Here is a 50,641-nt window from a genome sequence, read left to right on the forward strand (position 1 = left end):
GAACACTGGCTGGAGAAACATAGGATACCTGCACAAGTTTCTGAAGAATGCCTGCAAGGTAAACACAGATTAATATGGTCTCACCAAGCTGGGTGCCTGTAATCCCAGTGGCTCAGGGGGCTAAAGCAGGAGGATCATAAGTTCAAATCCAGTCTTAGCAACTTAGTGAGGCCCTAAGCAACTCAGTGAGACCCTGTCTCTAATAAAATTTTAAAAAGGGCTGGGATGTGGCTTGGTGGTTAAGGGTTCCTGGGTTCAATCTCCAGTATCCAAAAAAAAAAAAAAAACTATATGTGTGTGTGTGTGTGTGTATATATACACACACACACACACACACACACAGTCTCACCAGTAGCTCTTGTGTTATTGGAATGCAAAGAAAGGATCATAAAGGTACCCTAAAAGGACAGACTGAATCTGTTTGAAGGAGGAAACATATATTCTCAGTGAGAGAGGGATTCTATATTATAGTTGGACGATCTTAGTGAACATCAGGCCTTAATGTAGCAGTGAAGAAATTCAGGTTCTTAGAGCTATAGCAGGATACTCAGGGACACCCAGCAATTTAAGAGCAGTGACTGATGCTGGGCGCGGTGGTACACACCTGTAATCCTAGCAGCTTGGGAGGTTGAGACAGGAAGATTGTGAGTTCAAAGCCAGCCTCAGCAATGGTGAAGCACTAAGCAATTCAGTGAGACCCTGTCTACCAATAAAATACAAAATAGAGCTGGGGATGTGGCTCAGTGGTTGAATGCTCCTGAGTTCAATCCCTGGTACCAAAAAAAAAAAAAAAAGAAGAAGAAAAAGAAAGAAAGAAAAAAAAAAGAGAGAGAGAGAGCAGTGACTAAACTTGAACTAGAATCCCTATGGCCCAAGATACAAATCCAGGGCTCCTACTCTCCCTTTCTGACTCAATTCCCTAATACATACACAGCTTGCCAATGCCATTAGAAAAAACCAAAATATTTTATTGAATCCTGAAGGTTCAGAGATTGTACATGGCCCAGTCTCTAATTTGCTTGGTTAAAGGTGATGAAACAGTATCTTAAGAGGTTAGTTAGGGGACCAGCTGGATGTGAAGGAAAGCTGGAACAAAGTGGTGGCCCAAGAATGGGGAAGACCAGTAGGCTTCCTGTTAATTTCTAACACATACAGGGACAAGCATGCACACAATGTTTTCTTGAATTCTAGTAGCACATGTGAGTGTCAAACACAAGCTGAGCTGTCCATGATCTTGATGTTAGCTGGGGATCAAACCTTGTGCATACTAGGCAAGCATTCTGTCACTGAGCCACACCCCCAGCCCTTTGAGAGTATTTCAGTTTGTCAATTACCTTGTGATTTGGCTTATGGTATTTTTTTTCATGTAGCTATAATTTGCCTGAAGTTCATCAACCTTTTCTCAGATGGCACTTGCATCCAATCACTGAGCCACACTCCAGGGCAAGAGCTTTTTGCCCTTTCTTTCTTTCTCTGCATCTATGTAGCTAGAGAGAGCTAGATAAATAACAAGAGTAACCCCCCCTCAAAAAAAAAAAAAAAAAAAAAAAAGCTCCAGTAACATCATGGACAAAAGACTCAAGGTTTATTATTGTAACAGATTTTAAAACATAATTATAAGTCTAGCACCCATCTGTAATACCAGAGACTCAGGAGGCTGAGGCAGGAGGATCACAAGGTCAAAGGCAGGCTCAGCAAATCAGTGAGGCCCTTAGCAACTCAGTTGAGACCCTGTCTCTAAATAAAAAGGGCTGGGATGTGGCTCAGAGGTGCCCCTGGGTTCAATCGCTCATACCAAAAAAAAAAAAAAAGAAAGAAAACCTATAAAATAAGCTGGGCTTGGGGGCACACACCTATTAATTCCAGGTACTCAGAAGGCTGAGGAAGAAGGATCTCAAGTTAAAGGCCAGCCTAGGAAATAAAGGACTGGGGACTTAAATAGAAGAGCAATTGCCTAGCATTCCTAAGGTCCTGGGTTAGATTTTTGTAACTGGATGCCTAGAAAAGCTGTGGGATTTAAGATACTCTAAGGGCAAGGAAGGCAATTACAGAATGTCCAACACTGAGATAGAACCTGATATAAATTGTGGACTTGGGGTGATAATGATGTGTCTATGTAGATTCATCAATTCTAAGAAATGTACCACTCCAGTGTGAGATGTTAGTGGGGAAGGATGTGCCAGTGGCCAAGACTAGGGGATATATGCAAACTCTGTACTTTCTGCTCAATATTATTGCAAAACAAAGTGTTCTTTAAAAGTAAATAAACTTTTAAAAATGTTGTAGCTAAGTGGTAGAGCACTTACCTCTCATTCATGAGAAACTGGGTTCGATCCTCAGCACCACATAAAAACAATATTTACAACTAAAAAAATATTTACAAAAAAAGTGACAGTTCAGTGTTCAAGCATTTTATTAAATCAGATAAATCTCCACATTGTTGCACATACCAATTTGTATATAATATAAGGGCATGTCATTTGTTTACAAAGCTGAGCAGTAGGCTGACACGTCTAAAATTTCAAGAACATTCAAAGAGCAAACACAGAAAAGGTCATGCAAGTTCTAGAATAGTGAGTGGATCATGACAGAGCTCACTCAATTTACCCTTTACCTTTCTAATGCACATATATTTAAGCAGGAAAAAAAAACAAAAAACCCTAAGACCATCAGGCTGCTATTGTCACTAGTCAGACACACATTTCAATCAGGGATGTTGAACCTCTTACCATTTGCTGGCCTGTTTAGAAAGAACTTAACCCTAATCATAGAAAAGGGTTAGTTTATTTGAAGAGACTTACTGTGGTAAAATGTATGCCCTTTATCCATATTATGCCTTGAAGTCACTGAGCTTTCATTAAAGTATTAATGCACAATACCCAAACTAGGCATCCCAGCTATGACCTTTCATTTAGCTACACTAAATGTCCCAGATAAAACACTGTGAAGATTAAAGATACCGTGAGTAGCGAAACAGTTCAACTGTAAAATAATCTAGGTCTACCATAATTTGGTAAGTGACACTAAGTTTAAGAACCTTAAAAGACCCTATGGACTTTTTCTCAGGTGACAGTTTTGAACTATCTTATGACACATTTGATTTTCAGGTTTATAATGATGGCTAACTAGAAAATAGACTTTTTACTCATGCAATCTCAAACTTACTTGTTCATATCTAGATAATTTATAACCCACCATACTAATGGGTATGTAGACATGATCAAAAAGATTCTTTTTGCAAGCTTTGCCTCACCACATCCTTGACTCCTCCCAACCCCAAATCTATGATCCCCTAGCTTTAAGCCATAAGATCAATTCTGAACTCAAACTTGCTTGAATTAAGTTTATAGGATATAACATGCAAATCAGGGGCTAAAGTTATATTCATTTGTCAACAGCAAACATTATAAATGTATGCTACTACCCCACTAAACAGAAGACCTGGAGAAACCACAAAGATTAAAAAACACCCATATTAAATTAAAAAATGTTCTTGAAGTAATAATTTTATTTCACAGCAGTTCAATTTACCACCAAATGCTTAATGACCACAAAATGTTTCTGCAACTAAACTAAGAGTTATAGGGAATTGGGAATATATGTTAGATACTAACTATCTTCAAGCTTTGAAGATGTCATTGCATGAAGAAAATTATGGGAAACACTGTTCCCGATAATTATGTACACCCTTAGTGTAACATATGGAGATCACTGTCTCCGATATAGACACTGTGGTAGGCAAAAACTACCTTGTTCTTTATACATTATGGAAGACACTGCTCCCGATAATGTGAGTTAGGTTTGTGATAAAGGTACTGGAAATTTTGCAAAATTGGAATTTAAATTACACCCTTCATAAATTGAGCTGTAAAATTTTGTATCTATGAATACTACCACAGCCTTTAAATAACATTTATTTATAAATTGGTCACAATTCACTGCATTTAGCAGAAATATCATTTTTATCTGGTAAGCTAAATAAAAGTCTTGATTAGCAACCCCTAATTAAATTTAATCTTTTTCCAATACTTAGCATCATAATTTTATTTGGCTTGCTGCTATTTTCTAACACCCTCAAGTATTGACCATGAGTGCAAAACTTCCAGTATCTGTTGGGTTTTATTAGCAGATGCTGCTTTTATTAAAAAAAAACGACAGTATAACTGTCATAATTATGGAAGGCACTGCTTCCGATAATTATCTTCTATAAAAAAAAAACACCATTTATAGTGAACTCTGTCACTGATAAATAAACAATAAATATCTCAGTGCCAAAACGATAGAAAGCTTTCCCAAAAGATTAACACTTTGACCAAAAAATTGGCGGTGTGTTCTTTTAAAAGTCTGACAAACTGAGTCTGAAATTAAATGCCTAAAACTGATTCTCTTTCAGAATACTTTGGAAGAAACAAAAATAACAAAGAAGGAAACAAAGGCTATGGGGCAGGGGGCAGAGGTCAGATGAAAAGAAAATGTACTATAAGTCTTTGGCTTCTGGTCTTCTCTTTTCTTAAACAATATTAACACATTAAGGCCTTACTCCTGAAATAAACAGTTGAACCTCATTCTATCCAACTAAAGGATCCCTATTTCAGATTTCATTAGTGGGAAAACAAGTCTTCTGAAAGTCAACTGTTTTGTTCAGGGATGCAGAAACCAACTAAATCCTTATGGAAGGGCATATCTCATTTGGAGAATATGATCCTATAATCTGGTATCTCTTAGCATCAAATGAAAGTGAAGGATCACACCAAGATACCATTTCCAGCCTTCACTAGAAATTACCTTCTTTCTTCCACTTCAAAAGATACCAGCTCAGCTGGGTACAGTGGTGCATGCCTATACTCCCAGCAACTTGGGAAGCTGAGGCAGGAGGATGGCAAATTTGAGGCCAGCCATGGCAACTTTGAGATCCTGTTGCAAAATAAAAAAAAGGTTCCTCAGTGGACCACAGCTGGGTTCAACCCCCAGTACAGAGGGGTGGGGTGGTGGGGGGGGAATAAAGAAAAGACACCAGCTCAGGTCAGCTCCTGTCCTTGGGATTTAGAACAACAGTTCATGCAACTGGTTCTGACATTTTCCTAATTAGAATGCAAAGAGGCAGTTATCTTTACAAAGCACTTAACATTCTAAAGATAATCAGAGAAAATACTCTGTCATGAACTTTTTTGGTGGTTACTCACTTTAACTTGAAATGCAGGTTCCTACCCTGTATTAAAAGCTGCCACCTAAAGACATCTAGTAGCATCGAGATGACTGGGTAGAATTTTAACATTAGGTTTTGTAGTCTTACTTGAAAATTTAGCATAACCAGCACAAGTCTAGAAACCAAACTACCCTGATGTTCTTACGTAAGTTAAGGGTATCATGTTTAAAACTCATTGTCAATATTCCAAACATCACCAGATAGAGCATTTGCTACTCCTTGAATAGTCCAAGTAGTTAGAGCCAACTGGTTTCTAAACAGAGTTTCATTAAAAGCACCATTATTTTTCTGACGTAATTTCAAGTTCTCTAGTAAAGCTGATACCGTATGAGAGCCAGAGCCCCAGAAGATGTGCCGGAAAGGAGAATCTCTTGGAGATACATAGGGTGAAAGAAAGTGATACTCCACCTATGAAAATAAAACAGGGCAACTTATACAGTGCTATGACTGCAGAGAGAGAACACTATTGTTGAGAACTATTGTTCTCCCACTTCAAATGTTAGACTGTCCTGATTTTGAGAACTTTGAAATCCAAGCCACTAACCTTCTAAAGTTAAAATTCTGAAGCAAACTGTCCATTCCTCTGTTAAAGTGAACTAACTATATTGAGATTTTGGGGTACAAGCAGATATCCTCTGTTCCTTCCAAGCAGACTAGGATAAAACAGTTACGGTCTGACTTAGGCAACAATTGATCTGTTTTTTCGGATCCTAGGGATAAACTCACAGCCTGGTGCATGCTAAGCATTCTAACTCTACAACTGAACTAAACCTGCAGCCCCCAAAGTGTTTATAAAGTACTAAAAAGAGGGGACGGGACATGATGTCTGTGATTCAGCCACTTGGGGAGGCTGAGGCCTAAGCAACTCAGGGAGTTGCTCTAATAAAATATAAAAAAGGGCTGAGGATACGGTCAGTGATGAATGCCTCTGGGTTCAATCCCTGGTACCCATGACCCCTCAAAAAAGAGGTCTTTAAAAAAAAAAAAAAAAACCCTCAAAGCCAAATATTTCTTGTATTGCTGGGTTATATATGTTGATTTTAGATTTGCTAAGAGTTAAAATCTGCCTTCAATTCTAAATAAGCTAAGGACTCTAGGTTCCCAGATTTACTCTACTTTTTACAAATGTAAATTTAACAAGTAAAATTTTACACACTTCATTGGTCATCATGGCATATGCCTGTAATCCCAGTGACATGGGAAGCCTAGGCAGGAGGATCGAAAAGTTTGAGGTCAACCTCAGCAACTGAGTGAGAGTGTCTCAAAACAAAAATTTTAAAAATGGCTGGGGGGGGGGGGGGGCTGGGATTGTGGCTCAGTGGTAGAGCGCTCGCCTAGCACAGGCGGGACCCGGGTTCGATCCTCAGCAACACATAAAAAACTAAAAAATAAAAAAAATAAAAAATAAAAAATAAAAAACTAAAAATTTAAAAAAGGCATCAGCCAATTTTCAATTAAAAAAAAAAATAAAATAAAAATGGCTAGGAATGCAGCTCAGTGGTTGAGCACCCCTGGATTTGATCACTAGTCCCAAAAATAAATTAAAAATTTAAAAATTACACATCTAGTTCCTCCTTTTTTGTTTTGATACTAGGGATTTAACCCAGTGGTAAGCTCTACCACTGAGTTATATCCCCAGCCATTTTTAACTTGGGTTTGTGATCCTCAGCTTCCCCAGTAAGTACCTGGAATTACAGGAGTGTACTATTACTAAGAAGTTTACTTACTTTCATGATACGGTCATTGATTTCCCTCATGACAAATCTGTTTGTTTTCTCAGCATTATGGAAATCTGTTGTCAGTCTGGAAGTAGCACGGAAATAGTCTCCACGAGCAGAATACAGCCATTGTAGACTCAGGCCCATCTCCTGTTAAGGAAAGACATTAAATTCACTATTAGAAGTTGTGTTTCCTCAGTATGATTTTACGTATCATTTTAATAATGTAGATGTGGCAACTGAGGAGTAGTTTTATTTATTTATTTATTTATTGAGACATGGCTTTGTTAAAAGTTGCTTAGGGCCTCACTAAATTACTAAGGCTGGCTTTGAACCTGCAATCCTCCTGCTTAGCCTCCCAAGCTGAGCTAAGATTACAAGTGCATGCCACCATGTCCAGCAGACGAGAAAAGGAATGACTTGACAGGGAAACTTGGGACTCAAAACTAGAAGCATCTTGTACCAGAGGCTCTATGAACACAGTAATACATTCATTTTTTTTAACCCAGCAGCTAGTACAATTATCTATTCTTAATCTCATAAGAAAACCATCCTCATTAAGAAATTCAACATGGGCCGGGGATGTGGCTCAAGCGGTAGTGCGCTCGCCTGGCATGCGTGCGGCCCGGGTTTGATCCTCAGCACCACATACGAACAAAGATGTTGTGTCTGCCAAGAACTAAAAAATAAATATTAAAATTAAAAAAAAAAAAAAAAAAAGGCTGGGAATGTGGCTCAGTGGTCAAGCACCTCTGGGTTCAATCCCCAGTACCCTCGCCAAAAAAAAAAAAAAAAAAAAAAAAAAAGAAATTCAACATAATTTACTAAAGAAAAATTATAATCCTATGTATTACATTGTTTCCAGTTAATTTCCCTATGGGGAAAACCACAAGTTGGTTCAATGAACTTCAACATCTAATTATTTCTATCTGGTGAGTCCCATTTTCTGAACAGTTACAATTAGTTTCAAGAAAGCCATAATTATTAAAATTCAGTTATCAGTGAATTACTTCAATTAAGAACCTGTTAAATCAGGTCCTCATACCAGAAAACCAGTTGGACACCACATTAATAACTACTGGTATGCTCTTTCCATTTGAGCATTGTCCAAAAGGAATACAACCTATATTCACAACTGAGATCTTCATGTTTTATCTATGTACAGGTTGACTGGGATCAGACACAACAGAACACCACACAGCTCTACATTCTGAAGTACGTGTTGTGTTCTTTCCTAAATTTATATCCCAAAGCTTCCTCCTTTTTCAAATGAGTAGAATACTAAAGCAAACTTATACCTCCATTTACTTTAAAACACTCTTCGTGTTCAAGTTCAATTCCCAGTACACACACACACACACACACACACACACACACACACTCTCTCTCTCTCTCTCTGGTTGCCAATCATATAGCTCCCCAGGAATATCATACTTCAAACTGATGGATACTTTAGCAATAAGAACCTAGTCTCGTGGAAATGTGAATTAGTATAGCCATTACTGGAAAATAGAGGTTCCTCAAAAAATTAAAACTAAAGCTACCATATGATTCAGCAAATCCACTCCTGAGTATAAATCCTGAGTCCTAAAGGATATGAAATCAGGGTGTCAAAGAGATACCTGTACTCCCATATTTATTGTAGCACATTCATAATAGCCAAGGAATGGAAACAACCTAAGTGTCCATCAACCAATGAATGAACAAAGAAAATGTGGCTGGTACACATAGACAAAAGAATATCATTCAGTCATTAAAAAAAAAAAGAATGAAATCCCGTCGTTTATGACAACATGGATAGAACTACAGATCATTTTGTCAAGTGAAAAGCTAGACTCAGAGAGGTAAGGTACTACATGATCTCATTCATTCATATGTGGATAATCAAAAAGTGGATCTCACAGAAGTTGAGAGTAGAATGGTGGTTACCACAGTCTGGGGAGAAGGGAATGAGGGAGGGATGGGTAAAAGCTCATCAGTGGGTATTAAAAGTATAAAGTTCTGAAAAGGGATTGAACCCATGGCCTTGTGCATGCGAGGCAAGCACTCCACCAACTGAGCTAGATCCCCAGCCCTAAACAGAAAAAAATGTTTGAGAAGATATGTTTACCCTGATTTTAAAGATTATACAGTATATCAAAACTTCACATGGTACTCCATAAATACACATTTTATGCTTTTAGGTATCAGTTAAAAAATTAACTTAAATTTTAATAAAATTTATTTTTAAATAAATTTTAATTAGTGTTTACCTTTATATCTGCTCGGTACTGGTTCAGATCTCTCACAAATGAAAATAGTTTGTTGTTGTACATCTCATAGTCCAGGTTCAACTCAATGTCATGGGTAAGTTTAATCATGAACTGACCAGCCACTTCTGCAGCTGTTCGCATCATTTTGTCCAACTGAGGGACTTCTTTAATCAGTACATCATAGGTATCCATATTAGTATTCAAATAAGGATAATCCCCATTCTGGAAAACAAAGGAAGGCTACTGTACTCACGGGGGTTATAAGAGTTGGGGCCTCACATTCTAGCTCCACCATCAAGGTAACAGTTACTGCAATTCTTCATTTTTAAAAAAATATTTCTTTTAGTTGTACACAATGCCTTTATTTTTATGTGATGCTGGCAAGCATTCTACCGCTGAACCACAACTCCAGCTCACAATTCTTCATTTTTAATATATTCCCACCCACTTTTATCTCATATCTGCTTCTATAAGAAGATGACATTCTTGCTACTTCCTCTGAATCTATCCTTCTCCTATAATGACTAATTTCTTCCATCCAGGTCCTATAGAATTCATGTTTTATCATATTACATTCTCTGAACAGATTTCACACCAAATTCCTTGAAGCTATATACTTTGTTCTCTTTGGGAAGCTTGGCCCATATTGATGGGGAAAGAGAAAAAGCATACATGAATTGCACTATAAAAAGTGTTATTCTTGGATTAAAATTTACCTTCTTCCTAATCATGCAGCACTTGGTCCATTCATACATGTTACCTTTCTAACAAAATGTTTGATGCTTCTTATACAACTTTAGTAACTATTTCTTATGCCTCCGCTCTACTCCCTGCTATTGTCCTCGGTGAAACTCTTACCGATAATCCCTTTGACTTTAATTCATTACTTTCAGACTGTACATTTCTGACTGTACCTCCTAACCAGAACTTCTAGGCTTTGTCATCTCAAACTACATTTGAAGTTTTAAAAGATCTTCTTAAGATCAATAGGAATCATAAAGTCCTTCAACCATAAGACATGACATCCAGTAGATATTATGACCAGCTAATTCAATCCATTTATGTTGCTGCTCTTGCAAAAGGTCAAAAAAATTTCAACCATATATCTCTAAATTCACATCTTTTATCACTCCCTAACTTTATATTTTCTTCCCTCCTAGTCCTAGCTAAAACACCCAATGATTAAAAAGTTCAATTGTGGACCTGGCTTCTACTGAATTGACAATTTGATGACAAATCAACAACTCCCATCTGACCCCACAATGCTAATGCTACTCTAGCTACTTCAGTACAGACAACTCCATCATTCTATTTATTCTGCCTGGCCTTCAGTGCCTTCTAACTGGCTCTTGTGTCAAGCCAATCTTATTTCTGTACAATATGCTCAGTTCAAAGTTCTGCCTATGGGCTGGGGATGTGGCTCAAGTGGTAGTGCGCTCGCCTGGCATGCGTGTGGCCCAGGTTCGATCCTCAGCACCACATACAAAGATGTTGTGTCTGCCGAAAAACTTAAAAAAATAAATATTAAAATTAAAAAAAAAAAAAAGTTCTGCCTAATGACAATTACACCTGTTTAAATTTTCTGCTTTTACCCATAAATCCCTGCTTATGACATGAGCATTGCTAGACAAAGATCTAGAACTTTGTGCAATATCTGTGCAATCATATATATATATAAAATCAATCAGTATTGTTTGGCAGAACTTTCTGCTTAATGCAAATATCCATACTGCACTATTCAATATTTAGTCCCTGGCTACTCAATCATTAAAGAAACTAAGCCTTGTTAGTAAAACTCATACTTCTTTGAAGAAATTTTAGTAATAAACTCAAATGCTCATTAAGCCGAGACAACAAGTCCATTTTAAAACTGATAATAAGGGAATATGCAGTAATTACAACTTCTGAAAAATCTGAGCATTCTAGGAAAGTTGGTCTCAAAGCTAATACAAGATCTAACATATAATGCTTTAGAACTCTTCAGACTCACCTCACAAAAACAGAAAGAGACTGCTGGAATTCCAGAATATGCAAGGAAAGGGAAAGCAGCATTATCAAAGGAAAGTTGCTCACTGCCAAGGAAAAGAGAACATGTCTTTAGAAAGGTTCCTAAAAAAACAGACTGCTGCCAAGCCACACCTCTAGCCTCGAAATAAATTCTTAAATAGAATATTCCTAAGGATAGCTAAGGTGGCTGCAAGGTTAAGAAGTTTGGAGTTCTACCTAACACAGTAGGTGCTACTGGGTGATTCTGCTTTTCTTTTGGCTTGTTCACTTTTCAACTTACGCTTTGTTAACCCAATTGCTGTCCTGATACAGAGATAGTCCAGTAAGTGGATGTTTCACCTATAAAATAAGAAATTATCATTAGAACTTAACTTTTCTGAACTTATTCAGGCTAGTCACTAAATTATATTCATAATTTATATATTTACATTTACATTGAAAAAAATTTTCTTCAAAGCAGTTAAAACAGCTCAAATTTCTTAAGCTAACCCTATAGATTTATATGTCAATTCCATTACTTATGATGAGAAAAAAAAAAATGTCTTCCTTATTGACATTTTACAGGTGGCCTGACCACAATTTAAAATGTTCTTATCTAGCCTTCTGGATATGCCTATCTTGTTTCTGGTTTCTTCCTTGTACCATTTTTTTTTTTTAAATGTATTTGTTAGTTATAGGTGGACACCATGTCTTTATTTTGCTTTATGTGCTGCTGAGAATAGAACCCAGGTCGCTAGAGCACTCTACCTCTGAGCCACAACCCGAGTCCCTCCTTGTACCACTTTTTATACTGCTAATCTAACCAGCAACTACATCACTGCCTTGAGGCCCTATAGTAATTTCTAGATTCCAACAGGATCAAGGCCAACATCCAGTATCTTACCTTTGTTTTCTCCCAACTCTAGTATATATCCTCTAAATCCATTAAGCAAATATTCTCTTTAACATGTGTTCCTCCCTCATTCAAAATTATAGTCATTTGTCTTTATTCAATGACTATTTCATCTGGACTTATTTAAGTCCATTTAAGCCTTCCTTAGCATTCCAACTTATACACACTGTCCTGTGGGCATCTACAATACAATTCAAGGTCTCTTGGCATTTTGTTACATATTCCAAAGAAGATTATGTATTCTTTGAGATTGGAGCTCTGTGTGTGTGTGTGTGTGTGTGTGTGTTACCTTCCTCACCTCACGCAGTTCAACAGGTTAGGGATTAACAAAACAAGAGCATGACTTAAATAATGCTATTATAAAATTTATGCTAAATTCTTACCATTGGTTACTGATAATGGCCTAAATATTTTTCATCTTATATAAACATGACAAAAAAGTTATACATTTTTGTAATTAGTTATACACTCACGTCTTGCATTGTTTTCTCAATAAGCCTGTATAAGAGAGGGCTGGCAGAAACCTTGAAGTTGCGGGTACCTGCAAAGAAATTATTTTAACATTGCCCCTTTTCCATTAAGTACATTTCACATTGATATTTCTACAACTAAAAAAAAATAAGAACAGGAAGAGAGTAACCTACCTATAGCTGTGGCGCTTAACAAATAGTAACAAAGTATACAAAAAAAAGTAGTTGAGGAGCCAAGATCTTTAGCAACTCTGAGAACTCTTTTTTTTTTAAATTTTTTATTGTTGGTTGTTCAAAACATTACATAGTTCTTGATATATCATATTTCACACTTTGATTCAAGTGGGTTATGAACTCCCATTTTTACCCCGTATACAAATTGCAGAATCACATCCGTTACACATCCATTGATTTACATATTGCCATACTAGTGTCTGTTGTATTCTGCTGCCTTTCCTATCCTCTACTATCCCCCCTCCCCTCCCCTCTTCTCTCTCTACCCCCTCTACTGTCATTCATTTCTCTGAGAACTCTTAATTGACTCAACTCAGGCTCTTAGTCCTTGACTTTACAATACCTTTGTGATTTTGAGACTTTTTTTAAAAGAGTAATTTCAGGTTCATAGCAAAATTAAGAGGAGGTACAATGATTTCCCATAGATATCCCACACATAATCTCTCCTATAATCTGTATTTTTTTTTTTAATATTTTTTATTTATTAGTTTTCGGCAGACACAACATCTTTGTTTGTATGTGGTGCTGAGGATCGAACCCAGGCCGCATGCATGCCAGGCGAGCGTGCTACCGCTTGAGCCACATCCCCAGCCCTATAATCTGTATTTTGATTTTTTTAAAAAATCTTTTTGATTCCCCCAAGTTAGGCCTGGCAGTCACCTGCTAGTTAAAGTAAATGTACTATACTCAATACATTCTGCTACAGAAGTAAAACACAGAAATAATGAGTGATATAAGAAAGATTTTAGTTTAATTATATCACCTTTCTTTTTCTTTCCAAAGTAGACTTTTTACTATTTTTAGTCCATTCATTAACTACATATAAACTTTAAGTAACATGCAAACTCTTTCATGAATTCGATTATCTAGTATTTCTATCAGTGCTGCCACAATCCAGCAGGATATGAATTAGAAGTTCTGCTCTATATGGTATGGGTTAGTTCCTTCTGGTCTAAAATATGGTCCAGATTAGTGGTTCTAAAACTTAAAACACAGTTTGTTTGACTTATGTTCCAGTTTCTGACTCAAAAGATCTAGGGTGGGGCCTTGAAGTGTGCATTCCTAATAGTCCTGATGTAATTGATCAGGGGACCACACTGAGACCCACTGCTCTAGACAAGTCAATCTGTGTCCATTCAGTAACCTCATGGATTATTTAGAGCTGATTATGTCCAGTATTTTATTTATTTTTATATATATATATCACAACTGCCTCCTTTATCCTTTTTTTTTTTAAAGAGAGGGGTTTTTTTTAAAAAAAAATTTATTTTCTAGTTTTCGGGGACACAACATCTTTGTTTGTATGTGGTGCTGAGGATCGAACCCGGGCCACACGCATGCCAGGCGAATGTGCTACCGCCTGAGCCACATCCCCAGCCCCCTCCTTTATCCTTTATGAACCTTTCTTATGTTGTTTCAGAGTTTACCTGAATTCATAAAATTACTAGTGAAAAGGATACTTACCAAGAACAACTTTATCCAGATTAATATAAGTAAAAGCCTTTAAATGCAAAGAAGAAAGGTATCCCTAAAAAAGAAAATATTAATGAGTATGAATTAATATATATTTGAGTTAATAAGTATTAATCTATCTATTACATTAGCTCTTATTAGGGATTCATTTTTACATCTGGATTCTAAAATGGTATAAATAAACCTAAAAGAGCAATTTCTACAGGACAGCAAAAGTCAATACAAGTTCAGATGGCTGTTCTGAGTACAAATGATATGTAAAGAATACCTCAAGCCATTCAGTGGCACCAACCGCTCCAAAGTCTCCAGCACTCCAACTGGCAAAAATGATGCTTCTGCTGGGTTTAAACCCACCTGAAAGAGAACACAAAAATTAGATTAACGCTGGGAAAGGGGTACAGGCAAGTAACTGACATAATAAAGCTTCTAATTCAAAATAGAAGATTTTAAAATATTGATTTTCCTATTGAGACCCCAGGTAAAGAGTGCTAAAGGAATAGGAATAAAATTTTTAAGTGATCTACAAAGGGTAGAATGAGATCTCTACCAATAAGATTTCAAGTACACAATAGTTACTCCTTTTGTTGAGTCCCTTTGTTTTTTTGTTGTTGTTGCTGGGGGGGGGGGGGGGTTATCAGGAGGGGCACTTGACCACTGAGCCACATCCCCAGGCCTATTTTGTATTTTATTTAGAGACAGGGTCTGGGTTGCTTAGCACCTCACCATTGCTGAGGCTGGCTTTGAATTCCCAATCCTCCTGTCTCAAACTCCAGAGCTGTTGGGATTATAGGCATAAGCCTAACACTCCCAACCCTTTTTATTTTGAGACAGGATCTTGTTGAGTTGCTTAGGGCTTCACTAAATTGCTGAGACTGGCCTTGAACTTGAGCTCTTCCTGCCTCAGTTTCCCAAATCACTGAGATTACAAGGGTGCACCAATGATCTGGCTCTTGGAGTACCTTAACTCCTGAATCAAAAAATATTTGGAAATCATAGTGCAAGTGTGATGTGCATCTTCTATAATCTATATTTTTTTTGGTAGGTGGGGAGTACTAGGGGTTGAATCCAGGGGCACTCTCTACCATTGAGCTGCATACCCAGCCCTCAAAACAAGAACTTTGAATTTGCAACCCTTTGGTGCCAGTCTCCAAATGGTTTAGATTATGGGCATGAGTCACTATGCCCTGTGATATCTATCTTCTTTGAGAACAATCTGCTTAGCAGCAAAGTCATTTAAAGGGTTTTTGTTTGTTCATTCATTCACTACATTGCCCAAGCTGACTTCACACTTGTGGGCTCAAGCAATCCTCTCACCTCAGTCTTCCAAGCAGCTGAGAAGACAGGCATGCACCACCACACCCATGTGAACAATACTTATGAAATAGAACAAAAACTCAGAAATTTAAGTTATGGGAAGTTTCTAGAGAAATCACATTTACGGCAGCTCCTTTTGGAACTACATATGACACTGCTCTCCATCCCAATAATTATGCAAGATAATTACTTTTCTGTATCAATGTATTTTGTATAAAAGTTAACCAATTTACTATATAACTGAAAGGTTCAAGCATAATATGGGTTTGCATTATGTGTGTAGGTGGGTTAGAAGAGTGGCAAGTACCATAGAAAAGCTTGAAAATAAACAGAATATTATTATCATTTTGTTTGGCTTTAGCACCTTCATATATGCCACTATTAAATTTGGCATGTCATTCTGGATATGTCAAATTGGAGAAGGAAAAAAAAAAAAACAAGGCTCAATACTTTTCCAATATCCAAAAAACCTGATGATTTGGGCTAGGATTGTGGCTCAGGAGTAGAGTGCTTGCCTAGCACATCAGAAACCCTGGGTTCGATCCTTAGCATCACATAAAAATAAAGGTATTGTGTCCATCTACAACTAAAAAATAAATATTCAAAAAACCCCGATGATTCAATAAGACCCTTCATTAGAGTCATTTCAAAGTCAAAAGCAACTAAAAGAAAAGATAATCTACCTTATGTTTAAAAATTAGCATAAGAGAATCCTAAGAAGATAGGCAAAAGTGAAGAAAGCATATAATAATATCTAGAACTAAACATAGTACATAAAGGTTCAAAGGTCTCAAACTTTGTACTTTACCTTTTAAAACCATATCTGAAAATGTCCGGGCAAGTTCCAAGAGAAGAGCTGTTCCTACACTGGATTTTGCAGCGCCAGGACCCCAGGAATCTCTCTGGGCCCCTATTACAATATAGCGATCTTGGAGGGGTAGGGAGAAAAAGAAAATAAATTATTTTTACACAATTGAGTTTATTCTTTTTTTAAAAAAATATCGCTCAGAGAGCTGGAGTTGTAGCTCAGTGGTAGAGCATTTTGCTTGCCTAGCATGTGTGAGGCACTGGGTTGAATACTGGGCACAGCTCAGTTGGTAGAGAGCTTGCCTTGCATGCATAAGGTCCTGGGTTCAATCCCCAGCACTACAAAAATAAATAAATAAATGTGTTGTGTCCATCTACAACTAAAAAATTATAAAAAATAGTGCTCAGGAGTGCTTATACCCTACCCTGTTCTAAGTTGTAAGGCTAGTCTTGAATTTACTCAAGTCTTCTGAGAAAATGGGATCACAGGCAAGCAATACTGCACCTGACCTTTTTTGTTGTTGTTGTTTCAAGGATTGAACCTAGGGGCACTTAATCATTGAACCACATATCCAGCCCTTTTTTATTTTAGAGACAGGGTCTTGCTAAGTTGCTGGGGTTTGGCTTTGAAGTTGCGATCCTCCTGCCTCAGCATCCCAACTGATGGGATTACAGGTGTGCACCACAGCATCCAGCTATGATGAGCTTTAAAACTGTTTTCTAATAATTAAGTCTAGAATAAGCATGCCAGTAAAGTGTACAGTATGCATTAAGTATAAAAGAGCCTAGCTACAGATAGACATAGAACATCTGAGATTAAAAATGTGCTTATCCCTAGTCTAGTAATGATGGTCAGTTTTAAACTAGGGTCTTGTTACCTCCCAATAAGGCTGATAACACCACAGTCCAGGTGAGGACAGATAAGATTTAGCACTTCATAAAACCAACCCATGTTAGCCTTCCTGCACTCCCTACTTCTCTGGCCACATGCCTAAGGGGAGAATTAAAAAAAAAAAAAAAAAATCAATGGAAAAAGTACAAAACAAAGGTCTTTCTTTACCTGGTTCTTCAAAGCCTTTAATAACTCCAAAGATATTAAGAATTTTTATCTCCTTCAGCACATTGTTCACAGATAGCTTCACATTCATATTCTCTGGGAATTGCATCTTACATGAAGAGTCTGTTCTCCAACTAGAAGGACAGTCTTTTTCCATTTTTCTAGAAGTAGAAAACAGGCAAAGATCTGGGTTATTGTTATTTCTGTAAGGATTGGAAAATCAGTCCTACAGTCTGTCCAGGTTCTAGGTTCAAAGGACACATAAAGAGAATATAAAAAATTTAATCCCTAGTGGTCAACCATTTTCCTCTTACTCTAATCAGTAGGCAGTTATTTGAAAACCATGAGTTATTTCCTAGTTTAACAATATTTTTAAATGTCTCCTTACTCTCACCTGCCTGAGACAAAGCTAGTTTACATTTGAAATACATGCCAAGATGTACTCAGAACGAAGATCATAAAAGTCCATTAATATAATTCATATTTCCCAGCTTTCTCCACCAAAGGTAACATATATTTTCATCTATTACAAAAGAATATTCCTATGTTGCTGGGAGTTATCTTTCCCTAATGTTTCGTTTAAAAAAAAAAAAAAAAAAAACCTGCATCAAAACATTACGCCCATGGGTGGTACAGGATAGAGTTCAAACCAGCCTCAGCAACAGTGAGGCAGTGCTAAGCAACTTAGTGAAACCCTGTCTCTAAATAAAACACAAAAAAGGGGACTGGGGTTCTTTTTTTGGTAGAGTGCTTGCCTGCACTTGTGAGTCACTGGGTTCAATCCTCAGCACCACAGGAAAAATAAAACACTCTGAAATAAGTAAAGATTTGGTTTTGTAAAATACAAAAAAGGGCTGGGGATGTGGCTCTGTGTTGAGTGTCCCCCAAGTTCAATCCCCAGTAACCGCCCCACAAAAAAACAATTATTACCCCTTACTATAACTCAATTTTTTCAAAGTTTGAATAAAGATCTAAAATTAGATATCTATTGTATGACAATATTAGGCAGAAAAAAATTAATGATATGTGTACTTTCAGACTGGAATATTTCTTGTTTTGAGATGGGGGTCTCACTATGTTGCCCAGGCTGGTCTATGGGCTCAAGCGAACATCCTGCCTCAGCCTCAGCCTCTTGAGTACTGGGACTACAGGCAAGTGCTACCACAGCTGGTTATACTCTGCTTTTAAGAGGTACTTGTGTATTAGGGAGGATTATCCAAAAGAATTATGAACATAAAACATTTGAAAACTATTATGAGAACTGAGGACATTCAACATAGACCAGGAAACCAGAATAATTCTGTGCTACCAAAGAAAATCACCCAAATACTAGTGGATGTTACAGTGTTACTGCAGCTCAACATGAATTCTAACATATTTTCTCCTATAATTTAATAAGTTACCATAGGTAACAACATGCTTTACCATAAAAAGGACTCAAGCAGAAGTTATGCCAGAATACCACACAATGAATTCACTGACCAAATTGAACAAGAATTCCTGAGTTTATAAATCTAATATCTATTATCAATATCATTTTAGAGAATTTTTTCATTTTATTCATACCAAGTTATTAAATAAGTATTCCCCAAATTCCCAAATGTGAAAAATTATACACAATTATTTTCAGGTTTTATTAGATCAATTTAAGCTTATTAGTCAGTCTTCTCTTATAAAACCTCATCTTACAAGACAGCTTTCAAATAATAACTTACGCTAACAGCTTTTCTGCACAGTCTCTGGAAATTGTTTGGACAGGTATATTAGGCAATCCTGATGATTGAGATGGAGGAAACTGAGTATGATTGAAAGATGGGAATCCAGGTGTATAAGGGTCGCCTGTTCCCAGATGAGCCTAGTAAATAGAAATGAAAGAGTTAATTAGTTCTCTCTGCCACTTAAGAAGTTACCTAGAAGATTCAGATTGGTATAAGGCTACACAGCCCAAGCTAGTTCAACAACCTAAAGTCTAAGTGGCTCACTTATTTTTAGATGGCATAGGCCAAATTCTCAATTCAAAGCACTACTGATGAAGTATTTTTGGCAATAAATATTTTTAGCAATTTCAATTCAAGGCACTATATACACCTTATTTTCTTTATGGTACTGGAACTGAACCCAGGGCACTCTATCATTGAGTTATAGCCCCAGATCCACCCCCCCCCTACACACACACACCCTTTGGAGGCAAGGTCTCACCAAGTTACCCAGGCTGGCCTTGAACTTAAAATTCTCCTGCCTCATCCTCTGCTTGAACCCCAGGCATGCACTCACCCTGGCAGCTCAAGACATTACTGATAAAGTACTTATCTCCCTACTTCCTATTAAAATTCTATTAAAGGAGTATTAAAGGAGGCATAGTTCTATTTAGTTGTTTTTTTTTGGAACCAGGGATTAAACCCAAGGGCATCTAACCACTGAGCCATATACCCAACTTCTAAGTTGCAAAGACTGGCTTTAAACTTGTGATTCTCCTGCCTTAGCCTCCCTAGTCACATGTATTACAGGCATGCTCCACCATGTCCAGTGCATAGTTTTAATTCTATTAAGGTAGGTGGAACCAGTAACAATTAGGAGAATTCAAAAACTCACTGAATTAAGAAATAAGAACTCACATGTCCAAAGACTGCAAGGTCTGCCTTAAGAACGGGAAACGTAGCCTGGTCCATGTATATTAAGACACCAATTGCATTTGCGCTTTCAGCATTTGCAACCTACAGAAAAACATAGTCAGAAAATGAAGATCTAATCATATAAGGTAAGAATAATATACATTGGACTTTAAGCTAAAGAACAAATTGTTACAGGACTAAACTGATATTCCCAAAAGTTTCAAGTATCTTACACATTTAGGAAAAAAAAAATCCCTTGAAACTTAACAAATTACAGAGAATCTTGAAAATTTATTCAAGATAACCAGTCTTTTAATATTTTCCAGTCCCTTTCTCAATAGGACCCCTAGCTCAGAAAATAATTCCAAGAGTTAATAAATGAGATGGCATCAAGTTAAAAAGCTTCTACAAGCATAGGAAACACTTGAGAATGTGTAGAGAGAACCTACAGAATAGGAGAAATTTTTCTGAGGATTAATATCCAGAAAACATAAAGAACAAGTTTAACAAACAAAAAAACCAACTAACCCAATTAATAAATGGGCAAATGAACTAAATTGACACTTCTTACAATGGCCAAAAATATATGGAAAAAAAAATGTTCAACATCATTAGCAATTAGGGAAATGAAAAACATAACTACACTGAGATTTTATCTCAGACCAATCAGAATGACAGTCTTCAAGAATACAAACAATAAGGGATGTGGCTGTGGCACTCACTCACCTAGCACATGTGAGGCACTGGGTTTGATCCTCAGCACCACATAAAAACAAATAAATAAAAATGAAGGTATTGTGTCCATCTACAACTAAAAAATATTTTAAAAAGAATACAAACAATAATAAAGGATATGTTGAAAAGGGAACACTCTTATACTGTTGGATGGACTATAATTAGTACAACCATTATGGAAATTAGTATAAAGGTTCCTCAAAAGTCTAGGTATGAAACCTCCATATGATCCAGCTATACCATTCCTCCATATTTATCCTAAAGAATTAAAGTCATCATACTATAGTGATACATGCATACCCATGTTTATAGCAGCACAATTCACAACAGCCAAATTATGGAACCAACCTAGGTGTTGATCAATAGATGGATGAATAAAGAAAATGTGGTACATATACACAATGGAGTTTTATTCAGCCATAAAGAAAAACGAGGCGCTGGAGCTGTAGCTCAGTGGTACAGTGCTTGCCTAGCACGGGTGAGGCACTGGGTTTGATCCTCAGCACCACATAAAAAGTAAACAAAGTTATATAAAAAATAAAATGTAATTTTCAGAAAAATGGATGGAACTTGAGAACATGTCAAGTGAAATAAGCCAAACTCAGAAGGTCAAGGATCAGAAGTTTCTCTCACATGTAGAAGCTAGAGAGGAAAAAAAAAAAGAAAAGGGGAGTGGGTTCCTTGTGAAAATCAAAGGGAGATGATAGAGGAAAGGGACCAGGCAGGACAAGTTGAGGGTAAGTGGAAATACTGGAGAATTATATTGGCCAGATCATATTGTTGTTATATTCATACATGCATACATAATATCAAATCCTACCTTTACATACAACTATAATGCACCAATAAAAAAAATATGGAAAATATTTTACGATCTTGTCCTTTGTGTAGCATGTTTTAATTTCCTCCTTAATAAAACATAACTGAATTCTATACACACATAAAGCCGGGTTATACAGACATAATTTAAATTGCTTTCATTTAAGCTTCTTCTTTTTTTTTTTTTCCTTTTATTACTGGAGACTGAACACAGAGGCTCAACCACTGAACTACTTAGGTCCTCCCTAAGTTGCTGAGGCTGGCCCTGAAATTGTGATACTCTCAGCTTACAGAGTAACTGGGATTACAGGAGTGTGCTCATGCCCTGCTCATTTAAGCATTTTTTTATTATTTCATTTTCACTCATAGACAATGATGGCTGGCTACAAAATACTAGGAAGTGAATATGCCATAGTTTTGAAATATCCTATGATTTTAGATAAATGAAATTTGAGAAAATTGACAAGAAATAGCATTTAACTAACTAGTAAGATACCATTGAATTTGATAACCCATACTCACCTTTTCTGCAAAAGTGATTTTCCCAGCTTTAACAATCACTAAAGATCCATTAACAGGAACATTTAAATCCTCAAAGTCTTTTTTAGTGCCAAAATTAGCACGAACCAATCTGCCCTAGAACAAAGACAGTAGGTTTAAGAGCATTAATGAGCTGTATCAGAACAGCTATAGAATCTGAAAGAGGAAACCAAGAAAGGGAGGGAAAAAAAGTGGGGGGGTCAAAGCCAAAAAGATATTGTAAAGTTCTGAATGTCAAAACTGGTCAGTTATCAGGAGTAAAACCAAGATTCCCAGCTTCCTTTATTTATGCTTTTGCTTATCACATGATGGCTTTAATTTAAACACTATTTTACATTGCTTTGGCTATTTCTGGGGAAAAAAAAGTGATAATAGGATATACTAAACACAGAGGCATATACAGGCTATCATAGAAGCACCAATGACATAAGATTTCCATTCCTGAATCTCAGACAATTAAGGACATGCCTAAGTTTTAACTGAAGAGTATAATAAATCTTTCTAAAAAATTGTTTAAATACTATATTAAAATAATGTGACTTGCATAAACCAACTTTTAGATGTTTGCATAAGTTGTCATCAAGTTTCTAAACTATTAGTATTCACTATTAGTGAACAGCTAGCTATAAACTAACATTAATAACCCAATATCTGAATATAGAAAAATTGCAGATGAACTAAAATCTCAATGTTACATAACAAAACAATCTCCCCATCTCCAAATGATACAGGTGACCAATCAGGAATGCAGAAAACCACCATAAAACTTCATCTGGCGCAGAAGGCACCCATTAAATATAAAGCCAATATACAAATGTATGATTTATAATTGGCAAATAATCTGACAATTTATTATTTACTTTTATGGTGATCAAACCCAGGGCTTTGTATATACATGTAGACAAGCATGCTACCAACACTGAGTCACACCCCCAGCCCAAGGTGGCTATTTAGCTGTTCCAAAGGGGAGTTTGATATGTGCATTCATTAGCAAATACCACTATGTGTCTGGCACTCTCCAAGGCTGTGGGACATGTCATAAATGAAACTAATCTCTAGTTTACATTCAGTGGAAATAAATAGTTGGTGTTAGGTGCTAGAAGTATATTAAAGGGAAAAACAAAACAAACAACAACAACAACAACAAAAAACAGTAAGAGGAAAGTAATTAGAGGGAAGCTACTTTTTTGCATCCCCAATCCTTGCCAAGTTGCTTAGGACTCCCTATGTTGCAGAGGCTGGCATGGAGTTTGTGCTGCTCCTGCTTCAGCCTTCCAAGTTGCTGGGATACAGATGGGGGTGCATCACAGCACCCCATGGAAGGCAAGTTTTATAAAACTTCATAAAAGTCTTATAAAACTTTATAAAAGGTTTGAGATAGGAACATGCTTGAGTTTAAATGGTAAACAACAAGAAGGTCAAAGTGACCAGAGCAAAATGAGTGAAGAGGAGAGCTATTCATCAGAGTAGTGTTTCATGCACTGTTTTGCCTTACTTACAGTAACTGTTGCTGCTTTACTGTATGCCACGTAACCCTCTGGATTCTCCAACAGGTATGCCAGGCTATTATTCAATAGAATCACCGAGTCTTGAACATGGCTAAAAAAAGATTAAATTAAAATGAAGCTAAGACCAACCTTGGGGAAAAATATATTAAATAGCTTGAATACATTTAGTATCAGACTTGAATTATCTGGCTTGAGGGAATTTTGCTCTAAATCTTAAACTTATTTTTTACTTTTAAAGTCATTGCTATGTTAGCATGACTTGAAAGTCATTACTTCTATAAAATAAGTTTATAGATCTTTTGACATACCTGCCTTTGACCTGAATCTTAACATAGTGTTCGTCACGCCAGACTTTGCTGAGTTTAAATTCACGGAATTGATTTTCAATAAAATAGGCAAGATTTTCATCTTTCTGAGACCCAGCCTCACGAGGGGCATATGTATTTTGATTCAATTGCCTAGAGGGAAAAAAGTCTGTTAAAACATTTATAAAACATTTATTCCAATCACCAAGCAAAGTGTTTTAATCCCAGAGCTCAGAATTATCCTCACAATTAAATGAACTATGACCCAAACTTCTTAATTGACCAGATAGAAAAAAAAATCAGAAGAAAAAAGATGTGTAGTTTCAATTTTTACCTCTTTGAGGCATTTTGAATCCCCTGGAAGCAAAACTGTCAGAACTCACATGGTTCTTACTAATGATACTCAGCACACTAATTTTTTGCCCCTGTCTCCCATGGACCACACTTAATTTGTCCATAATGCCTATGAAGTAAAATACCAAAATTGCTAATTGAAAATGTAGGAAGCTAGCAAAAGGTAAAAAGATGATTTGTTTTTTACACAGAGACATGTGTTGAGGAAGATGGGACAGAAACTTTATAAGGATATCTCTTGGGTTATGAATTAATGAGTGAGAACCAGCAGAAATCAAGAAATAGTAGAGTACATATCAAGTCAGGCAGTCAAATAAGTCATGACTGTAGAAGATGAAAGAAACTATGCCCTTGTGGACAGTAGCAGAGCTCAACACGTTGTGACAAAAGGCTAAGATGGAACTGAGAAGTCTTGATAATGAGCAATAAGCTACAAAAAAAAAAAAAGGATGGCAAAAAGATCAAAGCTATGAAATTTTCAATGGAGAATTCCCAGGAAAGTTCTAACTTTTCTCCACTACTGCTGAGTTTCAATTCCTCGCTGACCCCCTTTTTATTTCTGTAGCTATTGGGAAATCTCCCCTACCCTAAAAAGCCTCTCCTCAAGACTCAGCCTTGTTTTCTTTCACTGCCACCTAATAATCAGTAATATGCATTTAGACATTGAAGATGAACTTGTGAAGTAATTCAAACTTACGTGATAGTGCTGGTGAAATCTATGGTATTCAGTTTCTCTGACAACATTGCTTTAAGGTCTGCCCAATACAAGCGAGAAGGTGTTTCATGGAAGTCCTCTTCTGCTTCTGAGTTTTCTGATTCCTCCACCCCTGTTCCTGATTTTCCACAGTCAGTTTTTGGTTCTACTCGTTTACAATAGCCGAGATAACCAATCATAAATCCTGAAGATAAAAAAGTTTGAGCAATAAACTTGTAGAACTTATTAATAATCTACACCCATAGAAATCGTTAATTTTAAGCTAAATCTTGAAAATACTGATTTTAATTAAATTCTAACTAATTTTAAAGTATACAATGCATTTCTGTTTCAGAGATTTTAAACCATTGAATCTATTATACAGTAACTACTTAAACAGTTTATTTGTTCAAACTCTAGGTAGGTATGCTTTCTCATCAGAAGCCTTCCTTGAAACCTCAGGCTGAGTTTCTTTGCTTCAAATAACCTGTGTATGTTTCTAGCATAAGATATGCACAAGATATTAAAATTATTTGTGTATCTCTCTTCTACTACATTAAATTCAATGGCAGGTATAAAGTATTAGTTATCATTGTACTGCTAGTGTCTAGCATAGTGATATTTAAAGGTACAAAATAACGATCTGCTGAGCTAAAATAGACTTCTCAAAATTGGTTAGAAGAAACACTTACCAATCAAGAAAAAGATGATTACAGCAATAGTCCCATAGCAGATACTTCCGTTAAACCTTTTTGATTTGGGGACACTGGCCCTCATATTACTGTCAGCATTTTCTTCTTCATCTACAGCTAGTTTCATCTCGACATGACTATTATCTCCATCTACTTGGCGTGCCAGACTAAACCGGGTATATGACAATGGTTCTCCACCAAACTGAGATTTAACAAAAAAAAGAAAGCATTATGGAGGAAAAAAAAAAAGGAATTAGGAACATTTACAAAAGCTTGCTCAAGTACTAAACTTGGTTTTTCTTTTCTTTTTTGGTGGGGGGTGGTAGTGGTGGTACTGGAATAGATCCCAAGTCCTAGAACTTGCTAGGCACTATACAACTGAGCTACATTTCACAGCCTGTTTTATTTTAAGACAGGGTCTCACTAAGTTGCCTAGACTGGCCCTCAACTTGAAAATCTCCTACTACTTCAGCCTCCTGAGAAGCTGAGAGTATAGGTGTATGCCACCATGAAAATGCACATGCACAAGTACCATACTTGGACCATTACTATCACCTGATAGAGTTTTTGTTGCTATTGTTGTATTGTACCAGGGATTGATTGAACACAGGGGAACTTAATTATTGAGAGAAAATGCCAGTCCCTTTTTTTTAAAATTGAGACAGGGTCTCAGCTAAGTTGCTAAAGCTGTTTTTGAACTTGTGATCTTCCTGCCTCAGCCTCTCAAACTGGGATATCAGGTGTGTACCACCATGCCTGACCTACCTGATATACATTATTAAAGGAAAAGAAGTTTCTCTTTCAAATTAACAATCTTCCCTCTGCCCAGTTCTGTCAATGGCAGATGAGGGCTAGAACACATACTGGTCTTCTTCATTAAGCTTTTTCATTCAGGATTTCTGTTTATATATCTCCTCTATACTTTTTTTTTTTTTTTTTTTGGTACCAGGGCACTCAACCCCTACACCAACTCCCCAGCCCTATTTTATATTTTATTTAGAGACAGGGTCTCACTTTAGTTGCTTAGCACCTCACCGTTACTGAGGCTGACTTTGAATTTGCGATGCTCCCGCCTCAGCCTCCCAAGTTGTGCCCAGCTCCTCTATACATTTTTTAAAATTTTTTTTTCAGTGGAACTTTATTTATTTAGATGCGGTGCTGAGATGGAACCCAGTGCCTCACACATGCTAGGCAAATGCTATACCATTGGACTACAGCTATAGCCCCTCCTCTACACATTTTTAAAAGAGAATTCTTCATACTAAGATATCAGGTCTTGCTGTGCTGCCTAAGCTGGACTCAAAGGTCCTCATGCCTCAGCCTCCCAAGTAGCTGGGACTATACCTATACACCAACATGCCTGGCTTCCTGTGATACCCTCTAGATATTCCTTAGTTCATCCTATCAAATAGAACCAACATAACCAAACATACCCAAACACCCTGAAGCTTCTACAGTATTTTCCATAATTAATCTTAATCAGAACTGAATCTATTCCTGTCTTCACACAAACACTGGAACATATCTTGGTATTGGGAGTGCTCCCAGAGGAAGGGTGGATCATACCAGGGGGCATTTTCTGTTGCTATAATAAAATACCTGAAGCTAGATATTAAAAAACAAACAAACAAACAAAAAAAAAACCAAAACTGAATCTAGGGCTGGGGTTGTAGTTCAGTGGTAGAGAGCCTGCCTAGCATGTGTAAGACACTGTGTTGGATTCTCAGCACCACATATAAATAAAATAAAGGTACACTGACAACTAAAAAATATTAAAAAACAAAAACAATCTAGCTGGGCATGGTGGCGCACACCTGTAATCCCAGTGACTTGGGGAGGCTGAGGTAGGAGAATTGCGAGTTCAAATCCAGTCTCAGCAAAGGCGAGGCGCTAAACAATTCAGTCAGACCCTGTCTCTAAATAAAATACAAAATAGGCCTGGGATGTGGCTCAGTGGTCAAGTGACCCTGAGTTCAATCCCCAGTACCAAACAAACAAAAAAACCCACAAGTGAATCTACAGCCTATATGAATCTACCCTATATGTGTGATGACATATACATGTAATCCCAGCTACTCAGGAAGCTGAGGTACATACAATTTCAAGTTAGAGGCCAGCCTGGCAATTTAGTGAGATACTATCTCAAAATAAAAAATTAAAAAAGGATTAAGGCTCAGTCGTAGAGTATCCCTGGGTTCAATTCTCAGTAACCCCCCCCCCCCCACACACACACACAAAAGCCTGGATATACCCTTCCTTTATGGGATCTGTATATGCCTCAAGACCTAGTTCAAATGTAAAAGATCACATAAGTATAGTTGGGGATATTATATCATGCTTGCTGGGTGAAAGTCAGGCTTTTATACTTCACATACTTGCAGACAAAAATATAATTAAAAATATCTTACCAAGTTAGAGATTGCTGATCTGGCTTGATCCATCATTGTGAGTTGCCACAGGGAAGAACCTAATATTAGAATAAAGAATTAATATAATGAGATAGATAATACTATATCAAATTAGTGAGAGCTTTTCATCATCAGAATAGATTATTATATATCAAATTCCTGAATTAAAGCAGGGTAGCAGTGAGGTTAGCTTGAAAGACAGGACAGAAACAAAAAATTTGAATATGGACTACTTACTAATGCTACTCTATCAATGCCAGATTTTGGGAGTGTGATAATGATGTTATATTTTTGTTCTTAGATTAATGACAAGTAATTAAGGATGAAGTATCTTGTCTGTAACTCACTTTCAGTACGCTGTGTGTGTGTATCACCCTTATGTGGCAAACAGCTAACAGTAAATCTAGTTAAAGGGGATAGAAAGAGTATCACTGTACTATTATTTCAACTTTACCTGCAGGCTTGACATATTTGAAAATTAAAATATGGGGAAAACTAATTAGAATGTCATCCCTGCTAAGCATATTTAAGTAGCCAAATTTAGCAGCAAAAAGAAAAAGGGACAGGGCTGGGGATGTAGCTCAATGGTAGAGCACTTGCCTAGCATTCAAGACCTTGGGTTTAATCTTCAGTACTGGGGGAAAAAAAAAAAAAGGTGGGGGAGACAACAGACTATCATCTGGGGGAGGGGAAGACTGAAGCAGAATTAAGTCAAAATCACAAAGCATCTGCAATAGACATGAGAATCCTAATCCTTCATTTAAAACAGTTGCTCTAATAATTTGTTAGATCTTACACACACACACACACACACACACACACAAAACACATAGATATGCTATTTTACAGACGAAGACATCAATTACCTAAGAAGCTAAGTGATTTATATAAGGCTGCAAACTGATAATTTTTTTTTTTTGGTACCGGGGATTAAAATCAGGGGTGTTTAACCACTGAGCCACATCCCAAGCCCTTCTTAAGGTTTGTTTTGTTTTGTTTGGAGGAGGTACCTTTGTTTTTTGTTGTTGTTGTCTTGTTTTTTAAAGAGAGAGAGAGAGAGAGAATTTTTAATTTTTTTTTTTTTTTTTTTTTTTTAAGTTTTTCGGCGGAAACAACATCTTTGTTTTGTATGTGGTGCTGAGGATCGAACCCGGGCCGCATGCATGCTAGGTGAGCGCGCTACCGCTTGAGCCACATCCCCAGCCACCTTTGTTTAATCTAGTATTTTCCACCTCCTTTTTTATGTTTTATGTTGAGACAGGGTCTTGCTAAATTGCTCAAGTTGGCTTTGATCCTCTTGTCTCAGCCTCCAGGGTGGCCAGAATTATAGGCATGTGCTACTGCACCTGGGTGCAAACTGATACTCTAAATCTAAAGTATTCTTGGCCAAGGCAATGGCACATACCTGTAATCCCAGTGGCTCGATGGTCTGGGGCAATATTACAAAATTGAGGCCAGCCGTGCAATATAGCAAGACCCTCAGCAACTTAGTGAGAATTGTCTCACTAGGAAAAAAAAAAGAACTGGGAATATAGCTCAATGATAAATAGTAAAACATCCCTGGGTTCAATCCCAAGGAAGGAAGGGAGGGCAGGAGGGAGGGAAATTATATTCTTACCCCTGGAATTAATTTTTTTTTAAGCTGTAGTTGGACACAATCTTATTTTATTTATTTTTATTGGTGCTGAGATCAAACCAAGGGCCTCGCATGTGCTAGGCAAGCACTCTACTGCTGAGCTATAACCCCAGCCCTTTTTTAAAAATTATCTATTTTTTAACTGTAGTTGGACACAATACCTTTATTTTATTTATAATCAAAGTAAAATATCTCTGTAACTAAACGTCATGTCAAGTTAAAGCCTTTACTGAAATCATAATTTTCGAATTAATTTGGTCTGAGTGCATCCAGGTACTTGAAAGTGATGTTGAAAATGGACATCTATTACATATAATCCACTTTTAAGTCTTTTCCCAAACACAGAAGTACACTTATAGCACATTATTTAAATACCCACAAGGTAGAAAGCATGCCATCTACAAAATAAAATACTGTGTAAACTGGCTTTAGAGAAAGCCTCCTCTTTTGAGACAGGGTCTCACTGAGTTGCTTAGAGCTTCAATAAGTTGCTGAGGCTGGCTTCAAACTTGCAATCCTCCTGCCTCAGCCTCCTGAGCTGCTGAGATTACAAATACCACCACACCTGGCTAAAAAGTTCCTTTCTAAAAAGTACTTTTAAACATTTTTTTTTTAACCCCAGGCTTTAAAGACCAAAGTCATATGCAATCTATCATATTCTTAGTAGTACAATCTCTTGCCCCTTCTGGTACAAAGTTTTATCACTACCATTGCACCAAAAGTGTATAACCACAATCACTTGGGCCAGAACCAGAAGGCCCCACCCTAAGCCAATTTTGATCATCCTTTTTCTAGGAGAAAACAGTTTATAAGTTTAAAACTTGTCTGAACCAACCATGCCTCAATTTTTATAGTTTTAAATTAATTTTGTTTATATAATTTTATTTATTTATTGCAGTACTAGGGATGGAACCCAGAATGAAACATCCCTGCTAGGCAAACACTCTACCATTGAGCTATACCGTTGGTCATGGAAATAATTTTAAGTCATAACACATTTAAATAAATTAAATAAACGAGATTGAGTAATTTTCAAATCTATAAAACAAGTAGACATTTACACATTTTATTATTTATTAAAACCAGAGTACATGTTACTGATAAAACAAATGTTATTTTTATTTCAATCTACAGACACAAAATTAATAACGTAACATAAAATAAATCACCTGAATATGGAAGCACAAGCCTGTGATACTTGGAAGGTTGAGGGATGAGGATCACAAGTTCAAAGACAACCTCAGCAACTTAAATGAGACCCTGGCTCAAAAGTTGTTTTTTTTTTTTTTTTTTTTTAAAGTGGGATTGTGGTTCAATGATTAAGTGCCCCTGGGTTTAATCTGTGGCAAACAAAACAAAAACCCAAGTGAAATCACTCTAATTTATGTACTCTAAAGGGGCATGGGAGAGAAACTTTTCCTATCAGTTATCAACACCATTCTGTCTATAAACAGTTCTATTAAAAAGCCATATCTAGGGCTGGGGATGTGGCTCAAGCGGTAGCGTGCTTGCCTGGCATGCGTGTGGCCCGGGTTCGATCCTCAGCACCACATACAAACAAAGAAGTTGTGTCCGCCGAAAACTAAAAAATAAATATTAAAATAAAAAAAAAAAAAAGCCATATCTAAAAGTCAAAAACAATTCTCATTTGGTTTATTTCAAGATGTCATCACCAATGCTGATTAATCTATTACAAGATACAATCCTAATATCACCTGGATTTTTACACACATTAGCTAACTGTATTATCTCTGAAGTTCCCAACGGGGATAGAACTTGGGTACTCATATATGCTAGGCAAGCACTCTACCACCGATCTACAAATATTCCCCAGTCCTTTTTATCTTGAGACAGGGTCTCACTAAATTGCCCCCTTGCCTCAAACTTGTGATCCTCCAGCCTCAGTCTCTGGAGAAACTGGGTTTAAGTTATAGATCACCAAACCCAGCTTGAGGGGAAAAAAAAACAGTTCAATTCTTATGTGAAACAGAAGGAGGATCTGAAATGTCTTTGACTTGTGAGACAGAAGATAAACAGGCAAAAGATACTAGGTAGACTACAATCCCAACCTTCCTTAAAATAAAGTCATCTTGCTGGGAATGTACCTCAGTGAAGAACTATCCTGAAATCTTAAACTAATTGTAGTATCTCAAGACTAAGGATCTATAAAAATTTCATAGAGCTGGAGGTTGTGGAAGAGTTCAGACATACTCTCACCTATTATAACAGACAAAGCCACTACTCTCTCTTGTGAGGTAAGAACAAGCCATTTGTCAATACCAGCAAGCCCACTTCAATTTAGAAAATCAGCCACTGTTTCCAGTCTTTGGAGTTCACATAAAAGGAAGTTCCTGTAGCCGTTTTTGAGGATCTGTTCTAAAAATCTTCACTGCCTTACGTTCATAATCTGCATTTTCTTCTAAATGAGACAGAATACACTTTACCTACATTCTTCCCTATTCCTTGAGGTCCTATTCATCTCTTCCAGACTCAGTTCAATGGCCTTCTTTAAGAAGTTTTTTCTGACATATTTCCCTATCCTGGAACACTGGATAATGGACTATGTGTTAATTAATAAGGAGTAAAAATTTTATTTCTTAACAGTATTGGTACATGATTAATGCATATGAGGTTCCAAATGACATGAAAAAGAACATAATGAAGAGTTTGGAACTAGAATCTTTCCCCATCTTTATAACTAGTCTGGTTTATCCTGAAATCACTAGGTAAATCTTGGGTAGAGGGAAGTTTCTTTAAAAGCAGAAAAACTGCTGGGCACAGTGAAGTGGTACACTGTGGCAGAATTTCAAGTTGAAAGTCAGCCTCAGCAACTTACTGAATTAGGTAACTTAGCAAGATCCTGTCTCAAAATAATATATATAGAGGGCTGGAAATGTGGCTCAATGGTTATGTAAGCCCTGGGTTCAATCCCAGGTATCTAAATAAATAAAAGCAGAAAAACTGTAAAATATACCTGGTAGGGTTCTAAAATCTCAAGCACCTGGTTGTAGACAATGCAAACATTTCCTTAGACAACTATGCATTCACCAGGTGAAAAGAAAAGGATTACATGAATTTACCAAACTTGTGCAGGGTGCTCAAAACTCATGTACTTATATATACACACATATATGTATGAATTCACAAGGGATGGTCAAGGTGTTTCTAGTTAAGAGTTTAATTTTATGGCCTGAAATGAAAGAGCAGTGGAGCAGCAGCTTCCTTCCCATATAGCTTTCTGAAAAGAGATTGCCCAAACTGAAGGTCAGAATTACAGAACCACTCGAAGTCACTGCAGTCTGCTCATCAGGGACAGCAGAAAGAAGGCACCTACACAGAATAGTTCCACAAGGCCATTTTTAACTAGGTTTCATTGTTTGCCTAAGGTTTAACTAGGAACCTTACTCCATAATAGATAAGCACATTATCAGAAGCAAATAACTGCCTTAGGGTGGAGTTACCCAAACTAAATCCTTAACACTGGCTAGGTTTACAGTCATGATTACTTGACAACAGCATCCCAAAGGGGGTGGCGGGGTACTATATTATATCCAACTGTGGGTTCTTCATGTAAAAGTTTTCAACTGTGGGTTCTTCATGTAAAGGACACTGAGTTTATAATCCAAAACCATAAAGACAATGCAGGACCCACAAGTACTTTAGAGAGCCTAAACTTAATTTTCGCAGTAAATTCTAGAAGTCAGCTTAAATTTCTTTGTTAATGGGTCAAATTTCCCAGCTCTGAGACAAATGAGTCAGCACCTACTATTACAGACTCGTAGTTAAGCCCCCAATAAAGACGTTGGGTAGCCGAATACTTCTGTGACTGGACAGATTCCTATTTCAATCCTCTTAATGGGAAAATACACAATAATGCAGTCCCCTCCATAAGTCATGTACCCCAAGGTCACTGCAATCAGTGGGCAGGGAGAAAGTGTTAAGTGAAAAGAGGTGTCACTAAATATCATTTTCTTACAGACCCTCTCTCCACACAACCACTATAGAGAGCTGTCCAGCAGAAACAATGAACACAATGGGTCTCAAAAGCCCTTTGATCACACTAATTCCCAAACAGAGTTTACACAAGTCTTTTTCCTACGGTCTCCCATCTTGTAGGAAAGACTGCCAGCAGTACTCTAAATGTGAACACCTGGGACGTTCTGTTGGATTCCGCCTTGGGAAAATTTGAGAGTCCACACACAAGGCCAACAGGCAGAGCCTGGCAAAAGATCAGGTGGTACCGGAGCTCAAATGTACGGTTCTCAGAAACTGCCACCTAAATGCCCATGACACTCTCGTAACCGAATCGGGGTCAGCTTTGTCCCTTTTAGCAGTGAGACTAGGCCTTGCAGAAGAGAAGGGTTATAAGCCCAAGGTCACCCAAGAACCCCGACAGCCACTGCTGGGGGTTACTTCCTGGAGCAGCCACGTGCTCTAAGCTCAGCAGAGCTGCTGCAGCGTGGCTGCCCCTGAGCCTGGCTAGGAGGGCATGCAGCTTTTAAGAGCCAGCTAGTGAGGAACAGGGATCGACCCGGCCCGAGGAGCCGGAAGCAGAATGGAGACAGGGCAGAGCGATGATGGGGTATTTTTATTCTTGCCCTAAGCCCTAATAGAAAAACCATTCGCCTCTCCGCGACCAAGGCAGGCGCAAAACGCAGGAGAAAAAGGACGTTCCTCTCTGCAGAGCGGCCCCACCCCTCTGCACCTGCAGCCCGCTCTCGGCGCGGACGCAGCCCCCGGCCCACCAGCTCGCGGCTCCCGCAGCATCCCGCCCGCCCCACCGAGGCGCTGCAACCTCCGCACCTCCCCGCAGCTGCTGGACAGCACCGAGGTGGGGTCGGCCCGGATACCGCTCCAACCCGCCTCCCAGGCTGAGGAAAGAACAAGAGGGTCTCTGAAGTTCTAACAGCCGCCGCGCGTCACTCACTCAGGCGCCTCCTCCTCTGTCCGCTACCGCCCAGCCGCTACTCGCGATCCAGACGCCCTCTGAGAGGTTGGCCACCCGCAACCCGCGGCTTATAGCATGGGCCCGCCCCACTCGACCCCCTAGGATTTGCGTCACTTCCTGCCTCACGTACACCTAACGAGGTACTCTAAAGAAACCGCCTGGGGTGATGTGCGCGCGCACCCGGCCCCGGCCCTCCGCTTGGGTGCGCGGGGTGGGGCGAGGTCTCAGAGAAAAGGCGCCAAGACGGCAGGTGCCGGGCGAAGCCCAGCGATTGGCGCACTGGCTTTCTACTGGGCGCCCTCCTCTGGGCCACCGGACCCAGCCCTTGTCGCCCGGAGCGCTCCGCCTAACCTTGACCGACCTCCAGGCCCTGCAATGCAAGGTCGAAAGTGTTAGCTTTGACTCCAAAATATTTATGGTGAATAGTTACTTAAAGTGAATAACCAGGATGGAATATGAGGTAGCCACTAAAGCATATTGTAAACATATATATTTCGCAGCCTCAGAAATAAGCAAAAAGGGGAGAAAAATAAAAGCAAAATGCAAAATTGTTTTTAGGAGGTATACAAGCAGCACTTGAACCTAGACTGACAGAGGGATTTGCATATGTTTAAGGCATAAGAAAATGGAAAGGAAGGTAGAAACCAGAAACATGCTGAGGTGATAGGATTGTAGATTTAACTTCACGTTTACTGCCATTATTGTTACAGGATGGCTGAATGCATAACAAGTACGACAGGATTCTTGTCACTTTTAAAAGTCTTTGCAAACATTCACATTTTGCCTTCTGTCCATTACAGACCAAGACCAATGAGAGAGAGTTTACAAATAGCTTCTAAGTTAAACCTGGACCAACAGAGGGTTACAGATAACAACAACAACCAGAGACTTTGTAGGTGGAGCCCTACGGGACCTGGGGCAGTACTTTAAAATGCAAATCTATTCTGGGGCTGCAGGCTCTTGCCTTTCCCCACATTCCGCTCTGAAATAAGGGCAAATACTTGGGATTTGCCACCGCAGGTTTTTGTTTGTTTCCTCTGTAGTATTGGGGATTGAACCCTGGGCTTGGTGCATGTTAATTAAGAACTCTACTACTCAACTACATCTCCACCCTTAGATTTTATTTTTAGATGGGGTCTTGCTAAGTAGCTCAGGCTGAGGTCAAATTTGCAGATCTTCCTATCTCAGCCTCCCAGGAGCTAGGATTATGGGCATGTGCCATCCAAGAGCCCTGCAGCAGTTCCATTTACACCCACCCCTGTATAAAATCTCTCTCCACTCTAAAATATGTATTTAAAAATCTTATAAGCCAGAACATCGCTGCACCTTAGTTGCCTTGAAATTCAGACAATAGACCGTCTGCTTTTCCTTGGTTATGAGGTAGAATGGGCCCTGACAGGAGGATGGTGCAGCCCTCCTGCCCGCCCCAGTTTTATTGGGGTTCTCAGGGAAGTTTCAGTGAGTCCTGCCCAAGTCTGCTTCCTGACTTTTGAATGGTGAAATGGAAACTGCATGGGTTGCCTCCAAAAGAGGATGCAAGAATTCAAGATGCTTGCAGAACTGGTGAAATTGAGTTCCCCTCTTTTTGCCTCAATTTACTGCTCCCTTAATCTGTTTATTACCTTTGAATAGCCTTCAGCAAGCTCTTGTTGTGCAGGTCTTCCGGTTTTAGTTGCCACAGTGATTGGAGGTTGTGATAATTTGGGTTATAGTTGAGGCCACCTGATAAGGTGACCTGATCTTGAAACAATTTTTTTTTCCCTTTGAGGAAATTTAATTAACATTCCAAACCCCCATCTTCCACGTGCTTATCTGTCAGATAAGGCTCTCTGTGATTTTCAGTTGCCCTTTGTTGTCTTTTCCCTGCTCCCTTTCCTGGCTGACTAGCTACCTAAGATCCCCCACCTTAACCCTCCCCCACCCCTTAAGGACTTGTGTCCTTAAACTCTTTTAAAGTGGTTGGGCATCATCTAGTCTGGCTATTTGTTGCTGAGAAAGGGCAAAGGTGAGGGAGTGACCTCAAGTCCTGGTCCTCTATCAGATGGTGCATGCAAGTTAAGGATATTTAACAATACTAGTATTTCAAGGTGAAATATCTCATACCTTCATGGAGAAAAGCAAATTTAGGATCATCCATTGATATGAAATTTCAAATAAAATTTTATATTCACTGAATAAAACACCAAAGAGGATGTCAATTGTTTTTATTTATTGTTTTTATTTTCATGCTTTTATTACTGGTAACAGACACTATGCAATCAAATTCCCTTACTAACTCTTTGTCTCTGGAAGTTGCAAGATATTCCTCCTCTACAGTTTCAAGTAAATGAATATAAATATATCTTGCTTTGTTATGAAACCTGTATGTTTTTAGCCTCCAACTCCAAACATTCAGACATTTTCTTTTTTTAAAATCTGATTGTCATTGTTATTATTGTTACCATTATTACATAGCATTATCTCATACTTGTGGAGATCCAATAACGTAGAATGTTTATAATGAAATAAGGTTTTGATAACCTCTATCTAAACTATCCAGTATAGCTGATGTGGATAGTTTTCAATGTTCAACCTTCCACAAACTATAACAAAAGATTTACCTTACTCTGGAAATAAAATTCTTGCAGTTCTTCCAAAAAGTGCAGAAAAATCAAATCATGTATGCTAGAATTTTCATAAAATTTGTGGAGGTTGTCAAGAAATGTACAGTGTAAAAAAAATGTGCTAAAGAGAAAACAACACCTTGAGTTATAGGGGAAAGAGCACAAAGCCTGGAGAGTCAGATGCTGGATGTATCAACTTTAAAATGGGGCTAACCTGCCTCCCAACTATTACTAGTAATTTTCCTGAAAGATACAATGCAAGAAACAAAAAAACTATAGTGAGATCTGAGCTATGGGGCAGGATATTATCACTTAAGTGTGATCTTATAGCTGATGCCACTTGATGGCGTGTCTAGGAATGGAATGTAACTATAATAGGAAAATGTTTAAGTGGAAATGTTAACTTTCCTCCATAAGTACTCACTTAAAATTTTTATAATTGAGATATAATTCAGAAACCATAAAATTCATCATTAAAAAAAAAAAACAAAACGGCTTCCCAGTTTTCCTATGTTTAAATGAGCTAAGGCAGTGAGGAACAACTAAAAACAATGACTGGCTCAGAGTAGACTCTTGATCAGCATTGCTTCAGTTCAGTAAGAGTCTGGGTAGGGAGGATTGGGGTCCAGTAGGACTGTGAAATAGAAGATGTCTACAGACTGGGGTAGCATTTAGGTTCATGTAGAGGAAAAGAGAAGACATTTCAGTGGAAAATGGCCCTACTCAAATGAAAGGTCTGAAGTGAGAATGAGCCTGGGGTTATTAAAATATCCTACCCTTGGGCTGGGGTTGTGGCCTAGCATGTGAGAGGCCCTGGTTCAATCCTCAGCACCACATAAAAATAAGTAAATAAAATAAAGGTATTGTGTCCAGATGGCATACACCTGTAATCCCAGCAGCTCTGGAGGCTGAGGCAGAAGGATGGAGAGTTCAAAGCCAGTCTCAGCAAAAGCGAGGTACTAAACAACTCAGTGAGACCCTGTCTCTAAATAAAACACAAAATAGGGCTGGGAAACACAAAATAGGTCTGAGGATGTGACTCAGTGGTCCAATGCCCCTGAGTTCAATCTCCAGTACCCCCACCACCACCACCAAAAAAAAAATCCTACCCTAGCCAGGCATGGTACTGTTTGGCCTTTGATCCCAGCTACTTGAAGGCTGAGGTAGGAGGGTTCCAAGTTCAAGGCTACCCTGGGCAAGTTAGTAAAACATTGTCTCAAAATGGAAATATAGGGCTGGGGATATAACTTAGTTGGTAGGGTGTTTGCCTTGTATGTACAAAGCCCCCAGCACCATAAAAAAAAAAAAAAAAGGAAGAAAATATAAAAAGGGCTAGAGATATAACTCAGTGCTAAAAGTGCCCCTGGGTTCAATCCCTATTACACGCCACCACCACCCCCCGAAAAAAAAAAAAAAAAAGCCACTCTAAAGGAAATACCTGATAGCTACTGCAGGGGGATTACTGATGAAAAAGAGGGTACAACCGTCATCCACTACAAAATTCTTCCTCTTTTTCTTCACATGAAGACTCCTGTAAAGGCTTGCTAGTTGGTGAGCGAAGAATAGCAGAAAAAGCAAACCAGAGAAGCCACTTAAGAAGTAAAAAGAGCCCCAGCCTAGAAGTCAGCATCTGATTAATGGCTCTGTGCCTCAGTCTCTTTGTTTGCCACATGGAAATAACATCCCTCTATTTCCTTCATCAGTGAATTTCAAAGTAGGAAAGCTTCTTAAACTATATGGTTAAACAAATGTGAAGTGTTTACTCATTCAGAGCCCAATGCAAATAAGAACATGTACAGTGATGGGCAGAAGCCTGGAAACTGAAAAATCCTAAGCTTCTAGCAATGAGGCTATTGCTTAAGAAATTTTCTTTTCTTTTTTTGGTACAGAGGATGGGACTCAGGGTTAGGCAAGTGTGCTACCCTTGAGTTACATCCTCAGCCCAAGGCTATTGCTTAAGAAAGAAAAGGTAAAAAGAAAGGTATCTTCAAGAATTTTTGAATGCTTTGATTCCAGAAAAAATGACAGTTATTGATAATGGCTGAGATGAAAAGGTAATCCCTTATTGTTTATTGAGTAGAGTTGCATACTGGGCAGATATGTAAAGAGATATTCAAACATGTACCTCTGAAAAGGCAAACAATACAGCTGGAGAAACTATTTATAAAAAGGGACAAATAGCAAGAATGCAGATACATATACACAATGGAATGTTATTCAGCCATTTAAAAATGAAATTGTAGGGCTAGGGATAGATATATCTCAGTTGGTAGAGTTCTTGCCTCACATGCACAAGGCCCTGGGTTCAAGCCCCACCACCACCACCCCCCAAAAACCACAGAAAGACAAATACCACATAATCTCACTCAAATGAGGAATATAGAAAGTTGATCTTAGAAGTAGAGAGCAGAATGGTGGGTACTAGACTAGAGCTAATTGGGGTGGGAATGGAATGGGGCAAGGTTGATCAATGAGCACTGAGTTACAATTAGATAAAAGCAAGAAGTTCTGCTGGGCTATTGTAATGTAATCCCAGCAGTTTGGGAGGCTGAGGCAGGAGGATCTCCAAGGTGCTAAGCAACTCAGTGATCATCCATTATCAATTGACCATTGATAATGATGATATGTTTCAAAAAGTTAGAAGATTTTGAATGTGTCATTATAAGGACATGATAAATGTTTGAAGAAGGAGGTATGTTTTAAGTTGATTTAAACATTACCTATGTATTCATATGTCAAAATATCACATAGCACCCCATAATATATATATATATATATGCAATTTTTATGCTTTTATGTACCTTTTAATATATATATATACATCTATATCTATATAGATAGATACATCTAGCTCTGTGTGTGTGTATGTGTGTGTGTGTGTGTGTATTACACATATAGTTTTTTTTTGTTTTTGTTTTTGTACCAAGGATTGAATCTAGGGGTGCTTAACCACCGAGCCACATTTCCAGCTCTTTTACTTTTTATTTTGAGACAGGGTCTCTATAAATTGCTGAGGCTGGTCTTGAACTTGCAATCCTCCTGCCTCAGCCTCCAGAGCCACTGGGATTATAGACTTGCACCATCATGCCTGGCAGTTCTTTAAATCTAACTGTTTAAATCTAATTGTTCCAAATGATGTGCTTACTTAGATTCTAGTTAACGTTTATCTGTTTTTTAATATAAAAGTACAGTTGAATGAAATTCATTTTCCTCTTCAGTCCCAGGTACAAGAGGGGATCTTTGCCACTTGCCTCCTGAAAGCAAAGTCAAACACAAACCTCTTTTTTTTTTTTTTGGTACCAAGGATTGAACTCAGGGGCACTTGACCACTGAGACACATCCCCAGCCCCATTCTGAATTCTGTTTAGAGACAGGGTCTCACTGAGTTGCTTGGCACCTTGGAGATCCTCCTGCCTCAGCCTCCCGAGCTGCTGGGATTATAGGTATGCGCCCCACACCCAGCTCTAAACACAAACCTCTCAGCTGAGATTTTGACCAGGAACTGAGGAGGAATAATCAGTGTAGAGAAAGCATTGGAAAACCAAATTTTCAAGATGAGGGGAAGAGGTTCTTAGTTTTTAGATAGAGGCATTTATTATTTTGTCTCTTACATTTGAAAACATTATAATCTGCTTATGTTGTATATATTTTATCACACTTTTAAAAATACCATTAGCTGGGCACCATGGTACACACCTGTAATCCCAGCAAATCAGTAAACTGAAGCAGGAAGATTACAATTCAAGGCCAGCCTGAGCAATTTAGAGAGACACTGTCTCAAAATAAACTTTTAAAAAAGGACTGGATATGTAGCTCTGTGGTAAAACACCCCTGGGTTCAATCCTTAGTACAAAAAAAAAAATTAATCTATCAATTTAGTAATAGATCATCTAAAACCATATGTTTTTTCTGGGGTTATACTCCTGGCCCAAATGGTATATGGAGTCTTTTGGATCTGCATTTCTCGAAGATTTTTTTTTTATTATTATTACACTCCATAGAAAAACATTCATTTTTTTTTTGTGTGTGTATGTGTGTGTATGTGTTCACATGAAACTGAAATAATACTCTTGCTGTGTGCAAAGCACTCTGGAATTTTCTATCCTATTTAATTGTGAAAATGCTAATTTCAGCCCACTTTGTTGATTTCTTAATGGGGTGTGTAACTGTGTTTGAAAACCACAGGAGGTAATTCTAGACTATCTACTTTTCCAAAGCACATGTCTTTTTAGTGAACAGGACACATGACTTGCTCAAAGTTAAAATTCAACTCTCAACGTTTCTCCCTGTTTCTTTGCCCACTGTTTAAACTTTCTACCACCCTACACTTCAGCAAATATTGATTAAGGTTTTATGAGTGGAGAGACCAAGTAAGAAAACACAAATCAAACGCTTTCATATAGTGTCACACATTTTGACCAGTGATGGCAGACCAGTCATACAACAAGTCTTTATAGAAACCTCAGTAGAAGGGAGAAGGTATGGGGGTAGAAAAGGCAGTGGAATGAGATGGACATCATTACCCTAAGTACATGTATGAAGACATGAATGGTGTGAAAATACTTTGTATATAACCAGAGATATGAAAAATTATACTCTACATGTATAATGTGAATTATAATGCATTCTGCTGTCATATATAACTAATTAGAATAAAAAAATTTTAAAAAAGAAACCACTCTAACTATTCAGCTCTATCTAATTAGAGCTTCTATGAACTTGCTATATCAATTTTCTTTCTTTCTTTCTTTCTTTCTTTTGGTACCAGGGATTGAATCCAGAGGCATTTAACCACTGAGCCACATCCTCAGCTTTTTTTTTTTTTTTTTTTTTTTGGCGGGGGGGGGGGTGGGTGGTAAGAGGAATTGAACTCATAGGCACTAGACCTTAAGTACATCCACAGCCCTATTTTGTATTTTATTTAGAGAGAGGGTCACACTGGGTTGCTTAGCACCTTGCATTTGCTGAGACTGGTTTTGAACTTGTGCTCCTGCTTCAGCCTCTAGAGCCACTGAGATTACAGGCATACATCACTGTACCCGGCTATCTCGTTCTTTTTTTTTTTTTCCTCCCTTAAATGTATACATGAAAACCTTCAGTTTCCTATCCTTATATTGCTGACTGAATTTTTGTTGTTGTTGTTTATTTCCCCAGTTCTTAAAAAGAAAGCTCACACAAGGAGAACATGGAACAGAACCAATATCTAGGTTATTTTTTATTTTTTATTTTTTTTGGTGCTGGGGATTGAACCTGAGGCAAGCACTCTACCAACTGAGCTATATCCGCAGCCCAATATCCAGGTTAATATGGAGGAGTTTGCCCCCACTTTATAGCAAATGGCAAAGGTTATTTAGGGCAGAGAAAAGAAAGTAATTAATTTTTTAATCAATTACAAGGATAGTTGTGCCAACTAGTTTAGTGATATGAGGATACAGATTGTGAGGTTCTATTTAACCCCATCTGGGCCAAGTAGGTTTGGGTTCATAATAGAATTTCAAGATTGGAAGGAACTTTAATTCATGTTCTGACTCTGGCCTATAGTCAAGTTAAGCATTCAATAAAAGTATGTTGAGTTACTTAAACAAAATCTCTCTACTTCATCCCATCAAGTGGCTGTTGTTTAGTTTCTCCTTTTTCCTGTCCAAAAACAGTGAATCTATAATTTCCCAAAGCAGAGAACCTTGGGCATTTTGAATGATGGCAGACCAGTCACAAAACAGGTCTTTGTAGAAATCTCAATAGAAGGGAGGGGGTGTGGGAGTAGAACTTCTGCCAACATTCAGAAGGTTTTTACTTGTCCTGAGCTGAATCCTCTCTGCCTATACTTCCTATAAATTTATTATTGTTTGAAGACTACTCTCCTATTCACAACTGTCTTCTCTTTAGGCTAAATACCCAAATCTCTTCTAAGGTCCACCACAGGATATGATTCAATATCTCCCCATCCACTAGTCCCTTTTGGAAGCATGATATTACTGACCTTTCCAGAATAAGCAGGGCGGGCATTCCTTTGTAGATGCTGCAGACTTTATGAAGGCCATCTGTCTGCACCATATTCACTGCACATTCTCAGCTCATGCTGTTTTCAACAGGGTTCAATGGGAACAGATGGGTCTTTGAAGTAATGAGACCTAGGTTCAAAATATAGTTTTGCCATTTAGTAATTAATCATATTAGTATTTCAAGTTAACCGTTTTCCATGGATAATGTGATATCCAGAAATTGTTGCAGTCTAATATACTGGTATGTAGAATATCTGCCCTAATTTATCACCAGTCTACTTCAGCTAAAGATGAAAAGAATCTAATCATCTCAGTGGCTTCAGAGGCTGAGGTAGGAGGATTGTAGGTTCAAAGCCAGCCTCACACTTATTGAGGCTGTAAGCAACCTAGTAAGACCCTGTCTCCAAAAAATAAATAAATAAATAAAAAGGGCTAGCTGGAGATGTGGCTCAGTGGTTAAGTGCCTCTAAGTTCAGTTCCTGATACCAAAAAGAAAAAAAGAATTTAATCTGGTTGAAAACCTCCTTACCATGAGAGCTGAATAACAATAGCTAAGGTTTATTGAGCATATACTAGTATTGTGTGAATACCATTCTAAGGCCTTTAAACCTACAAGTTCATGTAGCTCTCATAACAATCCTTAAAAATGAAAATTATTATTATCTCTATCTTCTAGGCATGGAAATTGGTATTACAGAGAAGTTAAGTAACTTAAGTATTAACAAAAAGAAGTCAAACTTAGGTTATCTTGCTCCTGGACCTGGCCCTAAACAATTCCACTATACATACTACCTTCTTACAAATGCAATCGTGACCTAGACTGCCTGCACTACATACTTGGCTATATTGATTTCCCAAGGCAGAATTTTATTTATTTATTTATGTATTTATGTATTTATTGTATTGGAGATTGAACCCAGGACCTCTGCATGCTGGGCAAGCGCTTTACCATTGAGCTACACCCCCAGCCCTTTTTATTTTATTTTGAAACAAGGTCTTCCTAAATTGCATAGGCTGGCCTTAAATTTGCAATTAAATTTTAATTTTCCTGCTTCTACTACCTGAGTAGCTGGTATTACAGGTATGCCCCCCATGCCCCCTGCTCAAAGCAGAATTTCTATTAAAGAGATCCAAGGACCACCCATGTAGTACAATTTGAAAGAAAAACTCAGCACTTGGAGGATTCACTTCAAAATTTGGATTTATTTTTGTGTTGAGGGAAATCCCAGATAATTCTAAAAATCAGACTGATTCTGCAGAAATCTAGGTACATATGTGACAGAATTACAGTGCATTCTGCATTTTTTTTTTTTTTAGTACTAGAGAATGAATCCAGGGGTGCTCAACTACTGAGCCACATGCCCAGCCCCAGACTCTTTTCTTTAGTATTTTTTTTTTTTACTTTGAGACAAGTTCTGAGGGCCTTGGTAAATTTCTGAGGCTAGTCTTGAACTTTCAATCTTCCTGCCTCCGCCTCCAGGGTCCCTGGGATTACAGACGTGTGCTACCATGTTCGGCTTCAGTGCACCCTTATTGTCCCTGCAAGACAGCTGATCTCTTTAAATGTCTATCTGCTTTTGATAAGGAGAGTTATTAAATCAAACAAATTATTTTAACTTTGTTTCCAAGCTATTTGTGAGTCAGTTTGGCTTTACAAAAAAATTTTCTTCTTTATTCTTTGGACATCTGAGCTCCCCTCCTGCTTATATGTGAATTTCCCTTCCTGACATCTAATACTTTTGATAAACTATGTGCCATATGGCCAAACACTGCCTAAGCTGAGAGCTTTTGAAAAGACTAATAAAGAGGACTTTGAGAGGAATATTGCATTAATGTAAATGAACCTGTGTGTAAAAAAAAAAACACTTGAAAAACAGACAATTAAACCTAACTCCCAAGTCAGCAAATTCAGTGTGCAGGAAAAATACCAAATCATCAAAACCTTTTTGGTTTCTTTGGCTCAATATGCATAGTAGACAGTTTCTCCCAGTTTGGAAAATAATCCTGCCAAAACTTTTATTTCTCATACATGGAAATGTGGTCAAGGAGGCAACTATATGGTGGGTACATCTGTGAGAGTTGGCCTGACTTCCCCTGGTTCATACCACACGGGCTTCCAAATGTGGAGAGAGCCTCACCCAGGGCTGGGCTTCCCAGGCCTCAGAGTGAAGTAACAGTCACTGAATCCCCAGCTTGTCCAGCTACTAGGCAGGGTGCTCGTATTTGTGTCATCTTATTTGACCCCTGGCTACTCTGTGAAACAGGTATCTTACCCATTTTATAGATGAAATAGAAATGCAAAGGATACAAACTAATTGGTTAGAAGTGACACAATTTTTAAGTTGCAGAGGCTAACCTCAAATCTTTGAGATCTTCTCTTTAAAACTACTTTTCATACTGCTCAGGTATTGAAATACTGAACCACTATCTAGAAAGCGGAGGGTTGAAGCTCTGTGCCCAGATTAGAGTGACTTAGTGCCAGCCTAACCCTAACCCTAACCCTAATCCTAACTACACCCATCTTAGGAAGGTTTGAGTTTCATTTACAGTTGAAATTTATGCCAGGGACTCAAAAGATTCTAAAATAAAATGACAAGGTCACAAGTACAGTGTGCCTGGAATAACTCTCTCCCAGATGCTTCCTAGAAATAACTTACCGTACCATGGGATTTAGAGTTCTTAACTAATGAGATGAGTGTTCACAGCTGTCAACCAGGTGATGGGAAAGCGCCAACCTACACATAAGCAGGATAAACTGTCTTCAAACTTGCATGACATTACTTCTTCTGAAACTTAGTTCCAGTGAGATAGGGAGCATCTAAAGAGAACCACTGGCTTCTGTAATTAGGCCAAACCCAGGACATAAGGTGGGCAAAGTTTGCCTCTTATCTCAGCCACTTGAAAGGTTGAAGCAGAACAATCACAAGTTCAAGGTTAGCCACAACAACTTAGCAAGATCCTGTCTCAAAAGTGAAAAATAAAAGGACTGGGGATATATACATAGCTCAGTGGTAAAGCTTCTCTGAGTTCCATCCCTAGTACACACACATACAGACACAAAGTGGGAAAAGGAAGCAGAAAACTCCAAAGGGTACAAGAATCCTGGGAACAGAGCTGATCCTGAGCCTGGTGTCCTCTCCATTGCAAGGAGCCAATCTAGATGGTGGGCAAATCCAAGATCCTACCTTGGCTTTATCAAGGAACAGGGAGGTTTCCCTTCAGGTGTTGGGATGAGTTAAACTGAAATTGGCTTTGAGATCCATAGGCACCATAGACTCTAACCCAGTGCTTCTTAAACTTTAATGTTTCACCTGGAGGCCTGTTAAAATGCAGATTATGATTCAGAAGGTGGGGGTGGGGCACAGTTCAGCATTTCTTGCAAGCTCCTTGAGGATGCCAAGGCTGCTGGTCTTTAGAGCACACTTGAATAGATTTTAGAGGAAGGAGAGGTTTCATAACTATCTCTCCAGCCCTTCCCACAGAGAGGGCACACTGGGCAGCCAGCTGGCATGAAAGTGGTTTCAGCTTGGCAGCTATTTTTATGTAGCCATGGTGGCCTATTATTCTATTTAGCTTTTCAGTGGACAAGGTCAATTCCTGGGGCTATCACAGTTTAAATAAAACAGCCCTCAGGACCATTTAGTGCCTTTGCTGGGACTCCACAATTGCCAAACAATCCACTCCTTCATAGTTCTTGAGAGGATTTTCCTACTGAAAAGATACTAGACTCCAATCTGAAATTTTGGCCTCCACAGCAGCTCTTGCTCCACACAAAGTAATAAATTGGCTGTTTGAAGCAGTGTCCTCTGCCCTTGGGTAGCAGATTACCTGATGACCTTGGGTGAACTGATAAAATTGAGTTTCTAAAGAAGCTATAAACCAGAGGAACAGCCCAGACTGTTGTGAACTTAACTGAGTGCCTTGGGAAGGCCAGCTGAATAGCTGGTCCCCACACACTCTGCTCTGGAACCTCTCCTGCAGAACCCGCAAGGGCTGGAAAAGGGTAGGATTTTTCTAAAACAAACAACAACCTCCACCACCACCCCAAACAAACAACAACAAAAATCCTTATTGGGAAACATATACGAAATCACTACTTAACCCACTCCCCATAACCACTCATATTCATAGCATGAAACAAACAGATCACAGAGTGTGTATTTAAATTTGGAGTCCGGTTCAAGGTCAGCATGAATGGAGTGCCATCCTTGACCTGCTCTCTCTTCTCTACCTCTCTAGGTTGGCAGAAGCTTTTGGGTTTCAGGCAATGACATTCACACTTGGGGGGTTAGGTGCTCATATAATGCAGGTGATATCATCATCCCTGGCCTGGATGATTGTTGCATGGGTAGTCCTGACCTGAGTCTTCCCCGGTCCACCAAGGTTTCTCTAGAGACTGAGCCTGCAAACACCACTCCAGCCTTTTTGGCATCTCTTGTGGAGTTAGCTCTTGGAAGGCCAGCCCTCTCCCTCTCTTGTTTCTCTCTGGCTACTTAGCCCAGTCACTGGGCTGGGTCATACATGGCCCCAAACCTGCACCTGTGCCTCAGTGACAGAGGATACCTCTCCAGTGCTTATCTGTGTGCAATGCATTTGCTCCTTCTGTCAGAGAAGATTGTATGGCTTCATCCTGTTCCTAATCTGAAATTGCACTGTGACCATTCATTAAGCCCCTACCTCTTGTTTCTGTTTTTCCATTGTTCAGAGAGTAGACCCTATGAGTGAGCCTTAATGAGCTCACGTTCCCAATCTTCTCCCCCTTGTTCCTGACAAATATTTACCAGGTGTCTACTGTGTGTCAGACCTTGTTGAGCGCTGGTGATAAAGAGCTGTCCCAGGATATCCCTTGGGTTCTCTGAATTTATCCTTCAAGTGCCCCACAGGGGAGGGGTCTTCCAGAAGCCTGCTATTTCACTTGTCTAGCATTGAAAAATTGTGAAATATAAAGAGAAGCATCCTTGTTTCATATTTAGATATCAAAGACAAAGGGCCAGTTCAGAAGGAGCACTGAAATGGACCTATCATTATGTTTCCAAGAATTTTTGTGAAAATAAGCTAGACATCAGATATGCAACTGCCATGTGTATCGAAGGGAAAGTCTGTGAGGAATTGCAGGTGATGTCCACACACTACCATCTGGATCTCTACAATATTAATGGGATTCCTTCTCTATCCCCTGTTCATTGTACATATACCAATTTGTGTCCTCTCTCTAAATGCCAGATTTTTATTCTCAGGTGTCCTCTGGCACTTCCACCTGAATGACCCACTCAAATTCAGCCTGCCCCAGAGAGAATACATCATACTCCCCAGAGCTGGTGGTCCTGTCTCTTGTGCTCCTTGCTTTCATGACACCATGCTTTGAAGATTCAGAGGACAGTCCTAGGGATAGTCCCCATTGAAAGACACCACACAAAGATACCGCACTACGAATGAAAGACATCACACGACACAAATCACCGGAGAGGTTCCACTTTTTTACAAAAGGCTGTGGGCTTATATAGATCTAAGGAGAGGTGGCAGGGCTTAGGTAAATGACGGGTCACCTGCTTATTGGTAAGTTCTGCAAACCCCAAAAGTTCAGGAGAGGGGACTGCCTGACTGGTCATACCCCCTGCGTAGAGGTGCCGAGGAAGGGCCAGCCAGGTGCAGTCAATCTTCCAATGTCCTGTCTGCTTACAGGTGGGGCATGGCCTGGAAGGAGGCCGTGGGTTTGGGCATTGGCGAGCCCAGTGAGCTTCGCATCCATATTTGAGGCAAGCCTCTGGTGGAGAGGAATGCTGGTTCCCCTCTGAAATTTTTGCTGGAGATGTAGGCCTCAGGGCTGCTGCCAAGGCTTGGGTTTGGGGTGTTACCTTTTTTTTTTTTTTCTGCAATGGAGCCTGCTTTAAAGGCCATTTTTACCATATCTCAGATAGGGGTCTGAGGGTCCTCCTTAGTTCATTTGAGTTTTTTTTTTCTGATATCATAGGCCAATTGAGTAATGAAATGGGTTGCTAACACTGTAGCCCTGATGGGAGACTCAAGATCTAGCTTAGTGTATTTGGTTAGGGCCTCTGTAAGGCAGTTGAGAATTAAGGATGGATTTTCATCAGGATTCTGGGTAATGTCCTTCAGTTTATCAAAGTTAACTACCTTATTAGAAACTGCTTGCATGCCTGCTATAAGATATTGGACCATGCATGCACAGTGACGGCAACCTTGTTGGCCATCTTGATAGTCCCAGTTAGGTTCAGTTATGGGACGTGCACTCGGACTATCCCTTCAGCACCAGCTACTTCCCTGAGAAGACAAAGGAACTGTGAGTTATCTGATAAGAGGGATCAGTGGGACCGGGTGTGGGCACTGACAGGAGAAGAGAGGCGTGAGTAGGGGGAGGGAAAGGGCTTATCAGTAGAAGAGGTGAGCAGAGTGTGGGGAGGGAAGGCTCTGAGGGATCTGGAGATCATACCCATTGCAGCCAGGTGGGACTCATCCTGCCTGCCCATTGGAACCAGGCAGCAAAAGGGAGGCATGCGCGAGTCGGGGGCTCGCGCAAAAGCTGCTGTGGTGCAATGAAGGTGAAGGATGGCGGCTCGCCCGCCGGCTGAGGTGGGATGCCGAGGCCTCTCCAGGCTGCCGAGGGCGCACTACCAGCCCCATTTCGCCCGCCGCACTGGGAAAGTGGAGCACCAGTGCACGTGTCTGGTGGCCAGGCAGACTGGAAGCCTGCAGACAGAGCCACGGGCGGCGGCTGCGGACAGGAAGAAGAGGGAGGGGAGGGGGATGTCTCTGCGGAGGAAGAGGAGGGGAAGTGTGCGGACAGGGCTGTGGACAGTGGCTGCAGAAGGGAGAGGGAGGGGACTGGACACGGTACCGCTGGGAGGGAGAGCAGACATGAAGAGCAGACGGAAGGGCGCAGAGGGAAGGTTGGGAGCAGAGAGCAGAGGGCAGGACTGGAAGACCTGGGAACCTCCTTCTACCCTTTCAGGCGCTGGCAATAGTTAAAAAGGTCCCAGAGAGATTTGGATCTAACGAGCCTTCTGGAGGCCAATGATTGCCATTATCCAGTGGATATGTAGGCCAATCTTAGGTGCAGAATTTGATCAGAAGTTTGGGCTTAATGTCTGGTGGGAGGGAGAGCATGGCCAGATTTTTTATTAGACATTTGAGAGGTGAGGCTTCAGGTACAGGTGAAGAGGTACCCATAGTCACAGGGAGAGAGAGAGAATAAGAGTAAGAGAGAGACAAAGTGAAAACCCGGGCCGGAATAGCTTCCTGGAAGCTCAGGGCGAATGGGGGTCAAGTGGGCATCCCCAAAATGACCAACCATCACGAGGAAATACAGAGGGCACTACCCCGTAGTCACCAGTGAA

At 38.9% G+C, this 50,641-nt stretch overlaps 1 protein-coding gene across 2 annotated transcripts; it reads right to left on the reverse strand.

The window, feature by feature from the left end:
• Window positions 1-2,395: 2,395 nt before the first annotated feature.
• Tfrc (transferrin receptor) lies at window positions 2,396-34,780 on the reverse strand. Of its 2 annotated transcripts, none has more exons than XM_046458136.2 (19): window positions 34,661-34,780; window positions 28,098-28,156; window positions 25,690-25,891; window positions 25,001-25,202; window positions 23,953-24,102; window positions 23,636-23,735; window positions 22,119-22,232; window positions 20,046-20,144; window positions 19,146-19,285; window positions 17,434-17,591; window positions 16,375-16,494; window positions 14,521-14,606; window positions 14,244-14,307; window positions 12,549-12,616; window positions 11,464-11,522; window positions 11,167-11,248; window positions 9,177-9,398; window positions 6,934-7,074; window positions 2,396-5,614 (listed from the first exon to the last, which is right to left on the reverse strand). In XM_046458136.2, the coding sequence occupies exons 2-19, from the start codon at window positions 28,131-28,133 to the stop codon at window positions 5,372-5,374; spliced, it is 2,286 nt and encodes a 761-aa protein (XP_046314092.1). In that variant the 5' UTR covers window positions 28,134-28,156; window positions 34,661-34,780; the 3' UTR covers window positions 2,396-5,371. The 2 variants fall into 2 exon arrangements, with proteins under 2 accessions (XP_046314092.1, XP_046314093.1); XM_046458137.2 differs by having other exon boundaries at window positions 34,537-34,664.
• Between the last annotated feature and the right edge of the window lie 15,861 nt (window positions 34,781-50,641).

The sequence above is a fragment of the Marmota monax genome, unplaced genomic scaffold, assembly GCF_021218885.2.
Source record: "Marmota monax isolate L192 unplaced genomic scaffold, Marmota_monax_Labrador192_F-V1.1 WCK01_AAM20220418_F8-fsc00052, whole genome shotgun sequence".
Taxonomy (NCBI): Eukaryota; Metazoa; Chordata; class Mammalia; order Rodentia; family Sciuridae; genus Marmota; species Marmota monax.

What these genes read in the sequence shown, in the direction of transcription:
- Tfrc (XM_046458136.2), bottom strand. Translation starts at nt 28,133, where the DNA reads ATGATGGATCAAGCCAGATCAGCAATCTCTAACTTG. An exon ending in TGTGCAGAAAAGCTGTTAGC is followed by an intron (nt 17,592 to 19,145) that starts GTAAGTTATTAT and finishes TTCTACTTCTAG; the next exon opens with AAAAATGGAAAAAGACTGTC. An exon ending in TTCAGATATGGTTTTAAAAG is followed by an intron (nt 14,607 to 16,374) that starts GTAAAGTACAAA and finishes GTTCTCTTTCAG; the next exon opens with GTGGGTTTAAACCCAGCAGA.